This window comes from Mustela erminea, chromosome 17 (genome assembly GCF_009829155.1).
Source record: "Mustela erminea isolate mMusErm1 chromosome 17, mMusErm1.Pri, whole genome shotgun sequence".
Classification (NCBI taxonomy): Eukaryota; Metazoa; Chordata; class Mammalia; order Carnivora; family Mustelidae; genus Mustela; species Mustela erminea.
In genome coordinates this window covers 45,800,321-45,852,111 of record NC_045630.1, presented here as the reverse complement: position 1 = coordinate 45,852,111, position 51,791 = coordinate 45,800,321, and the positions used below count along the sequence as shown (strand labels likewise).

Genomic DNA, 51,791 nt, shown 5'->3' with positions numbered 1-51,791 from the left:
AAAAAATTGCAATAGACTGACAGCCTGCCAGAGCGTGGCTGTCGCCGGGATGCTGCCATCCGTCATGAACGCGGGAAGCCCAGAGTGGCTGGTGTGAAAGGGGAGGTGTTGGCCCTCAGGCTTTCCGCAGAAATCACGACATTCAGGCTGTTGTTAACATCCTTTTACGTGAACCCCCTAATAAAACTCAGGAGGGATACAATCAAACATAGTAAGGCTCTTGAACTCTAGTGTTTTTTTTTAGTTATAATACACATCAGAAAGTTTTGTGAGGTTTAAAATTTTATTTTTAAAGAGGCAATAGGGAGACGAGAGCATTTCCTTCCAAGTCATTCTGGCTTATCGGCTGAGTACCTGTGTACGTATGGCTGTGCTGATGCACTGAGCGTGTGTGTGCGCGTGCGTGCGTGTAAATAAACCTTCCAGAGGGAACATACTTTTCATCCTCTTGGATGGCTCCTAGGCTATTTTATACTGAAACTTAAAATCGGCCGCACTTTGCAGTTGCCACTTTGAAAAAACAAATCCCTTGCACATTTATTTTTAAATCCCTAGAATCGTAGACCTTAAAGACTAACTGCTTGCCATCCTTTCAGAACTAGAAGGCTGCACATGACGTGTGCTGAACAAAGCCATGTTGACCCGCTCACTCTTCTGCACACGTGTCACGGCCCTTTCCTGACATTTCTACATGTCCGCTTTTGTGTAGAATCCTCATTAAGGTGGGTTCTAAGTTTCTCACAGAGCGGTTTTATACCGAGAGTAGTATTTCTAAAGGACAGATTTGACCGTGAATTGATGAAATGCTGGGGAAGTTCTGGCACCGTTTATCCAAACTGTACCGAAGCAGCATTAGCAGAAACCTCAGAGTATCTTGGGCTGAATGTCCTTTTCAGCTTTGCCTTGTTTCCCATCTCATAAGGGCCTATTCTGACTCTTGTCCTTCCAAGGATTATGAGCCACTCTAGGACAGGCATGGGACCTTCTAGACAAGGGTGGGCACGCCCCGTGGCCGAGCCAGAGTTGTAGCCAGTAGAATCATTCAAGTCTGCCTAGAATAGAGTTCAGGGGTGGGAATGCCACATACTGGTATTAAATAACTTGGCACTTTTTGGGGCACCATTATTAGCACTGTTTTGTTACTAATAACTGGAAGCACTTAATGATTATTTTGTTTAATTTTGACCTGAGGATACTGAGGGTCAGAGAAGTAATGTTTATTTCTCATTTATGTTTTCTGGAATTAAGATTCTTTGGAGAAAAGACAAATGGATTACCTAATGGGCTATTCTTTCAGGCTCTGTAAGGTATGCTCTTTTGGCTAGGATGTTTTAAAATCATTTGCAAGCTTTTAATATTGTGCTTTGTAGAAATAAATGACTTTTTAAATGATTTACGGTTGATGGAACACACTCAGCTTTGTAAACTGTCCACTTTCCTGTTCCTTCTCTGTTTACTCGTTGTTGCTTATTGTCTGTTAGGGGACGCAGTCCCTTCTAAGACATTTCTTATTTCCTGTTTTTGAGGCCAGTACTACCAAGGCCTATATATGTACATTACATTCAGTGCTTATGTGGGAAGTAGCAATGTCTTATGTACTTCCGTGTTCATAATTAGTGAAATTAACTAATATGCATATATGTAAAGATAGAAATTAATACAATTAAGTGTTTTGATCACTCGCGGCCTATTTTTTGGTCTGGCCATTTGAGTTTCCTAATCACAGTCATATCGGTTTCTGCACTTTTGCCTTCATGTAGTTTCACTGACCTCTGTGGGTAGGGAAGATTAAATATGAAACACTCAGTCCAGTCATTCTGCTACTGGTAGCTTGGTTTGAGGTGAATACAGTTTTTGACTAAAATCAGGTTTTTAGAATTATACCCTTTATTGGCCAGATAATCAAGTTGGCTTTAAAAAAAAAAATGTATAACTTTGCATTTTGAAGAATAAACCCGTAATTTTCTCTGAGCCCTGCTGGATCTTCAGGTGTGGCTCTCGCATGAAGGTTGAATGTTACTACATAGTAAACATTTGATTTTCATCCACCCCGTGTCTGATGCCGAAGACGAGCATATATCTGCTAGAGACCTCGGAGAGAAGTGTTCTTTTACGTTTGCCTCTTAGTTTGGGATGTGCAGTAGTAAGAACCTGTCAGGGTTTTTCCTCTAGTCGGGATCGGCTTGACTGGGAAGACCATTCCTTCCTGGTTCATTGTCCCCCTTGTTTGTTGAAATCGATCTCTCCCCATGTCTAGTATCCAGCACTTCTGTGTACGTGAGAGACCGCTAGGTGATGCAGGCACACACTTACCAGGGGCACGAATGACAGATAACACGTCACTAAGAACTTGTCTTCATGTCAGTGTAATTTGCTCTAGGGACACCTGCAGAGTATTAAAATTGCTTTTTTTCTTCTTTTTCCTAACACTGCAATTAAAATGATGGTGACCGCTGCCCTTTATTAAACTCATATGGATGATTGGTGCAGCTGGAGAGCAGCTGCTGTGTCTTCTCGCTCAGCAGTCTGTCCTAGCCTGTTGGGAACCAGAGGGGGTTGTTTTAAGGTTGGCTAGGATTGACTAGCCAGAGTCCCGAATTCCCTTCGGATGTGGCCGAGCACCTTCACACAGAGCGCAGGTGGGTGAGGACAAGGCGTTAGCACTTTGAGGGCTTCCTGATATGCTGCTTTCAAAAGAGAAGAGTGTAGCTGGTTCTCAGCGTGGTCCAGACACAGCAGGGGTTGCGCTGATAGCCTGTCAGGTGACCCTTTTTTCTATCACTTCAAGTTTTATGCAAAATTTTGTTAAATTCTGTAATGGTGATGTGTGTCTTTGTAGAAGGATATGTTAAAAACAACTATTTTTATGCAGGAACTGACAGAGGAACTTGCTTTGTATAATGGCAAGCTAGCTTTAAGAAAGCACTGTAGCAAATTTACTGAAGTCCAAAACTATATAGATATGTTAATAGATATGTGTGCAACTAGATATGGACAACAATTGTATTTTTTTAAATAAATATTTTTAACAAAATGACTTCTTGAATTGATTACTCCTCTCACCTCCTTTGAGGTGGTCTGTGTGGACTTTGTGTTCATCCCGGCTAAATGGATCAGTGTCAGTTACAAGTTAGTTTCCTAGCGGTTGTGTCAGTTACAAGTTAGTTTCCTAGCGGTTGTCATTAAAACCTGCCTGTCAACTACTTGATGCGTATCTGCATTAAAATATTAAAAGCCTGAGTTGGAATATCGGTGGTGGAAAGGAGAGACCGTAAAAGATCTTTCATATAAAAAGGAATTAAGAGAACTGCGTGGGCTAGAAAAATTATTCACCACGTGAAATCTTTTCATTTTACCTGTGAATTTCACTTTTTAATTTTAAAAATGTAGCTTTTAAATTTTTAAAATTTCTACAATTTTAAAAATGTAGACTCGTTCTAGCCCTCACAAGAAGCATGTCTTGCTTATTTCTGCCCTAGACGTTATCTCTTCATGTAGTTTTCAGTATAAGAAACTGGAGACTTGGGTTCATGAAGTAAATGAAATGAGGCCCTTTCAGAAGGGAGTTGATACAGTATCCACGGGGGAGAGCGGGGTTACTAAGTGGCACCCATTACATCACAGAGGTCTGTCTCCCATCCCCGGGTGTGGACCCGATAGAGTCACAGAGGGTTCTTTGGGGGCCCTTCAGGTCGTGGGTAGCCATGTGCAGGCGGCTGGGCGGGAACCACTTCTGACGAGGGCTGGGTCCTCCTAAGCCACTGTGGTCAAAATAGTCACTAAAATGAAAGTCCTGTGAGGTCGAATAAGTTTGGGAAATGGGGGCACCAACTCTTGGAGAGTCAAAATGCATTATTAGAAGATGGAAAGCTCTAAGAAATCCTCCAGTAAAAAAGCTTATCTGGTCCACCATTTTCTAATCTTCCTGGGGACTCCTTCTCCTGAGAAGCGTCAGGGCCATTTTGTTGCACTTTCTGTGTTTTTTTAGATGCCTCTAATGACAAAATTCTAGCCTAACAGCGGGTGATCTCCCAGAGCTCGTTTCCAGGCGGGAGAGAATCAGGAGCCGCTGGAAGCGTTCACACCGGTTGTCCCTAGAAAGCACAGCACTGAGATATGCCCTGTAACCGGAGTCCATGAAGGGGACGCCCTTTGGGATCAGTTACCTTCCAAGGATGGTGTGGCATGAAAACCGAAACGGAGACATCATTTCTAACGGATGGAAAGCCCTGGCGTCGAGGTGGTTGCTGGAGCATCACACTGACGTCGGGATTCCCACTTACTGAATATGGCGCCGTCGTCGTCATTGCCAGAAACCCTGCGTCAAGGCCACCATCCGCGTTGCCCAGGCCAGCGGCTGATGCTCAGTCCTCACTGGAACTCCTGGCAGCACCGGTTACTTCCTCCTCCTCGAGATAACTTTTCAGGATGCCTTCTAGGAAACCACAGTGCCTCCTGAACTTCCTCCTCTGGCTTCTCTCACTTGCTCTGTTGGACCGGGTTCTTTCTTCTAACCTCTAGGTGTTGAGGAACCCCAGGGCTCAAGCTTCCAGTCTCTAGAGTCTCTCTCTCTCGATGGTCTCTTCTCCAGTCCCAGGACTTTAAGTGCTATTAATGTATGTGGCCACGAAATTTCTATCTTTGGGCTTGACTTTTAAGCTCTTATTTTTTTTTTAAGATTTTATTTATTTATTTAACACAGAGATCACAAGTTGGCAGAGAGGCAGGCAGAGAGAAAGGGGGAAGCAGGCTCCCTGCTGAGCAGAGAGCCCGATGTAGGGCTCTATCCCAGGACCCTGAGATCATGACCTGAACCGAAGGCAGAGGCTTTAACCCACTGAGCCACCCAGGCGCTCCAGCTTTTAAGCTCTTAACTTTGAAATTCCCCAGCCTTCTTGACACCCAAGGTAGCATCAAAAAATGAACATGTCTGAAACCGAACTCTTTTTTTAAAAAAATATTTTATTTATTTATTTGACAGAGATCACAAATAGGCAGAGAGACAGGCAGAGAGAGAAGGGGAAGCAGGCTCCCTGCCGAGCACATAGGCCAACGTGGGGCTCGATCCCAGGACCCTGGGATCATGACCCAAGCCGAAAGCAGAGGCTTTAACCCACTGAGCCACCCAGGTGCCCCTCTTTTTTTTTTTTTTTTTTGTAAAGATTTTATTTATTAGAGATCACAAGTAAGCAGAGATGCAGGCAGAGAGAGAGAGAGAGGAGGAAGCAGGCTCCCCGCTGAGCAGAGAGCCAGATGTAGGGCTTGATGTAGGGCTGAATCCCAGACCCTGAGATCATGACCTGAGCCGAACGCAGAGGCTTTAACCCACTGACCTCGCAGGCACCCCTGAAACCGAACTCTTGAGTGCTACCCCCTTCCTCTTCAGTGGTCAATGGCCTTGTCATAGGGCCAGGAACTCAAGTCACATGCCTTGGCATCATCCTGGGTTCCCGCCTTCCTCACACCCACACCCCATCCGTCAGCAAATCCTGACTTTGAAAATACAGCTTGAACCCAGTCATATTCACTACCTCTGACGCTACCAACACTGTCCTAGCCATCATCCTGTCTTACATAGTCTAGGCAGTTGTGTCCTTGCTGGTGGCCTGGTCTCACACCAGTCCCACGGTTTTCCCCACACAACAACCAGAGCATTACTTTTGAAAAGTGTAAATTGAGGAGGGCCCTCGGGAGGCTCAGTCGTTAGGCATCTGCCTTCGGCTCAGGTCATGATGCTAGCGGGGGTTCTGGGATTAAGACCGTGTCGGGCTCCCTGCTTGGTGAGAAGCCTGCCTCTTCCTCTCCCACTGTCCCTGCTTGTGTTCCCCATCTCACTGTGTCTCTCTCCGTCAAATAATAAAATCTTAAAAAAAAAAAAAAAATGAGGGACACCTGGGTGACTCAGTGGGTTAAACGTCTGCCTTGGGCTTAGGTCAAGATCCCAGGGTCCTAGGATGAAGTCCTGCTCATCAGGGAGTCTGCTTCTACCTCTGCCTGTCTACCTCTCCACCCCTCCCCGCCCCGACAAATAAATAAAGTCTTTAAAAAAAAATGTGTAAATGAGGGGCGGCACCTGGGTGGCTCAGTGGGTTAAAGCCTCTGCCCTCAGCTCAGGTCATGATCCCAGGGTCCTGGGATCGAGCCCCGCATCGGGCTCTCTGCTCAGCGGGGAGCCTGCTTCCCTTTCTCTCTCTCTGCCTGCCTCTCTGCCTACTTGTGATCTCTGTCAAATAAATAAATAAATCTTTAAAAAAAAAAAAAATGTGTAAATGAGACTATGTGCCCTGTCTGCTTGCAACTCCCAATGAGCTCACATAGAAACCACAGAATCCGGACTCCTGCCGGGGCTTGTGGGATCCGGCCCCTAGCTGCCACTCCCACCCATTTCCTGCCTCTGTCCCCACCTTCCCCACTGCAGTTAAGCCCCGCTGACCTGCAGGCTGCTCCTCAGGGGACAACACACCCAAGCTGGCCAACACTCCTTCACTCGCCCCGTCCCCGGCCCTGTGTCCGGGCCACAGGCTCTTTCCCGGTACTGAGATCACTGCTCAAACAACGCCTCCTTGGGAAGGCTTTTCAGAGCATCTGACAGTCCCTCTTCCCACTCCCTTCCCCCTGCTTTATCTTCCTCTGTGGCACTCCATTATCCCACTCATGTTCTTGCTGTCCGCCTGCCTCCCGCTGCAGTGTAGCCTCCGGGAGGCAGGGACCCCTCGCTCAGGCTCTGCTTTATGTCTGCGCCTAATCAGGGCCTTGAACACAGCAGGTTCTCCATCAATCATTTAAAAACGAATAAAGGGGGGCGCCTGGGTGGCTCAGTGGGTTAAAGCCTCTGCTTTCGGCTCGGGTCATGATCCCAGGGTCCTGGGATTGAGCCCCGCATCGGGCTCTCTGCTCAGCGGGGAGCCTGCTTCCTCCTCTCTCTCTCTCTGCCTCTCTGCCTACTTGTGATCTCTGTCTGTCAAATAAATAAATAAATCTTTAAAAAAAAATAAATAAATAAAATTAAAAAAAAATAAAAAATAAAAATGAATAAAGGAATCCTCTGAAAGACTTCTAGACCACTCTGTCTTCCTTCAGTGATGGCCAGCACTTGGGTGGATTAGAGTCCCGCCTCTGACTAGCAGAGGGACAGCTGGGAACAGAATGAGAACGGGATGATCTCCCGCGCTCGGAAATGTCACTCTTAGAAGAAGGAGGACCATTTAAAAAGCCCTCCTTGCTCTGAAACTGATTTTGAAGTGTGATATGAAAACATATCTGCCGTCCCTTATTCTGATTATATATAGAAGGGAACAGTGATTCTCACTCCTAAGAGTTTTGCTTCTTCTAAAATATCAGCCATGTGATGGTTTGAGGGAGGCCACTCTTCGGGAAATATTTGGTCATTTGTTTCTGGGCTCCATATAAAAGAATCCATTGTCCATAATGGATACCACACTTATTAAATTTAAAATATTTTATTTCAGGAAAGGTACACTTAGATTTGTTTCAATCTTGTTTTCTATATCCTTAAATTAATCATGACACCTTAGATAAAGCCAGTGATTCTTCTAAACCTGTATCAAAAGGAAGGATTTTGTTGCTGTTTTTGAAAAACCACAAGAAAAATACAACTGCTTTCTTTTGTGTCCAGGTCAGTGACCCCTCCAGTTTGAGTGCAAATTTAAGTCTGGCAGCCAGCAAAGTATTTAGAGATCTTCTTAACACAGCACCCCTAGACCCTCAGCTTTCAAAACGAATTTGGATCTGACTTACAATAAATATGTGCCAACCCTAGGAACAGTTCTGAAGCTGCTAACGAGGAGGTTTTAAGAATAAAAATTGCTAATGTTGACGAAGCGGTTTTTCTGTCAGCCATGTAATCGTTGCTTCAAACAAAGTCACTTTCTTACAGAAGTCCTTTGAGGTAGGGTACGTGCTTTTAGAAATGTCACTTAGATTTAAAAAAAAAAAAAAAAGAAAAGAAAAAAAAAAAGCCAGGCCGGAAGAGCGTCCGTGATCTGTGTGCCCAGGGTCACGTACGCAGCTGAAGGGGGAGGCGGACGCCCCCACCAGACTGTTTCCCCCTGGAGTCCCACCAGCACACAGGGTGCCAGTGGGGCTGGCTCACAGGACAGATGCTACAGATCTGGGAGACACCTGTCCGTGTGGGGCGCACTGCTTACACCCGCTGCTGAGAACCTCGCTGCACTCTCCCCGTTCATACCCGTACATCTGTACCGACACAGAGAACCTGCAGGTAAACGAATGTACACTTGCTGTGACAGCCATCTCTCTACCTACAGCCGCCTCGGTGCTCTCAGCCCTTTCCCAGTGGCGGGCTGGGGACACCCTCTGCATTACTAGGGGACTCACTCAGGGCAGGAGGTCTCCTCCGGTGTGCCGCACCGTTTGAATGGCTCCGCAGTCCTGGCTTTTTGTTAAAGGAAACAAGCTGACATGGTATAAAGAGCTTTTTTTTCCTCTATAAATGATGGAAAGTTAAAATTAGTTTTAAAATTAGAAGTTCTGGTGCTGTCTTTCCACCTTCTAGAAGTGCAGTCCAGAAAAACAGAATCTTCATCCCATTTTCCCGGAAACTTCGGGGCGGTTAGCATTGGTTGTTAGCAGTGGTATGCTGGTGGATGTTTAACAGTGGGCTCGTGGGGGGCAGGAGGGGGCGCAGAAGAAGAGCCAGGATCATAGCCTTTACCAGTTTCTGTGGGATGAATATTCCCACGTGGCCGATCTCTAGCCACCAAACACGTGATCCCTGAAAGTGCTGTCGAAAAGAGATGCTCAGAAGCACACCTTTCCGATACACAGATGCAAGACAGATTAAAAACAAAACAACAAAAAAAAACCCTCAAGGAAGTGATGAGTTTTGAGTGGTTATGACCTTTGTTTTTAATGTAATTAGTTGTAAGTTTCTGTAATTTCATTTTGAATAATGGCTGTGTGTAACAACCAGCTCTCGAAATGAAATTTTAACAAGGCAAGTCGGAGCTAGCCCAGCATACCACTGAATTAGGGTCCCAAAGATAGCAAGATCTAACTTTTCCTTACGATGTTTTAGATGTTAAATGAACTACTGATTGCAGCAACCAGAATCTGAGGGACTTCGGACTCTCAAAAACAAAAAAGCACATACACCCTTTGAGCATGCCAGGGAAGAGCTTGGGGTTCGTTTTCGACCAATTTAAAATATATTTACATCTAGCCATGATCTTTGAACTTCACAATTTCAACTTATACTTCCAAACTTCACCTAAAAGTGATCTTCAAACTCAGGCGGGGCATGGTCCATGCAAGAGGAGGCCAACGGAGTGAAGCGTGTGGTTGTCTTCCTCCTTCCCATCTGGGTGTCCTGGACAGCTCTGACTAAAGGTCCAAACCAGGGAAGAGGAAGGGAACTTGAATATCCATCCCATAAACTTCTAATGATTTGCCCCAGGAGGATCCAGGTACCAGAAGTCAATTTAATCTCTTCTACCCAACCAAGGATTAGTGGAGAAGATCCCAGCCAAGGCATGGGGAGATGGCCCCCACGGCCTCCCCCCCGCTGTCTGGAACACTTCGGTCTGTGCTGGCGCCCAAGGGCCTGGCGGTCTCCGCCGGGCCCCTTCACCCAGCTTTACCTCTGGTAGCACTCTGAGCTTTCCATCCCTAGGGCCTTGTCCTGGGTAGGAACTACGAGAGAAAAAAACAGGTAGTGTGGCAGCAACAATTACTTCTGAACACTTTCCCAGGCTTTTGTTCCTCTGCCCCTTCTATGGCTCGGCAGGGAGCCAAGTCCAAAGGCAGACTCACTAATTCTGGCAAACCAGAACCAGTAACCATTGGTGGAGGCAGTTTGTTGAGACTAGTGTGGACTTGGGGAACAGAGGTGACTTTCTGTCTCCCCTGAACAGGGAACTCTGTAAGTGTTGCTCCTTGCAAATTCGGGAAACATTTCTCGAACCTGAATGAAGGCTCCTGCTTAGCGCTAGGCTCGGTACCTGCCACCTGCGGAGCAAGGCCACAGCCAAGTGCTGACCGGGGGCCTCCCATCGGTCTTCTGGGCCTTTAAACTGAGTGGCCGCCTGCTGAGAGAGGACTGCAGATACCTGTTCCACTTTTTTTGTGATTTATTTTTTCTTTTATGGAGAGGATGAGGGCTCTGCCTGGGCATGCTCTCTTAAGAACTGGCTCCATGCAGAGCTGATACGCTTGCTGGGGCCTTGAGATCTCTGGGCAGAAAGGCTGGGAGGCAGGGAGGCTCGGGGATATGAAAATAGCTTTGGGACTCCCCTGCCTGGGGTCTCCAGGAACCAAAACTATTCTTAGGAGGCGTCTCTGCCCTGAAGGAGCTTTCCTTTGCCGCTTGGCCCGAAGGACCTCTTTTTGGAAAAGAAATCTGGACAAAAGTCAAAATCCTAAACTGCAAAGAGATGGCCAATTAGGCTTCTGGGCCGCGTTCCAGCCGAGGAGGCAGACTCTGCCTTTCAGGGCCCCGCATGGGCTGGAAAGAGATTCTTGGCCCGTGGTCCCATGGCTTGGTGGGACGCAGGAAGCCAAGTTCACAATCCATGCCCCTCTCCTCCTGGAGAAGGCATGAGTCAGCCTATCCCATTCCCTCCTGCCCTAAGCATCCAGCGCACACAATCGCATGGCAAAGCAGGAAGAGGGGGAAAGGAAGCTGTAGAAAAATAAACATTTCCTTGCATTTGACTCAGAACAGAATAGCATTCGTGGCAAGCTAAGATCTAGGGCATCTCTCACGGCTCCCCCCTCCCCACCCCCCGTTTTCCTCCTCTTGTGTAGACACAGATTCTTTCCTTACCTGATGAGAGTTCAGGATGCATCCTGTGGAAAAACAGGAGCAAGATATAGAAGGTGAAAGCCAGACAACCAAAGATCACGCCGCAGACCAGGAAACTATGGCTGCCCTGAGCTTGGAATATCTGCCAGAGGGGAGAACAGACACAGACCGTCATAGCATCGCACGAAGGGGGGACAGCGGGCAGCAGCTCTCCCTGACCCCCTGCAGGCTTCTCAGGCTGCAGCCCCGGCACCACCCCGATGGGCAGGATCATGGGCCGGAGGGCCACCTTGGCCTCGCTTCAAGGTTATGTTTCTGGAGGAGGCAGAAATCCTGCTCTGAGGCAGGGGCTGGATCCCATGACCCCTGCCGTCCCTGCTGGCTCTTGTCTGGGATCTTCTGGAAATCTCCATCTCTTCCTTAAAAGTCTGAGCATAGGGTTTCTCTATGCACAAGACCTGCCCAGACTTTGCAGAGGATTTTATGGGTGTCCCTTTATCACGGAAAATGTAAAGCAGAGGCTGAAGGAGCATATGGAGCTCCCAGGGACCCATCACCTGACTTGAACAATTAGCACCAACTTCCTCTGTACTCCCCCCTCCCCGCCCCACTTCTTCCCTAGATTTCACTGAAGCAAACCCCAGACATCACGTCATTTCGACGCAGACCTTCCCCCCTCCGGGCAGGGTACCAGAAGAGAGAAGGAGGGCTGTGATTAGGGCATGTGGGAGACCGAGAGACCTAGGCTTGAGCGTCCTGTTACTTATTAGAAGTCGGGCTGACCGAGGGCAGGTTGCTAATTTACCTGACCTTCAGTAACCCCCTTTGGAAGAAGGACAATGACAATTATATCAATATATATGCCTTATACTCTTTTTTTTTTTTTTAAGATTTTATTTATTTATTTGACAGATAGAGATCACAAGTCGGCAGAGAAGCAGGCAGAGGGAGAGGAGGAAGCAGGCTCCCCGCCGAGCAGAGAGCCGCATGCGGGGCTCGATCCCAGGACCCTGGGATCATGACCTGAGCTGAGGGCAGAGGCTTTAACCCACTGAGCCACCCAGGCGCCCCTGCCTTATACTCTTTAATAAATATCAGATTTTTGTCCCCCTGGTGAGCAGATGAGACATGGGTCTATCTGAAGAGAAGCGGGAGGGCTGGCCCTTGATCGGGGCGGGACTTGGGCAGGACAGCTGGGCCCCGTGGAGGGTGGCCAAAGGCTAGGAGAGGTGGGGTGGGGACAGTGGAATGAGAAGGGGAGGGAAACGAACTCTCGACTCCATCAGTCCCATCGCAGGCTCTGGGAGCTAACGAACGTTCCCACGGGGCCCCACTGGCCGCGCTCCCAGACAGGCCTTGTGTTTGCGTTGGACTCTACCACCCATGCCTTCCCATCTCCAAGTCCCACGTTCGGAAGCTCGGCTTTCCAAGCTGGCTCAGAGGCAGAAACGGGTCACAGAGCGGGCCCTGCCTGCTGGGCGGGACCTTCAGGGAAGGGACAGCTGCTGGCTGCAGCCTCCCGCCCGCTCGGAGGGGGGCCCCCCCAAATGCTGGCCCCTTCCCTTCGAGCTTCCCCACATACCGAGCCAACCAGCATCTGGAGAACCATCTCGCCAATTCCGGCGCCCGTCACCAGCACCGTGGTCGCACAGCCTAACCCGAAGAGAAGGGTTTGGGTCAGTCAAGGCAAATCAAGGAGACAGAAGTCAGCTGGTATAACCCCAGTTATTTCTGGGAAGACTCCGGGAAATGGTGCGACGGCCTGAGAAGACTACTTCAAATTTCTCAGATTTCTCACACTCTGGCCCTTAACTTGGCTGCGGGAGTAATTGGGTCCTGCCGTCACGACGTTTTCACGGTTCTAGAACCTTGAAGTCCTCAGGTTTATCTTGGGGGTGAATTCCAAGTTGCTCAGCCTGGCATTAGGAAGGGTCCTTCCCAATCTGACCGCCACCTGCCTTTCCAGAAAGCTTTCTTGACCTGCCCTGGGCAGACGGATGGCCTCCCTGATGACCACACCTCTGCTCCCTCCGGCAACATGGCACAGACCTTCCAAGTCCAAGCTTCCCAGTCCGGCTCAGGCCCTGGGCCCTGCGGTGTCAGCTACTAGCCTTGTGACCTTAGGCTCGTTCTCTCCCTTCTCTAGGACTCAGTGTCCTTCTGTAAAATGGGCACAAACACCTCCACAGGGTTGCCCTCTGGGAGGTCCTATGCAGTACAGGGACGTCCTTAGCCTCGTGCAGGTGCACAGCGAACCCTCGAGACCCCGCCAGCTCTCAGTCTCATCCCTTCAGGATCGAGTTCCCAGGCTTTCATGGGGGTTTGCAGGGCCCTTTATAATCCCTGCAGAGAGCTCAGCCACCTCTCACCCCTGCTCACGATCTCTCCTCCTCTCCCTCCCACTGGGAGAACCACCGGGCTTCCTCCCGCTGCCCACTCCTGCTGGAAGGCAGCTTCTGGCACGCTGCACCGGCCTCCCTTCCTCCTGTGCATCCGCCAAGCTGCTGTTCATCTTCTAGCTCCCTCCGTTAGACCTCCTCCAGCACTCTTCCCCGGGCCCCAAACCAGCATTAAGCTGCTCTTCCTCCGCTTCTCCCGGCAACCCCCCCACCCCGCCCTTCCAGGTCCCCCACTGTCTGTCTACAAGCCCAGGGGACAGGACTGTGCCTCGAATTTTAGTTCAGAGGCCAACATACAGTAGACGCTTAGTGTTTTTTGAATAAAACAGAGATCATCTTTGTTGACTATGGGCGTCAAGGTCTTCTTGCAGACTGGCTTGTATTGGTCTCTCTCTCTGCCTTTGCGGTCACCCTGTCCAAGGCCCCCCACCCTTCCCTGGAATGCCTTTCCTTTCTCCTTCTGCCTTTCCGGATCGTGGGCCAGCTCCCATCCCATCAACTCCGTGAAGCTGTGTGTGGATTCTACACCGGTCGCTCCCTTCTCTGAATTCCAGTAGCATCCACGTCTGTTCTACTCATTCACTCAAAACCCCTCCAGTACTTTCTGTGCGGCAGGTGCCGAGCTGAACACCGAGAGGACTCAGGGGACTTAGAGTTAACATGTAGATTGAGCGGCGGTTAAGCTGCTAAGTCAAGTGTTCTACATTTCCTCAAATGCACAAACAATCCTCCAGGTAAGTACGTGCGTCCCATTTTGTAGATGAGAAAACTGAGGCTCGGAAAGGGGAAGAAAAGGGAATTGTACAAGATCACCAAGTGATCTTGAAAGTGTGCACAGCAGGACTGACGTTCCAGGGCCCGCAGGGAGCATGTCGTCGAGGAGAGGACACAGATACAGAAGCTGAGGCAGATACAAAGGGGAAGGGTACAGTTTTCCAAGGGGAGTTCAGAGAAGCTTCCAGAAGGGGTGGGCAGGGACAGGGCAGAGTGGGCACTCCGGGCAGAGAACAGCAGGTCATTCACCACGGCTAGCATGCAGGCCCTGGGAAGCAGCGGGACGGGAGGAGGCGTGAGAAAGGAAAAGAGCCCCCCAGGAAGCCAGGAAGGCCGCGGCCGGCTCTGTTTCACAGGGAACCCTCCGCAGCAGTGCGGGGGGACAGCCTCCCAAGTGGTCCCGGCCCGGCGGCACTTCAGAGCCCCCAGCGGCTCTGGATCCATTCCATCGAACGTTGTGAAAACAAAGCCCAGGCCTTGGGGTTTGTTACAAGTGCTCCAGGTGATTGTAGCAGCATTGAGAGCCACTGAGGGAGGCAGATGCAAAGGGGACAGGCCAAGACCTGATAAGGCAGGGAGGCAGGTCATCAGAAGCTGGGAGAAGCTGGGCACCGTGAAGGATTCTGAGCAGGCACCTGCTGGGAAAGGCCTGAACTACGGCAGGGATGGTGAGAGAGGAGAAAATGGATTTGAGAGATCATTTGCAGGCAGAATCAACCAATACCAACTGGTGTTATTATTACTGCTATTCCATTTGGCTTAGTTCATTCATTAATTTCTTTTTAAGTAGGCTCTGCGCCCAAGCAAGGTGGGGCTTGAACTCACGACTCCGGGGTCAGGAGTCACATGTTGTATGGACAGAACCAGCCAGGAGCTCCTAGACTCTTACGCTAGCTGACCACTTAGAACTCTGGGATCTTCCGTGTGACATGGGATACCCACGTTATTTTTCTGCATCATTTACTCACTTGGGGTTTGGAGATCATCCTTAAACTTCCAGGACCCAGGCCTCCCATCTCTTGTTACTGTGGGTAGCTGAATTGGTCTTGGCTCTATGACTCTGCCCCCCAACCCCCAACCGCACCACACCTCCCCTAAAGAAATCACTCCTCTTTGACGTTGGGTTTTCCGACACCCTAGGGCACTCTAGTGGCTTCTACGGGTAACATTAAGTGTTCAAAACACAATTATTTTTAATTAACTCATTTTAAGAAAAGATATTTTGCTATGTGCAGCTGGGAGGCTCCAGAAAGAGGAGGAAGATTAGTGGAGAGAATTTAAGGGCTTTGACATCAAAGAACCCCATCGTCACAACCCTAAGTCAAGTGCAGAGCCGCTGTTCCACTCCTCTAGGCTTCCAAAAACACCCAGAAGCACAGTGGAGCCAGGAGCTGCTGTCACTGAGCAGTGATCAACCCCTTTCCAATGCCATCACTGCCCTGGTCTTGGGACTCGGAATTTCCAGCACAGCCATGATCGCCAGCTGCGGGTCGGTAGGCATTACCACGGGAAACAGAAAATAGGAACGAGAAGCTTACTGCTTCTCAGGGCCCCGAAGTCAGGGGCCCCAGGTGGAAGGCTGCAAGCCACGTGGGCCCACCTGTGAAGCGGCTCCCAGCCCAGTCCCGAGGTTAGTGGGGGGCCTGCATTTCGGGGAGGGGGCAGAACAGCGAAGGAGCCGGAATATACCACGAAAAGGCGGGCGGGGCGGGGAGGACGTGGCACCCAGCCCGGGAGGACGCTGGGGGCTCTGCATCTCTGGCCACCCACCTTTGTACTGCAGAATGTCCTCCGTGTAGGCCAGCATGCTGGGGAACGTGCTGCTGAGGAACAGGCCCAGGCTGGCTGTCCCCACGAACAGGAAGGCGACGTTGTAGGAGAACACGAGCAGCACCAGGAAGGTCATCACCACGCCGACCTTGGACAGTAAGGACGGAGGCTGTTAGCCGTTGGGAAGAGCGGGGGCCTCGGGCTCCTGACTTGGAAAGGGTCACCCTGACCCCAGGGCGGCGCTGTGTGACCAGGACGCCTCCCTGTGGACTCTGTGGGAACTGCACCTTCCCCAGGCGGGGCTCCGCGGAGGAAGCCCCGGGAACTGAACGGAGGGCGGCGGCTGGGGGAGGGGGCGACGAAGGGGCCGTCCAGACCGCTAGGCCTGTCATCACACCTAAGAAGCGCTTGGCGCGGCAGTACCGTCTGTCCCCAAGGTCTCATCTGTGAGCAGGGGGACTTCAGCCAAGCCATCAGCTCTCTGCCCTCCACTCCTCACGAAGACAAGCTGCTTCTCTTGCCCCAAAAGCCGCGAGCTCGCAGAGGAAGCCCAGGGGTAACAGGAGAAGCTGGCAGGGCTGGGGGTGGTAGTAGGGGTGGGTGGTGGGGTCCCCACCCTCTGGGGACCCAGGAGGACCTCCTCCCAGGAAGAGGGTCGGTGGCCGTGGCAGCTTGCCCCCCCCTCCCCCGACCCAGGGCTTCAGCTCAGACTCCTGTGACCAGATTCCTGCTTGCGGTTAGAGACCCCTGGGGTGTGGACTCAGGGGCCAGAGATCTTTCTAGTTCAGAAAGGGTCTCTGTCACATGGGCATTGTTTTGTTAAGTCACGCTTTTTCTAAATTCCTTAAAAATGCTTTTAGGTCAACACTGAATTCTTTCTTTCTTTCTTTCTTTCTTTTTTTTTTTAAAGATTTTATTTATTTATTTGACAGAGAGAGATCACAAGTAGGCAGAGAGGCAGGCAGAGAGAGAGAGAGAGGGAAGCAGGCTCCCTGCCGAGCAGAGAGCCCGATGCGGGACTCGATCCCAGGACCCTGAGATCATGACCTGAGCCAAAGGCAGCGGCTTAACCCACTGAGCCACCCAGGTGCCCCTCTCTCTTTCTTTCTTTCTTTTTAAAGTTTTTATTTATTTATTTGTCAGAGAGAGAGAGAGAGCACACACAAGCAGGCAGAGTGGCAGGCAGAGGCAGCGAGAGAAGCAGGCTCCCTGCCGAGCAAGGAGTCCGACTGGGGGGACTGGATCCCAGGACCCTGGGATCATGACCTGAGCTGAAGGCAGTGGCTTAACCAACTGAGCCACCCAGGTGCCCCAATACTGAATACTTTCTATGCAAAATTCCCCTGGGGGGGGTGTGGAAATTCCGCTGGGAAGAAACAGGCAGCTTGGGTCTGGAGGCGGAAGATCCAGGTGTAAGTAAGTACCAAGTCTGGGGCTTTGAGGTCCTTGATCTCTCTGATTCTAGGCCCTTAGTGTGCAGAATGGGTTACCAAAGCTCCCCTGGAGAGTGCTGGAGAAATGACCGCAGCACAGGGGCTCTTAAACTGTGAGTCTTCAGACAACGCTCAATCCTCGTATTTGTGTTTTGAGCGTAGAAGGTATGTAAGAAACCACCTCCAGCCCCACCCCGACCCTGGCTGATTGACAGATAAAATGAGCCTGGGCAGAGGGAAGGGATGGTCACCCTCCTCGGGCAGACCCCAGGGACGTGCTCCAGCAACGGCCACCCATGAGCGCCCTGCCCTTCACCCTTCTTTACCAGCCCCCCAGTCTCTATGCAAGATCTCAGTCTCAGACTGTGGCTCAGAGGCCTTGTCAGCCTGTCCCCGAGGGGGTTCACAGCAAATGGCAGCTGATGGAGAGACACTCTCTTCACAGCGGAGAAGCGAAGCGAAAGACTTCTCTCATGCAGTAAAAATGCAAAAGCAGTAGACATAGTTAAGCTTCCAAATATAATGTATTTCTTTGGCACAGAAAATGGCCCCACAGCCTCACTGCTCTTTCTTCCTCCTCTGCTCAATCTTTAAACGTTGGCGCGGCCCCAGACTCCCCTGGCTCTTCTTTGTCTGCATTTCCTGCTGGTCCAGCTCCCTGGTTTCAAATATCTCTACGCCCAGTCTCTTCCAACTCATCCCTCCAGCCACGACCTGGGTCCAGAGCTCCAGCCTGGCACGAAATACTGCCCCTTTGATGGGTGACTGGCTGGCTGACAGGATTGTCCGAACAGAACTTGGCCTTTCCTCCCCCAAACCGACTCTTCCCCCTGCCCCCCCCAACATCAGTGATGTGGGCCCAGCGGACAGGCCCTGGATCTAAGGTAGTCCTCAATTCCTTATTCCCACCTCTCCTACATTCAGGCCAGGGCAAATCCTACCACCTCCACCCAGATAAAAGGTAGACTCTTGGACCTCTCCAAAACCATCCTGACCACCTTCATCCGGCCGCAGCCTCTCCTGTGTGGACTCCGAGACGGGCTCCTCACCGTCTCCCTCCTTGATCGACTCTCACCCAGGTCAGGGGAGTATGTTTTTGAAATTCAAAGCAGATCATGTCCACTCCCTGCTTCACACCTACTGAAGGCCTGCCTTGCTCCCACTTTGAATAAAACCCCAAACCTGGCTTACAAGGCCTTTTGCAGGATCTAGCCCACGTCGGCTGCCCCAACCTGGTTCCCTGCTCCCTGTCGCCGACCCTGCCCACCATGCTCCCTCCCAGTTACCCAGTTAACTCCACCCTTGGGCCTTTCAACCAGCAGCGGCCTCTGCCCGGACCATTCCCCGTTCCGTGCCACCGTGGCACTGGCCCCTTCTGGAAAGTCAGTTCCCAACTTATATGCCTGGGGCAGAACCAGGGCTCTGTAGATGCTGTTCCTGCCCCCCCCACCCCCGCTGCCTGGCCACCCCATTTTCAAATCAGATTTGAAATTGTAGGAAATTTACAGGAAAGCCATGAAGAGTCACCCTGAAAATCCCTAGACTTGGGGGAGTTTGAAAAACACCTCTCTTCTTTTAGCCTGGGTGACAAAAGCTTGAATACGCCCATGGCCTGCTAGCAGCTCCACCAGGCAGCCCTCCTCCCACACAGCCTGCTTCCCACCTGCCGGCCACCCTCATCCCGACCCTCCCCTGCCCATCTTCTTCCCTAGCTGAACTTCCCCTATGGCTGTTCATTCACCGGGAAGTGGTCGTGGAGACCCAGGAGAACAGGCAGCAGGGTGACCATGAATTTAAACATGAAAGGACCGTTCGGAAGAAGTCGCAGTGACTATAGGACAGTCACTGGGCAGGTGCGGAGCCAGGAAACTCACTCAGGGCTGTGGAAGGGTAACCCTGATGGGGTGCCCATCAAAGGCAGCTGAAAGGCCCTGAAAACGATCGAGGTGCCATGGCTCCTCCCTCTGCACCCCAGTCTGAATCTCTAAGGGAGGGGCCCGGGAATCTGTCTTTTGCAAAAGCACCGGTAATGTATTTGGGAGTCATTTGCTCTAGGATGGTGTTTTCCCACGCTTGCTTGATGACACGAACCCCTGGGGTGTTGGTTAAATGTGTAGATCGCTAGGTTCCCTCCCCTGGACACTGCGGTTCATGAAGCCTGGGCTGGGCCCAGGAATATGAGTTTCCTTTTAAAAAGCCAGTAGTCCGGGGCGCCTGGGTGGCTCAGTGGGTTAAAGCCTCTGCCTTCGGCTCAGGTCATGATCCCAGGTCCTGGGATCGAGCCCCGCATCGGGCTCTCTCCTCAGCCGGAGGCCTGCTTCCTCCTCTCTCTCTGCCTGCCTCTCTGCCTATTTGTGATCTCTGTCTGTCAAATAAATAAATAAAATCTTAAAAAAAAAAAAAAAGAAGCCAGTAGTCCAGGTGCGTTTCTTATCATCAATGGCTAAGTCATATGGGGGCTTCAGATGTTCTTCTCCCCCCAGACTCAGAGTCCCACCCCACTGTCCTCTGTCTAAGCAGCTGACCTTGGGTCTCGCACAGGCTGGCCACCTGGAGCACATGTACCCCGACTCTTCCACCCCATGACCTGCTCCTTCCCTGGAGCACCCCCTCGGCCTCCTCCTCACTGAGCTTCACGCTCCCTTCTCCATTCCCACCCCGGGGCCTTCCTCTCTAACAGTGGCGTCTGCCCAGACCCCTCCTCTCAGGCTTCCTCCCTTTCTCCTCTGCCTACACACAGACTCCTGTCAAGCAGAACTCTCTCCAGCTCAGAAATATTTGCCACAGTCACTTCCTGTCTCCCTCTCCCTCTCAAGTTTGGCTTCTGCCCACACTACCTCCCATCTACAGTGAACGGGAATTTCTTTCTTAGAGGTCAGCGACCAGCGCAAAGCTAACGATAAGGCCTTTCTTGCAGCTCATGGTCTCTGGTCTCTGTAGCCCCAGCATTATTTCCCGACCCCCTTTCCGCCGGAAACTCAACGCAGGGAAGTACTTTTTGACAGTGGATTTGGCTACCTGGAAAGGGATGAGTTCCCAGTCACGGCAGGTATGTAAGCAGGCTGTGGACCCCTAGAGGGGATGTTATAGACGTGCCTGGAGCCCTGGAAGGGAGCCTGGGCTAGATGACCTTACAGGAATCTGTAATCCAGACCCTTCATCACAGATGCTGACACGGACACACATCAGGTCTGAAGGTTTGGGCCAGGACACCCAGCTGTCGAGACGGGCCAGTTCCCTGATTGCCATCCTCCCTTCTAGTCTGGCTATGAAGAGTCATCTGGGAGAATTTCAAAATGCAGATTCTGAGGCTCCAGCCCAGAGATGGTGATTCGGGTGGCCATGGGGTTCTCACCAGCTGGGCGCCAAGAGGACACAGGAGGACCAAGGCCTGCACCTGCTTCCCTTGTACCCTTGGCAGCTTGTGCCCTGGGATCTGCTCCATTCACAGCAGTAACCACCTCTTATAGCCCCTTTCTTTTATGGGTACAAAAATCAGAGAATCAGAGAGGGAAAGAGGTTTTACCAAGGTCACACAGAGAGGCTCCACCTTCTGGATTTCCATCCCTTCCTCACCAATGCCTCTCACTTGTGCTTTCCTCCATCTACTACATTCCTGCTCTGCTGGCAGAGTCCAGTCCTGAGCAAATGTCCTGGGGCAGCAGGAGTAAATAGCCCTCCTGTGCTTCCAGGAAGTGATAGGAGGCCACTTACCACATTGATGAAAACCATGGTGACCGGCTTCAGTTTGGAAGAGATGGGAATGGAGATGAGCCGACCCAGGGTGATGAAGCCCCAGAAGAGACTGGGGAGGTAACCAGCCACCTTGTGCCCCACAGAGAGCGGCTTCTCCACTGCATAGCTGTACACAAAGGCTGAATACTCGCCCTGGGGAGAGACAGGCCCTGCTGAGCACACCTGCGGGGCAGTTGGACCCTCAGAAAAGGAAACCCAGGGTGGGGGCAGGTGTGCTGAGTGCTGAGGAAGGACTGGTCCTACTCCTAGAGCCTCAGTGAAAGGGGGGCTTGGAGCCAGAGTCGCCATACACATGCAGGCCTAAGCTGAGGACAGGACCCGTGCCATGCCACAGCTTACAGACTGCACCTGTCCTGAGGGGCAGGCCAAGGGAGGCAGTGGTGGGGTGGGGGAGGGGGCCTCTCTGGGTCTCCACAGGGGGCCCCAGGAGGTCTGGGCATGCGGGCACTGCACCCGGTCCCTCCACCAGAGCAGACTTCCACCACATGTCTTATCTATGAGGATGCCATAGGAAGGAAGGGTACCACGGCTGAACAAAAGCCTTGTCAGAGTGTCTCATTTGACAGATGAGGGGGCAGAGAGAAGTGAGCTGCCCAAGGTCACACCGAGAGTTGGAAGTCAACCAGGGCTAGCACGTGTATTTCCCCCTGGCCCATCTGTCTCCTGGGGCCTCCTCTTTGGAGAGACCCTGATGTGGTAATCAGTTAATCCGGTCAGCCATTCAAAAGGACCCCGACCGAATCCTAGGAGACTTCTGAGGACAGACACTAACTAGAGTAGCAGAGGCCCCTGTGGCTCACGGAGCTGGGTCCAGTCCTGCCTGTCGCTTGTTTACCACAAGGCTTGAGAAGCTGGGGTTTGGAATGTGTTCCAGGAAGCAGAGTGCCCTCGGGTTTACACGGCGTGACCTCTACCTGGAGAAATAGGGCTCTGCCCATTTACTTATTTTTTTTTTAAAGATTTTTTTGTTTATTTGAGAGAGTGTATGTGCACAAGCGGTGGGGGGAAAGGGAGAGGGCCAGCAGGAGAAGGAGACTCCCTGCTGAGCAGGGAGCCCGATGTAGGGCTCGATCCCAGGACCCTGGGATCATAACCTGAACCGAAGGCAGACGTTTCACCGACTGAGACACCCAAGTGCCCCTGGGCTCTGCCCCTTTAAAAAAAATGTGGGTAGCCCACCCTTGGGAACAAACCAGAGAAGCCCCTAGTCACAGAGTTAGGGAAAATAAAGACAATGGGCTAGGACAGAAGAGATAGTACCAAGGGGCTGGGAACAATTCTGCAGACAGTCTCCCCCACTTAGCATAAATGTTTGAATCCACTGTACTAGAGGTGAGGCCTTTGGGAAACTACGATGCTTGGCTCTTTCTCTTGCTACCCCCAGCTGGAGTCTCCCGGGAGGAGGGCAGGCTCACCGTCATCCCGTCGGTCATGAACAGGACCAGGGCCGCTGTGATGTGGATGGCAAAGAAGGAATAAGGGGCTCCTTTGAAATTCTTCCTCTGGCAGCAGCTGAACAGGTCCTCGTGGCCTGGAGGAGACACAAGGACAAGGGTGAGTTTCAGCTCCTGCTCCTTCCCCCACTGTAGGCCCGGGAGAAGCAGCTGGCAGGTAGAGAGCCTGGCAGAATGGGGACCACGTCCCGCCTCCCACCTTCTACTAACTTCCACCACCTGTTAGGGACGGCCCTCTCAGTCCTGGTGGAGGCAAGCCTCTGAGCGATCCAGTAACTCAGCCCAGGTCACGCAGGTCAGTCTAGGCAGAGGGGAGGCTGGGGCTGTTGGCCGGCAACCCGAACCCGCACGCTTCGGCAGGATCGCTCCAGCCCCTTCTCGCCAGGCCAGCAGTGCTGTGGCTTGTTTCCAGCCACCATTACCCAGGATGGGATCTACGTTCATCCTCTGGGGGAAGGGGACACCAGGGCAGCCTCGGTGTGGGGCTGCGGGCGGCAGAGGTCATTAGAGCTCCCACCTGGGTGTGGCTGAAACTTGGAGGACAGGGAGGAGGCATCTTCCTTCTCGGGAGGCTGCGTCTCCAGCGCCAGCTCGTCGGCAGACAGGAGCAGGGGTCTCCTCTGGGGGCAGCAGGCCAGCAGCCGCTCTTTGGACAGCAGAAACAGCACGGCCAGGGGCACCGGGAGCTGGGGTTGGGCAGAGGGTCAAGAGAGCCCCATTCCCGTCAGGCGGGCCCCTTCCCGAGCCTGGCCCGCAGCAGACACCACCACACGGTCGAACAGCGAGCGTCTGCACAGTCCTGATGGAAGACAGCTCTTTCCCCAGGGTGTCCACCTGGGAAATACACCGTCCCTGGCCAAGGGCGCCAGGTGTGTTGACCCAGCATAGACTGGTTTAATTGCGGCCCAGCCTTAACCACATCCGTTTTCTGGCAGACAGCTCCTTGTCCCATGCCAGGCTCGGACTCATACCAGGGCTCTGGTCCTGGAGAGGGGCCAGAGATAAACTCGTTTCTAAGATCCTTACCCTGAATGGTGCCCCCACACTGCTTCATGCCGGGACATCATGTGACACTTTACAAAGACAGCTTGCGTTTGTTTACTATGCCCATTTTCCAGATGCGGCGACTGAGGCTCAAAGTTATGACTCAGTCATGACCTGTTGCAACGGGAAGAGATCAGAACGGGAAGCTACAGACCCTAAAAGCCTTAATGCCTGGTCACACGGTCGATGAGGGGCAGAGTGGGAGGGGGGCCTGGGCGCCTTGACTGTGTCCAGGGCCAAGGCCCCCTCAGGGCTTGTCTGGTTGAGGTTATTCCGAGGAGGTACAGAGCCTGTCCTCAGGGACCTCGTGTCCAAACTGGAAAGTGGAGACAGGCGCTGCTTTTGATGCGGGCTCTGAGCAGCATGTACACACAAGCCCGGTGTTCCGCGTGCGGCTAGTCCCACTAAGCCGCTGGGGTTTCGGGAACCCCCAGAGCAATGAGAGGTGTCTCCTGCCTCTGTGGTTGCCTGGAGAAGCCTCCGCCGCCTCCCTCGGGTGCCCTGCCTGCATCCAAGCTCCCCCGTCTCCAGGAAGCTCTTGTCAAGTCCGACCTCTGCTTCCTGCCACAGCTTCTTCCCGGTTCCCTTCGCTCAGGAAAGAGAGGAAGCCCGGGGGGCTGCGGAAGCTCCCCAGAGGCCCTCTCCAATCCCCCCACCCTGATGGGCGCAGCCACTGTGGACGCGGGAGGCAGCAGGGCCCACGTGGCACCGAGGGGCCCTCCCAGTCCCTGGAGCCAGGCTGGCGCATGGGGGCATTTTCCCAGGGGTGCCCCCCGAAGAACACCAGCCTAGTGCTGGTCCCTCCCTGCAGTGCTGTCCTTGCGGGAGCTCCCTCCATACTCGGAGCTGCGTCCAGGCCAGACACGCCACGGCAACACCACACATCAGGCCCAAGGGGGAGGAGATGACCCCCCCCTCAGGAGTCTGGGTCTGATGGGGGAGACAAGCCCTCCCTCCAGTCTGATGGGGGAAACAGGAAACCCTCACACAGAGGCCTGCAGCAGCAGAAGGCCGGAGTGAAGGCCAAGGGGAAACAGCTGTAAAGAGCCTGGTCACTGCAAGCGGGGCTTTCCAGGGAGGCACGTGGTGGGAAGGACGACACGGGGGACTGGCCCCGCGGAACACTGCCTTTATGAGAAGCCCATTCAGAGGAGGCGAGCTCCGCCTTCAAAGTCAGAGAGTGCTGGGTGGGCTGTGCAGGTGGGCTATGCGGGTGCGTGTGTGAGTGAGTGTGAACATTCATGCCCACAAGTGTGCATGGCCCCGTTCTCTTCTGGGCTGCACTGTTTATCTTCAGAAACAAACCAGTATGGAAGTCCGGACATCCTGCAGCCAAGCGCCTCCAGTCTGCACTTCGTGAGGCAACAGAAAACAGACCGGCCACTTAAGCCGGACCTTCCAGTTTCCTAATCCCAGAGTCTGAGCTTCGACATTGTTTGGACAGTGCTCCTGCCCCTCGCAGGTCCCCTCTTGGCAGCCACAGGCCCAACGCTGTATTGTTTCCAAAGCAACGATCGGCAGGGGCAGAACATGGAAAGAGCAAGAGATGGGGCCTGGGTTTTGGAGAGCCCTGAGGGAAGATTCTGATACAAGGAAAATTACAAAGGAGAAGAAAGGAAAAATGAGCGCTGACTCTGGGGCAGGAGGAAGGGGGTCTGTGCGGGGACCCAGGGTTCCGGCCCGGCCAGAGCGTTGCTAGCCACTGATCGGGTCCTTGCTAGCCACCGATGGTCCCAGGGACGGCGTGCCACCCCCTCTCTGCTGCTCCGCAGGACTGGGTGATCTCAGAGACCCCATTCAGTGTGACATGTTCCCCGTCACTTTGAGGCCCAACAGCAGCTGGGTGCCTGAACCCAGCCTGCCTATCCCTGGAGGGGGGACAAGTCTGCCTGGAGCCAACGGAGGCCCTCAGTCATGACAAGCCATCTGGTCCTCCACCCACAGTCAGGCAAATGGCCCCCTGGAGTACTCCATCGGCACCGCCAGCCCAGGCCGGGCCCCAGCCAGGAGTCCTGGTCTGTTGCTGGTGCTCCTGGCTCCTGATGGTGCTTTCCCAGCTGGAGAGAGGGCAGGGGTGCCTCTGGCCACAGCCTGGGCTCCTCTGCGGGGACCTGTTGCAGAGCACCAGGGGTTTCTAGCCAGACTCAGTCAGGCTGATGGGGGGGGACAGCAGCTGGGGAGCAGAGCAGCCTCAGTAACTGACCCAGTCACCGTGAGTGGCCTCTCTGCTCTGCTCTGTGGCAGCCTTGGTGTAGGCAGGACCCCTCAGAGGTCATTTCGTCCATCCCCCAGCCTCCGCAGGAGCCCACCTCACACCAGGGCGCAGGAGAATCCCACCGATGATGAAGGGCCCTGGGGAAGAGCCTGACATCATACAGGGCTCTGCCCCTGGATGTGCTTTGTCTGGCCTCGGAGGAAAAGAGCTGGTTTCCCATGGAGCCTCAGATGGCTTGGAAGTTGACCCTGATTCCATTGTGCTAAACCTGCTCACGGCTTTATCTCCCTTGAGATCACAGTCATGGATTGTCCCCAGCAAGGACCTTCGAGATGACCTCCTGTGACCCCCCCTTTGCCTTCAGATACCTCCATGGAGGGGGTCAGTATCCCCATCCCCTTGCTTTCCCACAGGCCAGCACGTTGCTCATAATCAGAAGAGTCTACCCTGGGAGCTGGTATGGACTGGTAGGTGTGACTGTCCACTTGTCCCCACCCAGCCCTCCCCTCGTGGCACTCACATTGATCAGGGCCATGATCCAGAAGGCGTATGACACACGGGTCCCAGCTCTGTCCTGCGGAGGCAGCTTGGAGAGTGACTGGTTGGACAAACGCCACACCTCGGCATGGTGCTGGCCCAGGACCCTGGAAGCGTGGAACAGGTGACTGCCGGAGGTGCTGTTGGCTGTGCCGTTGGCAGGCAAGCAGTTGGCCTCAGACAGGAAGGGGTCGGCAATCAGGGGGCTCAGCAGAGCACCGAAGCCCACAAAGAAATGGAGAACCTGAGGAGGGAAGCGAAGTGGTGTGGGTAAGGGGGATGGCTCAAGCTTCCTAGCCCATCCCCCACTTTGTGCCCCATCTGGGGAGCCCCTGCCTGGTCCCGGAGTGGGGGAGCAATAGGGAAGCAGGAGAGGTGAGGAGAGATGTCCCTCTCCACGACCTTCTTGGTCTGGGAGAACTTGGGTGACAGTGGCCACTCTCCTCCCTTCCACTTCCTTCTTTCCCAAATCTTAACCACACCTGGGGGCTGGCCCCATGATAACATCGACCAGCTAACACCCCCATAAGGACGGGGGCTTGATAAAGGGCAGGGCTGGACAGGAAGGGAAATACAGAGAGGGGGAAGGAGTCGAGGAAACAACAAGCCCTCCCGTCTTGCCATCACAGCACTCTCGGGTTCACAAAGAACCTCTTCTGGGGGGCGCCTCGACTCCCGTGACCACCCGGCACACAGGGAGCATGGCCGCCTTTGAGAGAGGAGGAGACCCAAGTCCAGAGATCATGACTGGTCTCCTACCGCATCACCACCTGGCCTAAAGTAAAAGACACCTAGCCCCGGGGAGGGGCCCAGGAGAGGTGGCCAGGGCCCAGGGAGCACCCCGTGGCCTCCCACCACCCAGCCCCATGCCCACGAGTGGACTCACCTGGAGGAAGACGGCCGAGTCCTTCTGGTAGATCCTTACCAGCTGCATGTTGGCCACGGTGTCGATGCAGCCCATGGCCAGGCCCGCCAGCGCCATGACTGAGGCCAGCACCTGCACGTCTCGGCATAAGGGGATGATGGCAAACACCAGCGAGATGGCCAGCGTGGACGTGAAGAGGGCCCATAACGACTGGGCCAGGCTGCAGGGGCAGAGGCGTGAGTCAGGGGAGGGGCTCTGGGTTCTTCAAATACAGAGCCCCCTCCTTGTCCTCCCCCCGCCGGGCAGCCTCGGGAATGCCTCTGGTAGAAGAGGGGAGGGGGCTGCAGAAGAAGCTCTGTCATTAGCTTGGAGCTTGCAGATGCCATGTCCCTTGTGTCTTCTCGGGTTGCAGTCCCTGCCGCACAGAGGCGGCCCACGATACGCACTGAAGGAAGTGTAACTGCTCCTGTTTCACGTACAAGCAGTTTTAAATTGCTTAGGTAGAGGGGCGCCTGGCTGGCTCAGTCAGTAGAGTCATGTGACCTTTGATCTTGGGGTTTTGAGTTCGAGCCCCACGATGGGCGGAAAGAGGACTTAAAAATAAAACCTTTAAAATAATAAATGAACAGTTTACTCATAAACTATTATACACAGAGCTCTTTCTGTCCCTCTCACAGATGTGTGAGGGGCATCTGCTTTGAGCATCCCAAGGTAATGTGCCATATTGGGGAAACTGTGGGGGTGGGGCCTGGGGCGGAGCCCGAACCCCTCCTCTTCCCAGCAGGGCTGCAGTGCGCTCTCCCCACACAGGAATGGCCAAAGGGCCCTTCACAGGCGCCAACTAAAACCACCTGAACCAAAGCCCGAAGCCAAGGTATTTGGGTAATTTGGCACCTTCCTCCACCCCATCCCCCTGGCCCTTGGGCAGAGATCTTGGCTCTGCAAGTTTCTGGAATGGAGTCCTTGTGGCTATCCTCAATGAGAGGTATCTGGGAGGCTGACCTTCCTGCAGAGGAGCCCACAACAGGCAGGCTGAGGCCTGTTCCCCTCAAGAATGAGGGGAAGTGAATGGAACCTGAGTGAGCGAGTGAATGGTATGTCTTAGGGCTCTGTCAAGATCACGTTGGTACGCCTTACCTAATAACCAGACTCTGAGAAAGGAAGGATGTCTAGTGTTTTCTGGAACCACTCTGAAAGGCTAATGTGGGTGAAGGACATTGGGTAGGAAGAAGGTTCTGGGGATGCCTGGCTGGCTCAGTCGGCAGAATATACTACTCTTGATCTCAGAGTTGTGAGTTCAAGCACCACACTGGGCAAAGACCCTACTTTTTTAAAACAAAAGAAGAAGAAGAAGAAGGTTCTGGAACAAAAAGGTTATAACGGAAGATTTTCAGATTATGAAAAGTTCTGGCAGCTGGACCTGGAGAGGTGGCAGGGGCGTGTGGCGAGAAGACCTGAGGTTCCGGCACATTAAGGCAAAGAGGGAGCCCCAGGAGAGCTCTCAGCTATGCCTTTCCCTTGAAGGTCATGCCTCTGCCCCCTCTGGCTCTCTGCTTCTCCTTTTGGTCCATCTTTGATTACTTCCTTTATCAGAAGGCCTCTGCCGATAGCACTAGTTCATTACTTCCTCTTTTCTTGTTTCCAGGCTGATCTGCTGGGGAGATCACTGATCATGACCCCTGTCTGTTCCCAACTCTGTGTGAGCAGGAAGATGCGGACTCTGGCCACACTTCACCCCAGCCACTAGAAGGAGGGTCAGGAGGGTGGTGTCGTGAGGAGGCCTGCTCAGGTCTCTCCTGGCCCCCCTTCCCCTGCTGACAGTTTGGGGGGTCCACTGAGCTTCGTGCATTTCTGCCTCTGCAACCGGCCTCGGGTCCCCCTTCACTCCCTGGCACCCGGCGCAGAGGGGATGTCCATGTCTCCACGGGTGATGAACGCGGCAGGCTTCTCATGATGGCTCACTCTCTCTTTCCTGTTCCTTTGCCTGCACAAGATGAACCCGGCAGCTTCCTGGCTGGCCTGACTTCAGGGACAGCAAGAAGGTCCCCCTCTCCCCCTCCACTATTCTCCCCATCGAGCGTGCACACACGGGGTGGGGTGAGCTCTCCACCACCTCACTCACCACTCTGCAGTAAAGCGTGGACACCCCAAGTCAAGGGCAGACTTTGGTGAAGAGGTCACACGTTATCACTGTGGCCCTGAAAGACCCAGAAGAATGTGGCTAATGACCAGCCCTGTAGGGGTGCCCGGGTGACTCAGTCTGTTAAGTGTCCACCTTCAGCTCAGGCCCCGATCCCGGGGTCCTGGGGTCGAGACCCCGCTTCAGGCTCCCTGCTCAGTGGAGAGTCTGCTTCCCCCTCCCCCTCTGCTCCCCACCAACCCCTGCTGGCTCGCGCTCTCTCTTTCAAATAAACAAATAGAATCTTAAAAAACAAACAAACAAACAAACAAACAATACAGCCCTGTAGTGAAGTCCTGAAGGAATGAAAAGTAGAAGTGAGCGTGGACAAGCCCTGTGGGAATGGGACGTAGGATCAGCAAGTGAGAGTGGCCAGGAGAGCTGCGGGAAAAGAAAATGACAGCAAACCTTAGCTCACGGGCCCAGGGCGACGGTGCCTGCTGGACCCACGCGTAAACTAGGACTGAGAGAGTAAAACAGCCGAGCATCTGGACTCTAACCCAGGTCTTCATCTTGGTAATTCCTAAGTCATGCTGCGCTTCCGTGGAGGACAGAGAGAGGGAGTGTGTGTGTGTGCGTGTGTGTGTGTGCGCGCGCGTGTGTGTAAAAGAGTTGGTGCTGGGCCACAGACCCCACTGGGAACCAGCGGGAACAGCTGTGGTGGCTGGAACACGAGCCCCCAGGGGTCCCTCTGGCAGCTTCAAGCCCTTTCTGGGATACCTGCTGGCTCCTGGCTCCGTGGCGAGCTTCCCAAGGCATGTGTGTCACCTGTTCGCTGCGGGCCCCGTGCCTGGCACCGCGCTTGGCCCTGAGCTGCTGTTCCATCCAGGGGTGCTGGCTGTTGCCGCCCAGATGGGAAACGTGCTTGAGGAAGGCTTGCCTTGTCACCCCACACAGGATGGCCTGGAGACTTAGTGGGGCCTGATGCGGGAGTTGTGGTACGTGACAGACAGAGAGTCAGAGACAGAGACAGAGGCCAGAGATAAAGCCTTAGGTAGGGCTGGGATGACAGTGCAGCAGCAGGAGGCTGGGGAAGGGCGGGGGGCGGGGGGGGTAGGGCCACGGTCACAGTGGACTGCCCCATCTTGGCCTCTCTCTCTTCCATTTGTACCTTCTCACCTTGTCGTTCTGGGATGCCCGCAGGGAAGATTTTTGTTCCCGGGCTCAGGGACAGCCAGGAAGGGATGAGAAAACAGAAAGGAGAGGCTGGAGGGAAACCGGCCTGGGAAGGCCCCTTCCTGCATCTCCTGCCAGCCCCGGGGCATGATTTGAACCTGCCACTTACCAGCTGGGGCTGGGGAGGGCGAAGCCCATCTTGGGCCTGCGGTTCCCGGGGGATAGAGACGTGCCCCGTTTCCTGGGGACGGCTGTGGCACAGGAAAGCCTGTGTCTCCCCCCCAGCAACGGCCTGCCCTCCCCAGCTGCTTCAGCAGGGCTGTGCCTGGGCATTCCAAAACTCAGCCTGAACACATTTCTTGAGAACGGCGTACTGCTGCCAAGGGAAAAGAAGTCCCAGATACATCCCAGAGCCAGACTGAAATAGACTAATTGGTTTGGTCACTTAATGGTTTGGTCAAAGGCCCCTTCCAGGAATGTGGGTAATTGAAAATTATGGAATAATAATGTCAAAACGGCTTTGGCAGCACAAATGTAGTAGGATGTATAATCGGACTAGCATACAGAAATGTCCAATCACTATGTTGTGCACTTGAAACGGATAAAATACGTATGTCGACTATACTTCAATTGAAAATTAAAAATTTAAAAGAAAAAAAAAAAAGACTGGTCCTCCTAACCCTCCACTTTCAAGCGGCGGCTCAGGGCAAAGCATTTACACACAGTCCCTCTGAGCTTGCAGGGGTGAATACCTAGCTCCTTTATGAATGTGGACGGTAAGCTCTGTCTCCTGTGGCTGCTGTGCATGTGCAGTCGGTGTGATCTTACAGTCTTTTGCTTGCTCCCTGGGATCTTTCTCCGGCCACTGGCAGCTCCCTTCCCCAGTGCTCACCTCCTCCCTGCCAGGGGAGAGTGCTCAGCAGCTCCCGGACATCCCAGCCAGGCTGGGCTGCAGAGCCTGCTGGTCTGGGGTGACCGTGGGAGGTCGGTTCAAGGAACTGCTACAGTGGCAGCAAGGACCTACCCCTCATTTTATAGATCAGGGGCCGAGGCCCGACAGGGGAAAAGAGTCAGGATCCGGTTTTCTGACTCCCAATCCAGTGAAGGCCAGCATTGTGTCATTCGTTGATCCTCCCTCCCCTGGTCCTGGGTTCAGAGGTTAATTCAGGCCAGTGAGAGAGGTGGTCCTACTTCCCTAAGGCCTGGGGAGATGCAGGAAGAGCTCAGAGAGTTTAAGGAACCCTTCCTCAGGAAGCCTGAGAAATGGCCAGGTTACTCATTGATGGCTCCATGTAGAAGGTGAAATGGGGGAGGGAGAGCCTCGGGGTGCCTGCCCCACCAGTCTGCTGTGTGACCTTGAGCACGCTGCCGACCCTGCTGGCCCAGGTGCTCTGCTTTACCCCGAGGATACACGTGATCACCTTGACTTGGCCTTGCCGGGGTGCTGGCTCTGGCCCTCCCGGTTCCGTGATAAGAGGAGGGGCTGCTTGGCTCCCAACCAGGGCAAGGGCTTAAGCAGTAAGACATGAGCCAGCCCAGCCTGCCCTCCACGTCGGCTGGGTGGTGAGAAATGCTGCTGAGGACCAGCCCCTTGCCACGGCTACATGAGGGACCCCAGGCGGGGCACTGCTGTGCCCACAATCTTGGCTCAGGACATCCCCACCCTGATAATCTTCTTCCTGGAGGAGCCAGGGAAGAGGAGAAGCGCCCGGAACCCAGAAAGAGTCAGAGGCACCCCCAGGTCCTCCCCACGCCGAAATGAGCCGGCAGCTTCCAAGAGAGGAATGGGGGCTTGGGACAAAAAAAACAGGAGTCAGGGCATCTCCTGGGATCTTGGGCAGGCTGGAGACCGGAGCTCAAGCTGCCCAACAGGGAAGGGACAACCCAGACCGAGGGGGCCAGGAGAAGGCCCCCCTCTAACCAGTCATTCCCACAATGACACCCCAGCTTGCTCAGGGCCCTGTGTTAAGGCTAGGGGGACTCAGAGGGAGCAGCAAGAAAGCCTGTCTTTGGGGAGATCCCAACCTAAGGCAGGTCTCAGGGCCTGTTAGGGCTGTCGGGTTGGGGCTGCTGCACCCCGTGTGTGACCACACCCCTGGTCTGCTGGGGAGCTAGCCTTGCAGGGAGCACTTCCCCGCTTTGGATGGACTTGCAGCTTCGTCTGCCCAGAACCCTCTCCTCCAGTTACTCGAATGCATGGTTCCCTCCTGGCCTTCAGACGTCAGCTCAAATGTCACCTCCTCAGAGCAGCCTTCCCTGACCCGCTGGTAAAAGTAACCTCTCAACTCTGCTACGCTCCAGCCTCACCCTGCTTCCCGGCCTCCGGTTCACGGACGGGGGGCTCCGGAGCGTAAGCTCCATGGGAACGGGGACCTTGTCCATTGTGTTCACCCCTATCTTTCCTGGCTGGAAAGATACTTGTTGGATGAGTGAATTAAGGGGTGGGATGAGTTTTGAAACCTTTGCATTTCAAGATTCTTTTTTTTTTTTTTTTATTTAAGAAACGGAGACAGCGGGGGGCGCCTGGGTGGCTCAGTGGGTTAAAGCCTCTGCCTTGGGCTCAGGTCATGATCCCAGGGTCCTGGGATCGAGCCCCGCATCGGGCTCTCTGCTCGGCGGGGAGCCTGCTTCTACCTTTCTTTCTGCCTGCCTCTGTGCTTACTTGTGATCTCTGTCAAATAAATAAATAAGAATCTTTAAAAAAAAAAAAAAGAAAAAAGAAACGGAGACAGGGGTGCCTAGCTGGCTCTGTCAGTGGAGTGTGCAACTCTGGACCTCAAGGCTGTGGGTTTGGGTCCCACCAGGGGTTATAGAGCTTACTTAAAAAAACAAAATCTTAAAAATTTTTTGAGATAATTTACATACCATAAAATGCATCTCTTCAAAGTATGTGATTCAGTGGTTTTTAGCCGTTCAGAGTTGTGAAGCCGTCCCTACCATCTGAGTTTAGAACATTGCCCTCACCTCAGAGAGAAACCCCGTACCCACGGGGCGTCCCTCGCACCATTCCTTTCCCATATGCTGGGAACCTACCACTCTACGCTCTGTATCAGTAGATTTTCCCCTTCAGGACTTTCACGGAAATGGAACCATACAGCACGAGGGCTTTTGTGGCTGGCTCCTTTCCCTTAGCATTTTGTTTTCAAGTTTCCTCCATGCTGTAGTGTGCACAAGAGCCTCGTTGCTTTTTCTGGCTGAATACCACCCCGCTGTGTAGGTGTACTACATTTTGTTTGTCCGTCCATCCGCTGATGAACATCTGGTTGGCTTCCACGTCTTGGCGATGATGAATAATACCGCTATTCCTGTACGAGGCATATACCTAGGAGTGGCACTGTGGGGTCGTATGGTAACTCCCAGGCTAAGATGAGTTTCTTTCTTTCTTTCTTTTTTTAAAAGATTTTACCCATTTTGACAGAGAAAGACACAGTGAGAGAGGGAACACAAGCAGGGGGAGTGGGAGAGGGAGAAGCAGGCTTCCCGCTGAGCAGAGAGTTGGATTTGGGGCTCGATCCCAGGACCCTGAGACCATGACCTGGGCCGAAGGCAGATGCCCAATGACTGAGACACCCAGGTGCCCCACTGAGATGAGTTTTTTAAAGCAAGAATCACGTCTGGGGCCAGACCCCCCAGGAGGCTCTCAGCCCAGGTTTGCTGCATGCTGAAATGTGGACAAGCTGCTGGGGAGAGAGGCAGAGCCTTTCTAGATGGGAGACCACCCAGGGCACAGTTCAGACGATGAAACTGACTTTTGTATTACGTTCCAGGTGCTTCAGGGAGCCGGGGTCCTGGGGAAGCAGGTTTGACGGTGGCCTGGGAAACCCCTCCATGGAAGGAAGACTGGATTTCATGCAAGGGGCAGGAGGGAGTGAGAGCTGGGTCTGGGGCAGGGCAGGACTTGCAGGAGTGGGAAAATTAGAGGTAGAGAAGGAGACCGTGAGTACGGCGTACGGCGGAGGGGAAGTCAAGCCTTCAATTAAGAGTGTGCTTGCAGGGGAGGAGGCCAAGGCGAGGCTGGGAGAAGGCCAGGGAAGGTCTGAAAGCCATTTATCCACCCTGATGCCTTTGAGATAAAGGGGTCTCCCAAACTGCCCGAGGTGGTTAGACAGGTCCCCAGGAAACCAGGAAGAAAAACCCCTAACCTTTTATCTAAATACTCCTTTCTCTTTCCTGTGTGACAAAGCACGTACCTATACACCCTGCCAACCGGGTGACTTTGTGTTCTCCTCCCTGAATGGCTCCTCACTCCCCATAAGCAAGATATTTCTCTCTCTCTCTTTCTCTTTTTTTAGATTTTTATTTATTTATTTAACAGAGAGTACAAGCAGCGGGAGCAGCAGGCAGAGGGAGAAGAAGCAGGCTCCCACTGAGAAAGGAGCCTGATGTGGGGCTTGATCCCAGGACCCCAGGATCAGGACCTGAACCGAAGGCAGAGGCTTAACTGACTGAGACGGGGGCGGGGGATGAGGGGTGGTCGGGGGTCCTGATCCTACCCTGAGCAGAGAGCTCCTGTCCTGTCCTGTCCGACTCTCACATCCAAAGGCTGTTCACATGCAGATCCTCCAATGTATGTCCCTATGGAGGCATCCAGAATCCCTCTTCAGCCCGGGTCCTCAGTCTGGGCCAAGCAGTAGGCAGCTCTTGACTTGAGCTACCCAGTGCCTCTCGGGGAGTCTGTCCACAACATCTGGCCCTCGCCATGTGTCAAACCAACCCTGCCCCCATGCTCTCACCAGTACCAGCCCAGAGCACTAGCACTAGCTGGTAATCACTTAAGCTGAAAAGCGTATGGGGGTTGGGGGCGGGGGTACTAGTATCTGAACGTGTAGTGAGGGCCCACAGAGTTAAGCTTTAGTGGTTGGTTTTGGGGCTTTGTTTTGAGAAATTGGGGATTGTGACAAGCTGTCAGGTCCAAGCTGGGTAGTGACTCCCGTGGACACACACACCACCCCTGTTGCCACACCTTTCATTCCCACTGAAGTCCACTCTGCTCTTAGCCAAAGGAAAGGGTTCTTCCTGACATTTTGTTTTGGGGGCAGGAGGACTGAGGTCACAAATTTAAATGTGAACTTGAACTGATAGGACTTAATGCCCTCCACAGCAACCTACCCCCACCCTCAGATCCCAGCAGGAAGCCCCAGAGGCCCTGGGTTTCCTTCCCAGGAGTGTCAGCTCAGGAATCCACAACCCATATGCCTGTGCCTGGAGAGGACAGGGTGTAACTTGTGCCCTACACAGTTCAAGCTGACTGCTCATAAAGCAAGAGCCATTTCCCACGCATCTGCTTCTAGAGACGAATGCCTGTGTTCACATCCTGACTTAAACAGCTGTGTGGTATGTCCTGGGGCAAGTGTCTTGCCCTCTCTGTGCCTCAGCTTCCTTATGCACAAAATGGGGAGAAAATAGTACTAATCCGTAGGGTTGTGGGGAAGACAAGTACGTCAGTACAAGTGAGGTACGGAGAACAGTGCCCGGCCTTGAGCGACAGTTTGGTGAAGTTAGTTATTGCTGTTACCAATATCATTTTTCTTTCCCGTGAGCCCCTGAACCCTTTCCACTGCCTGCTCAGAGCTCCTGGTTAGGGAGGGAGCCATGAGAGAGGTGTGGAGCAAGTGAGGAAGACAGGGCCCAGCTAGGTGTGGATCTCTGTTGTTCTCACAAAACCCGGCTCACCAACCTGCCATTTAGAACAATCCCCATTCCCCCTTCCTGTTCTTTGCACTCCCCCAGGGCCTAAAAAATTCCAGGTAAGGGAGCTTTTGTAAGTCAAAATACTTTTTAAAAAGAAAGAAGGAGAAACAGAAAAAAACACCCTGCTAGATTTCTAATTAAACCTCGAGGCAGAATCAGGAAGGATCTTGAGATTTGGGGGAAGATTTTCTATATCCCCCAAGCATCCAATCTTATATAAAACCCACAGAAAAACCAGCATACACAGACTTGCTTCTTCAGAGGAGGAGTCTTCCATTTACAAGAGAATTTGATAATGGGGCTAATCACACCCTAATTGGTAATGATTTGTCAGCTGAGTGCCTTAAAGTGGGGTCTCTCTATGTGACACCTGCATTCTCTCCATCAGCTTCAGAAGCAAGGTGGATAGGAAAACCCACTCTCATGTGGAGGAGTGAGCCAAGGGAGGGGAGAGCAACTGGCCCAGAAAGCATCCCCCCCGCCCCACCAGATATTTCTCTGGGATAGCCTAACTATGGTTTTGTTCCTGGCCCTCTGCTTGCATGAGTCCATGCAGTCCAGAAAACCAGCCAGCCAGAAGCTGGGGCTAGGGAAATCTCCAGCAGTCTCCAGCTTGCAAGTCATCTATTCCCTGCTTTGGGTCTGTTTTCCCAGCTGCACTAGGAGAGCGAATCCTGCTGCCTTTCCAGAGGGCTCTGCGGGGGCGGCTCTGTCCAATTTAAGGCCGGAGATTGAGGCTCTGCAGAAGCATACAAAGGGGCATCTCTGGGGCCATGGCAGGCAGATGCTAGAGCTCTGCCCTGGGACAGAGGCCGAGGAGGAGTAAGGCCGGGTGGGAGAAGTGGAGGGGTCCCCTGGCACCAGAGATGGAGGGTCGTCTTACCAAGGTGTGCCTGAGACATCCCACGCCTCCCCCACATGGCCCTAATGGTCAGGTCCTGAGCGTCTCAGAGGCAGAAGGGCTTGGCCTCCAGGGGCCAGTGCAGGAACCCGCTGTCTCTCGGAAGCAGGACCACACAGGACCCAGCGGCCCCGAGGCCCCCGGGGGAGAAGGAATAGCGGGACTAGCGTGTGTCAGCTGAACCAGAGCCGAGGGTGTGCGTGGAGCCCGCCCCAGGGCGCTCTGTCAAGCAGCAGCCCGCTCTGGCACCTAGCATGGCCCCTGAGGGGACACTCCCACTCCTTCCACCTCACTTCCAATTCCGCCCCCGGCAGCAGGAGCTACTGCCCAAGCTCGGAGCCGCGGAGCAGGAGGGACACCCTCCCGCCGCCGCCAACTCCATCACCCCTGGCCCCGTGGCGCGCGGGCGGGGCGGCGGGTGAGAGCCGGGTTTAGCTCCTCACCCCCGGGAGCGAAGGCAAATAAATAATCCCGAAGTCACCTTCAGTCCCTGGAGAGACTTTTCCGGGGAGAGCTGGGGTGGGGGAGGGAGGCAGTCCTTCAGCTAAGGCGGGGCGCGGCTGGCGGCGCGGGGAGGGGTGGTCGTCGCCCACCCGGAGGCTAGGGCGCCGGGCAGCCTCGGCCCCACGGGGGCAGGGACGCGGCGGCGGGAAGGGGAGGGGAGGGGAGGGGAGGGAGGGAAGGGAAAGAAAAGGACGGGAAGGAAGGGAAAGGCAGGGAAGGGAAGGGTCGGCGCGGCCGTGCCGAGGAGCGGCGGAAGGGGGGGGCTGGAGGGCTGGGGGGCTGCAGGGCTGCGGAGCTGCGGGGCTCCGGGCTGGCCGGGCACTCACGTCCTCTTGAAGAAGCCCCCGAGGGCGCTGCCCAGCAGGAGGCAGAGCTGCTGCGAGAAGAAGACCCAGGAGATCTGGGGCAGCGAGCTGTGCGTCTGGCAGCGCAGGTCCAGCAGCGTGGGCCCCAGGAAGGCTATGCACAGGCCGAAGCTGAAGAAGACGCTCCAGTAGGTGAGCGTGGGCTGCAGGTTGCGGCGGAGCAGCCCGGACACGCGGCCGTCGCAGCCCATGGCCCCGGCTGGCGGGCTGGCGGCTGTGGCTCCGCGCGCCGGTGCCCGAGTGCCGCGCCGCCCGCGGGAGGGCCGGCTGGGCCCGGGAGGCCGGCGGCCGGGAGGGAGGGGCGGGGAGGGGCGGCCCGGCGAGGGGCCCCGCCCTCGGGCCGGGGGAGCGAGGGGGGCGCGTGTGCGGCCGGCGGGCAGCGCGTCGGGGTCCGCGCCCACCTCGCGCGCCCCGGGAGCCGGCGTCCCCCCTGCTTCCCGAACCCACGCTCACCCTCCCGGGCTGCGGGAGACCGACCGCCTGCCGCTCTTCGCTCCCACCCCCTCTCCAGCTGCCCGTCCCACCCGCGTCCTTGCACGGCCCGCTCGGGGGCGGAGGGGCCTGAGCCCCCATTGCAGAGCTGGGCGAACTGAGCCCGAGGCGTCCTGGATGCTCGCACAGCCTGGAGGGCGGGCTCTTCCAGCGCTCCGCGTCCGCTCGGGGAGCGACAGTTTCCCCCCAGACTCCGGCCTGGCTTGGGCTGTGCCGTGGAGGAACCCCGGAGCACAGCCCCCTACACTTCGGGGGCTTCACAGATGGACTTCGAGGGTCTGACAGCGCCCCCATCTTTCCCTGGAATAGAAGACAATCACCTACATACATGCTTTTCTTGGGAGAGTATTCATGGCTTTCATTAGCACCTCCAGAGGGTGAGCACTTGAGACAGAAAACCTTATGAAACATCCCATCTTCACGCCAAGCTCCGCCTGAGAGCTGGTCTTCGCCCGCCGCATCTCATGGGGCGCTGGGCAGGTGCAGGAGGTGGCTGGATGCAGATGTTCTCTCCGGACTCCGTCTCTCTCCTTCTTCCCGGTGGGGAGTGGGGAGGAGGGGGTGGGAAGGAAAGGTCAGAGATTGGGAGAAATCCCATGAGGTATTCCGGAAAAATTCTCTGGGTGTTTTGGGCCAAGAGTTCTGAGGAAAATTCCTGGGTTTTTTTGTTTTGTTTTGTTTTGTTTTTAATGCTGGAAAACCCTGGATGGGATTGTGGGGGAAGAGATTTTAGTCTCCAGACCCCTAGTTTTTGGAGGAGCCTGTGGCTGACACAGCCTGTGCCTCCCCCCAGGTGGCCATGGAACTGACAAGTCCTGCTTGGACCAGCTTCTGGGGGGAGCCAGGGTTCCTGCATTGGCCTCTGGAGGCAGAGCAATAAGTTCCAGACTGTCACCTCTGCTCAGGTGTTCTAGGGGTGGCAGAAGCCGTGACATCATGGCCACTGGCCCTCCAGGGGGACCAGAGCTGAAGCGGCTGAGGAGGTAGGAGGGTGGGTGCTCTCCTGACAACTTGGCCTTAGGACAGGTAACCAACTTCTCCTGCAGGCACTGGTTGTCTCTCACAGCCACGCTAGCTCCCGCATCTGCTCCATCCGCCCTAGACTCTGAGCACCTGGGAGCAGAGCCTCAGGGTCTCTGTGGCTTTGTGGTTTGGGAGGTAATAAGAATTATTTATTCAGAGGTGGTAAGTCAGTCTACACAGTATTTGTGATTCAATTAGAAGTTATCCTCTGCGGGGCACCTGGGTGGCTCAGTGGGTTAAGCCTCTGCCTTTGGCTCAGGTCATGATCTCTGGGTCCTGGGATTGAGCCCAACCTCCCCACACATACACCCCTTCTCCCAGCATTGGCCTCTCTGCTCAGCAGGGGGCCTGTCCCCCCGCCCCCGCTCCTGCCTCTCTGCCCACTTGTGATTTCTGTCTGTCAAATAAATAAATAAAATCTTTATTAAAAGAAAGATTAAAAAAAAGTTCTCCTCTGAAAAACAAAACCAAAAATAAATCATAACAACGAGCATTTGATTAGGTCCTCTCTGCCATTCTCACAGACTTCTAGAACCATAGATGGTCAAAGCTGGAAGGAACCATCTCCAACTTGAGTCTCCTATTCCCACCCCATCACTGCTGGTAAGAGCTTGTCAGTCCTGTTCTTGACTGATCCCTCTTACTGTTCGGGGCCTTACCTATCATTTCCTGTGGGTCCGCTTCCACTGTGAGTCAGCTCCAGTTGCAAGGAAGGGTTTGGAGCTCAACTGAAATGCCCCTCCCTGTGGCTCCCCCCAGCCACCCACAGGACAAGGCTAATGGCTCTGGGCATGTTAGTCCTTCATGCATATGACCTTGCCCCAGTACTTGGCCTTTTCAGCTCAAACGCCTGAAATGTTTTCATAATTTCGTTAGACATACGCCCTAGATACATCACCCTACTGCTTCAGCTCCTCCAGCCACAGTGGCCGTGACCCTGGTACAGTGAGGCAGCCCAGTGTGTCTGAGGTGCTCAAAGCATTCTATAACTTGATCTGGATGGTGGTTACACAGATATAAACATACATAAAAATTCATTCACGTACAAACATATGTACACTTAGGATTTGTGTCTTCTATTGTAAGTAAGCTATGGTTTGATAAAATAGTGAAAAGTAAAAAAAGTAAACAAAAACAAAGTGAGAACTCTCCATGAACACAATATCCAGCCTCCTTAGAATTGAAGCCTGCCTTCCTGCCTGCCTTCCTTCTTTCTTTCCCTTTCCTTTTGGCCTGCAGGGCCCCTGAGCTGGGACAGACAGGCAGGGAAACCGGCGCAGCTGTGAGGTTCTTTCTGTCGTGGGGGTGCTTTGAGAGCCTGCAGGGGGAAACATCTCCTCTTGCCTGGGAAGGCTTCCTTACTGGACTGTTGTGGAAGGAGGAATATGGGAAAATGTTTTGCTTAATCTCTCTTCTTATTCTTCTTTGTCTCTATTTTTCGGTATCATCACCTTGTCTACCTTCTTCAAGAAACTTCTCCGGAAAAATCCTACCCAATCCCCAAATTCCAGCAAGCCCCCAATCCCCTCCTGACCCCCTATAATCTTCAGGGTCAGCTGTTACACCCAGGGACTGCCGGCTTCCTCTTCCTGCCACCCTGCCTCCCCTGCGGCCAGTTAAACGGTGAGTTCGTAAGGGCTGGGACTATATTTACCATATTATATTATATTTGCCAACTCTCCCCACCCACATCCAGGTGCCTCACAGAGCACCTTGCAGATAGCAGGTCCCAGATAAGTAGATGGGTACTGAATTATTTGCACCTTGCCCTTATAATTATTTTTGGTTTTTCATCTATGTATCTTATCTCCCCATGGTAACAAGTTCCCTAAGGACAGAAGCGGTCCTCTATTTCTTCTGTGTCGACTGTCCAAATGTCTAGCCCTCCCTGGGCACCTTGGGGTCGTTCTTCAATTTTAACGACAAAACCTTGGATGGTCCCTTAGCCACTCTCAGATTTCTTCTTGCGTCCATTGGAAGGAAATTATCCCCATTCCTCACTAGCTCTGGAAAGCAGTTTGAGACCCCAAAATAAGGGAAGATGGACTAGAGTGGCAGTAAAGATCTATGGGAGTGAAGGGTCCTCAGGCGCTTGCAGACTGAAATCTGTTTATTTACCCCTTGGGTCACCTCCTCTGGGAAGCTTTCCTTGACCTTCCTAGGGTCCTTCCTTGGGGGTCCATCTTAAATCATTGCTAAATGTCTGTGCAGTGCCTCTCCTCCAACGAAGGGCTATGAGCTCGGCTCTTCACTGAGTGCCAGGACTGGCTCTTCGGTGAGAGCTGTTCGCCCTCTCCTGACTTCCTGACTCCCGCTTACACTTGGACGTTGATAAGCAATCCATCAGCCACCCGGGATCAAGCTCACATCTGGGATCCCAGCTCAGCGGGGAGCCTGCTTCTTCTCCTTCCCTCTCGAAACCCCCCTCCCACCGCTTGTGCTCTCCCTCTCTCTCAAATAAATAAAATCTTTCAAAAAAGAATGTATAAAAAGAAAAGTTTTGATGATCACAGCCTAGAGCATTTCACCTGGACTTGGACCTGATTTCACATTTGGCAGGATCCTCTCCATGACTGTGGGCCTGCTTTGGGTCCCCAGGACCCTCTGGTCTCTGCTTCCCAGGCTCGGAGGAAGGCAGGCAGGAGCAGTAGAAGTCTCCAGTTTAAGGTCATTAAGCACATCTGCTGTTCCTCCGGCCATTGGGGAATGAGGCCACCCCTCCCCTCCTTCTGGATTTTATCTTCACAGCCCCCGCATCATCTCCTTGCTGGCCAGAGTGTGCAGAGTGGATTGGCACGCTCGGTCTGGGCTCGGCACTGGGGGGCGGGGGGAGTGGCAGACAGCTTGGTGCCAAGGACTGTATCCAGATGACCCGGCCACCTTACCCTTACACGAATGCCTACAGCGGAGATGGGTATGCGTAGGAAAATCTCCTTCGCCAGCTGTCTGCCTGTGTGGGTGAGGGGTGGTGACTGCAGGTTCCAGGAGGGATAGGAGAGACAGGAGTGGGTGAGATGGCCCAGGAGCCTCTTAAGAATGAGACCGGTGGCCACGCGCATCCTGGAGAGAATACTGGTGCTGCTGAATATGTGTTAGTGGTGAACGGGACTAGTTGAAGCTAGCCTCAAGTTAAGGGTTGGAAGGACCCTCTGAAATTATTCTTCCACCCAGACACCCAATCCCATTTACAGCACTGCCCAGGGAGCCACTCGGCCTCAACTTTCGTGTGCCCAGGCTCGGAGTCAAGCTGTGAGATGTGTGCCAAACTGAGCCTGGGTTTCCTCCTCTCTTAAAATGGGGGGAAGGAGGGCACCTGGCTGGCTCAGTCAGTAGAGTGGGAGACTCTTGATCTTGGGGTTGTGAGTTCCAGCCCCATGCTGGGTACAGGGCTTACTAAAAGAAAAAGAAAATGGGGGAGAATAATACCTCCCTTCCTGTGAGAAAGTGTAGACAGGGTGTGATAGAGGAGCTGGTGTACCAGGCTCAACGGATTCTCCTCCTCCTCCTCGTCTTCCTTCCCAACAATAGCACAAATCACTCTCCTGGTCTACACGCTAGCACACGGGCTAGCGAAGTAGGTCCCCGGACCAGCAGCATCAGGATGTCCTGGGAACTCCTTAGAAATGAAGATCCTTGGGGCACCTGGCTGGCTCGACTGGTTAAGCCTCCAACTCTTGATTTTGGCTCAGGTCATGATCTCAGAGTCGTGAGATCGAGCCCTGCACTGGGGCTTTGCACTGGGCGTGGAGCCTGCTTTAAGATTTTCTCTGTCTCTCTTCGTCTGCTCTGCTCCCACAACAGCTGCTTACCCTCTCTCTTAAAAAAAAAAAAAAAAAAGTAAGAAGGAAGTGAAGATTCTCTAGGGGTGCCTGGTTGGCTCAGTCAGTAAAGCATGTGACTCTTGGTCTAGAGGTTGTCAGTTTGTGCCCACGTTGGGCAGAGATTATTTAAAAACAATATCCTAAGGGACATCTGGGCAGCTCAGTCATTAAGTGTCTGCCAGGTCCTGGGTCCTGGGATGGAGCCCCACATTGGGCTCCCTGCTCAGTGGGAAGCCTGCTTCTCCTTCTCCCACTCCCCCTGCTGTGTTTCCTCTTTCGCTGGGTCTCTCCTGTCAAATAAATAAATAAATAAATAAATAAATAAATAAATAAAATCTTTAGAAAAATAAGAAGAGAGAGAGAAAGAAACAGATTCTCAGTCCTGCCCCAGACCAGCTAGTCAGAAATAATCTGTTTCAGTAAAACCCTCCAGGGGACTCAGCGGCAGCTGCCGTGTGCGAATGACTGCATTAGAGCCACAAAGGAGAACTCGAATTCCCACTCTACAGAGAGCCATTCACTATTTGAAGCCATTCCTCATGTTCTCCCTTGACAAGTTTCATTGTCCCCAGCAACATCCTCTCTACTTCCTTCAGCCAACCCTCACTGGCCATGTGTTCTAGACCCCTTGCGATGCTTTTCTGCGATCATGTCATGCTCTGATTTTTAGTGACCTTCATAAAAATGGGGTCTCCCAGCACCATACTCTGCTCCAAGTGGTCTAAGGGGTACTGAGGACAATGGGCTTGCTGTTTCCTCTTTTCTGGCAACTTTGATGGCTTTATCGAGTGGCCACTCTGTGCTAAGCGTACCACATACAGTGACTTTTTGTTTACCTTTTTCGAAGTAGGCTCTGTGCCCAGCATGGGGCTTGAACTCATAACCCGGAGATCAAGCATCACATGTTCTGCTGACTGAGTCAGCCAGGCACCCCCTGTTTACTTTACTTTTTTTTTAATAGAGGTCAAACTTATATAGATTAAAATGTGCAAGGCTTAAATAAACAAACTGAATTTTTATGTGTGTACGTACCCAGATCAAGATACAGAATATTTCCAGCACCCACCCCGGAAACAGTAATGGCCTTGCTCAGTATTATGTCTGTGAGAGCGTAAGTTTGTTCTTCTTCATTGCTGTGCCATATTCCGCCGTATACATACACACAGTTTATTTGCATACAGTTTTATGGCATACAAAGTTATGTACACGAATTTATTTATCCCATCCGCTATTGATGGACATTCATGTTTTTTCCAGTTTGGAGATATTATAAATAGGGCTGCTGTGAACATTCATGACTTGTCTTTTGGGGAATGGAAATACTTGGTCTGTTGAGGATTTGCTCAGAAGTGGCTTGATCCCACGGCCCTGAGATCATGACATGAGCTGAAATCAAAAGTTGGTCACTTAACCGACTGAGCCACCCGTGGGCCCCCTGTCTTCTGCCTACTTTCAACATTGAGTTGTCTGTCCTTAGAAATATTATTGAGGAGTTTTGTTTATATTCTAGATAGAAGTCTTCTCTCACGTATATTATAAATATCTTCTCTGAGTCTGTACCTACATTATCTTTAATCTTCACAATGATCCTATGAGGCAGGCATTATTATCTCTTTCTAATGGATGAGGAAACTGAGGCTGAAGAAGGCAGAGTAATTTTCCCAGAGCCACACAGCTAGAAAGTATCGCAGCTGAATTTTGAGCCCACTCCAAAGTCTGGACCCTCCCCATGATGCCATCTGCCTCTCACATTCGACTCCTACTTACACACCCAAGACTGGTGCGCAGGCTTAGAGCTGGTGACATTTTCCCCCAGGAATTGTTTTTTTTTTTTTTTTTAAGATTTTATTTATTTATTTGTCAGAGAGAGAGAGTACAAGCAGGGGGAACAGCAGGCAGAGGGAGAAGCAGGCTCGCTACTGAGCAAGGTGTCGGGAAGCAGGACTCGATCCCAGCACCCTGGGATCATGATCTGAGTGGAAGGCCGACTGAGCCACCCAGGCACCCCACGCCCCCAGAACCGCAGTTGTCGAAACGCAGTTGACTTATGGAAGTCCTATGCAGTATAGCACTTGGTCTACGAGGAATAATGGGAAGAATCTGGACGTGGGAGCAGGACAGACCAGCACTAGGTTCTGGTCCCGCACTCAACTGTCATCTCCGCCCTCAACGTTGTCAGCCCAATTCTCTTAAACTGTAAAATAGCACATCCTTACAGGGTTGCGGTGGGAAGAAATGAGAGCACACTTGAGCCTCTGGTAGAACACGGAGTTCGGTGCCGCCTACATTTTTAGTTGTCTTCCCCTACCCTGAGCCTCATGTAATTTCCATTTGGGTTTCTCTTCCCTGCCAGCACACTGTAGATCCCAGTTCAGCCGTGCCGCAGAAGGGCCATTCCTCCAGCTGTCCCAGAGTAAGGATGGCCCCTCACATTGATAATGGATGGTTACTAGCCGTCATCCAACTCATTGAGAAAAATATTGAATACAGCGCCCCGTTCTCCACCCTCTAATTAACCTTTCATTCGGAGCTCAGGTGAGCTAGTCATCCTGTGGGGAGCTCCCCACCCCCCACTGCTACCCAAGGGGTCTGCCTGTGTTCCCTCCATCTCCACTTACCACCCTTCCTTGTGATCACCAGCTGGGGTGTCCTTAACGCAGATCAGATGTCTGTGCCCCGAGGATGGAGATTGGGTCACACGTTAATCCTTCTGTCTCAGGTGCATGGCGCAGCACCTGCCTGGTGCCCAGCAGACATCCAGGAAATAGGAGTCCGTGAATTTCAAGTTTCATTACTAGAAGCTTGAACTTACAAATAAGCTCTGAGGCAAGAAATAATATTCGTGGAGGGTTTGGTGAGGGATGTACATTTCATCTATTAGTCATTCTCAGACCTGGCTATGGGTCAGAATCACCTGGAAGCTAAAGACAGTCAGCTTCTCTGGTTGATGGGGTCCTGCACTGGTATTTTGCAGAAGCTCCTGGGGGTTTTCTCATGTGCAACCAAGGTTGGAAACCACTGCTCCAGAGAATGGACATTTCGCCCTTGGAGAATTGCTCGCATAACCTGGCAGACCATTTAGGGCCTGTGTTAAAGTGCCCTTGTTGAATTCTACCGGGGCTTTCTGCCTGGCTGGAGCGAGCCTACGATGGTTTACTGCAGTTACGGTGGGAATGTTGCCGCCTACGGATCCCTATAGGAAGATGCACAGGAGAGATTCCTGCCAGGCATCCGTACCAAGAAAAAACTGCGATTCTCCTGAATATCCAGTTCTTTTTTTATCTTGTGGGTGCTGGGTATCATTTAATTAACACCCTTTCCAAGCTGCTAGAAGCTGCTGGAAATCTCATGGCTGAAGTCATTGCCCACCTTCATCACCTGTACAGAATCATATAGTATATGTATCTTTGCTGACTTGGTTCCTCTTTTTATTTTCTGTCCTTTTATTCCCCTTTCCTCATCCCCTTACTTTTTTTTTTAGATATAACCCCCATACCATAAAATTCACTCTTTTCAAGTGAATGACTCAGGGGTGCCTGGCTGGCTCCGTTAAAAGAGTGTGCGACTCTTGATCTCAAGGTTGTGAATTCGAGCCCCATGTCGGATGTAGAAGATTACTCAAATAATTTTAATTTAAAAAAGCAAAGTGTATGAGTCTGCGGTTTTTAGTACACCCACAAGATTGTGTGATCATCGCCACTACCTAATTCCAGAACATTTTCATTACCCCTAAAGGAAACTCTATCCCCATTAGCAGTTACAACCCCTTCCCCTGTCTTCTCAGCCTTTGGCAACCACTGTCTACCATCTTTCCTTATAGATTTACTTACTCTGGACAATTCATAGAAAGGGACTCATATCATATGTGGCCTTTTGGGTCTGGCTTCCCTCATTTAGCATGTTTCCGAGGTCCCTCCGTGTTGTGACACACGTCTAGTACCCTTTTTGTGGCTGAACAAGAAATTCCATCACAGGGCTGTGCCACAATTTGCTTTTCCATTCATCCATCGATGGACATGGGTTTCCGCTTTTCTGCCGTCACGAATAACGCTGCTGGGAACACTCACATACGAGTTTTCACAAGAACGAGGTTCAGGTCTTTCGGGCGCTTACCCAGAGCGGATTTACTGGGTCACATAGCAACGCCGTGGTTAACTTTCTGAGACTCTTTCCTCACAGAAAGTTATTATTATTATTTTTTTATCTTGTGGTACTGTTCGCCTCTCTGTAAGCCTCTACAAATCCTTCTTTCTGGAACAAGGCAGAGTATAAATAAATAAATAAATCCCCAAACACTCCCAAGCCATCTGTTTAGTAATCTGTGCTAGAATTTTGCCAGGATTCTATATTGAGTGGTTTGGTCCGTTGTTTCCAGAAATACCGTCTGTCTCTTTGCGAAAATCAGAACATTCTCTCGTCGCCAACGTCCTCTCCGTTTATCCTGGTTGCTTTTCAGTCTTACCTGCAAGGGATTTCATGACTCGGGTGTCTGATTCCTTGGAATCTGGCCTCCAGTCCTCACGTGCAGGTGCATGAGCCTGCCTTCTTGTCTTCCTTGGGATACAATTAAGTGTTTATATCCAAGAACATCCTGCACTTGGTTAAAACGACGGCTGAACGGAGGCGCCTACGGTGAACAGCCCTACCTCATCCTCTCCCCTAGTCTCACTCCTTCGAGGCGAACACTTCTACCTCCGTTGTTCTGGGAGTGACTTCCGCATCTCTAAATAATGTGCTTATGCTGCTGTTTCTGGATTTCTCCTTTCTAGACAGCCTCTCTTGATTTGCTAACTGGGGAGCACGGGGATGGAGTTCACACACATCATCCGTACAGCCCTCTGCCCATCCTCTTCCCAGCATGGTTAGAGAGCTGTTTTTATTCAGTTCCTCTCAATAAAATGAAAATAAATCTGTTGATGACCTTTGCTGTTTCAGGTAACATATTTATATCTTATTTCTCATCTCGTCAGCTCTAGCTAGTCTGGACTCGCCATCTTGTAGGCTGAGCCTACCATCATGCCTACCTTTCCCTTGGGCTCTCCTTCCCAACTTCTGTCTTCTGAACATTTCCTTGAAATTCTAACTTTCTAACTGTTGTTAGGTCTTCGCGTTTTGCCTACAGGTTGGTTCTAAAAGTTTAAGTCCAATAAATAATGTTTACATTTGTGACTATGTAAATACCAATTGTGGCCGAGCCAGTAATGTCTTAGAATGACCTTTCCTTTCATTTGTTTTAGTTTATCCTAGAGTTCGACTGCCTGTCTCCTTCTCCTCGTACTTCTCTTCTTCTCTTCACGTGATATCATCATTTCCTCAAGTTTTATCTTCCAACGTTTCAGCCTATCGAGGATTCTGTTTATGAAGTCCCCCTTTTCCTCAGGGAGCCTGTACACAGGGTCCTCTCTCTTATGCTCTAATTTGGGCAAGCTGGTTTTGTTGTTGTTGTTTGTTGGCTTTTTTATTTATCTAGTAGTCTTTATACCCATTGTGGGGCTCCAACTCACAGTCCTGAGATCAAGAGTCACGTGCTTTTCTGATGAGCCAGGCAGGCGCCCCTGGGTGTGTTGCTTTTCTGTCACACAGTTGTCCACCAGGGACTTCTTCCTTTCACTGATGCCCTGGCCTGGTCCCATTGTTCTCCCTTCCTTCCGCCTTCCCTCCCTCTCTTTTCCTCCTTTGTTTATGCTATCATTTTCCCACACCCCATTTTACATCAAAGTAATTTCTTAAGAGGGGGCTTATGGCACATGGATTTTCTGAGTCCCTCCTTTCTGGAAGTGTCTTGGCTCCACCATCACACTTGAATGGTAATTCGATGGATATAGACTTCGCATTAAAAATTATTTTGGGGGGTGGCCCCTGGGTGGCTCAGTGGGTTAAGCGTCTGCCTTCAGCTCAGGTCATGATCTCAGGGTCCTGGGATCGAGCCCCAGGTCCAGTTCTTTGCTCAGCGAGTAGTCTGCTTCTCCCTCTGCCTGCCCCTCCCCCTGCTCATGCGCTCTCTCTCTCTCTCTCTATTATAAATAAATAAATAATGTTTATAAAAAAAATTTAAATCTCTTTTTTCACACAATGTTAAAGATATTATTCTAGCCTTAGTTAATGGAATCCTGAGGCCAGTCTAATTCTTTTTTTTTTTTTAAGATTTTATTTTTTAAAAAAAGATTTTATTTATTTGACAGGCAGAGATCACAAATAGGCAGAGAGGCAGGCAGAGAGAGGAGGAAGCACGCTCCCTGCTGAGCAGAGAGCCCAATGCAGGGCTTGATCCCAGGACCCTGGGATCATGACCTTAGCCGAAGGCAGAGGCTTTAACCCATTGAGCCACCCAGGCACCCCTTAAGAGTTTATTTTTAAGTAATCTCTACACCCAATGTGGGGCTCGAACCCACAACCCCGAGATCAAGAGTCACATGCTTCACCAACTTAGCCAGCCACGTGCCCCTGGTTCTTATATTTTTAGAGGTAAACTTTTTCCCCTCTAGGGAATCTTTGAGGATCTTGTGTTTCTCGTTGCTATTTTAAAAGTTCACGACGACAGAGCTTACGGTGTCTCATTCACTCGTGATTCTTGGTGTCCACTTTATACTCAAAAATTCTGCTCTTTGGCTCTGGGGAATTATTTTATTTATTTTAGAATTTCTTTGTACTTTTGTTCTGGATAGACTTTTATCATAATGATTTTCTAATTCTCTACCTTCCAACAGTGTTTACTGAAATATTTATTTCTATAATCCTAACTTTAATCTCTGGTAGCCCACAGTATTTTCTTTTCTTTATCTTTTCTTTTCTTTTCATCTCTTTTCTTTTCTTTTCTTTTTTAGAGAGAGCGAGCATGAGGGGCAGGGGAAGAAGAGGAAGGGCAAAAGGAGAGGGAGAGAGGGAATCTCAAGCAGACTCCATACCCAGCAAGGAGCTGGATTCGGGGCTCGATCTCATGACCCTGAGATCATGACCTGAACCGAAATCAAGAGTCAGACACTCAACCAACTGCACCCCCCAGGTGTCCCACTCACACTATTTTCTGGTTGTTTCTTTCATAGCCTCCTGTCCTTGTCTGGGGGTGCAACAGCCCTCAAATCTCCCTGAAAATACCTATCAGGTTTGGAAGGTTTTCTTGTGTCTTCTGTGTCGGAAGGGGTTTCTCTTTCTCGTGGAGCATCCTCGCCACCCCTGTGTACTTACTTTTGCTTCCTTTTCACACCAGAGGCTTTGCCAGATGTCTGAGGGTCTTTGTCTTTCCGTGCTGAAGAGTGAGGCTGGACTGGTCAGTTGGCTTCATATCCTCCGGGGAGGAAGCCTAGGTCACAAGGGTGGGGGGGGGACTCCAAGTAACAGAGGTGGAAGCCCCTTCTTTGGGGTTGTTGAACCTTCCGATGGGGATGGATCCCTGGCTGCCCTTCATGTCGCTTAGGGATCTGCCGTTGCCATGCTGTTGGCCAGTCCGCCTCTTTTTAGCCACCGCTGCCAGTCTCCTGCCTCCTCTACGCCGTCCAACCCCCGGCCTCCCTGAGCCCCACTGTGGTTGTGCTGGGATGACGTGGGGCCTTCTCAGCCGCCTCCCACTCTGCCTCCCCCTTCATCAGGGACCGCCCTTCTCCATGTCCGTCCCTATATACTCGCGCAAACTGTCCCTCTGTGCCAGCCTCCCTTCTGTTCTCGTCCTCATTAAGAGAATGGACTTTTTTTTCTTCATTGCTTTATTGTCAGTTTCATGGGGGGGGGGGTCCCAGGAGGGATGACAAACGTGTGGCTAGTAGTCGGTCTGGAAATGGAAATCCGCCCTTCCCTCCTTTTTTGGTTTTGTTTTTATTTATTTTTTGAAGTAACCTCTACACCCAATGCGGGGCTCGAACCCACGACCCTGAGATCCAGTCTCACGCTGCACTGACTGAGCCAGCCGGGCGCTCCTTCAGTTCCTTCTTCATGGTCTGTGTTCGTGTTTTCCAGAGCATAGGAGAATGCTCCAAATTCAGTTTCGTGCTCATCATTAGCATCTTGACACTTTGGGCACCGGAGTTTCCTGAAACCTGAGATGCTCCTTCCTTCTGTTTGGCTGCTTTTATCCCAGCTGTCCCTTCACATCAGATGGGGCTTCCCCACCCATCCCACCGCCCTGTCGCCCCATCACAGACCTCCACACACTCCCCTCCGAATGCTCGCTGGTGTCCCTGCCTGTGAATTCTAGGTCCGGCACGTGCGTTGCAGCCGCAGGTCCAGCTCCGAGCACCACCTTTGTTGGGCGGTTCTGACCCACAGTCCAGTCCCGGGGAGTGTCTCCTGCTCCATGGCAGTGCCTCCCCGCCTGTGCTGCCTGCCTGCAGCGGGTCCGGCCTTCCTTAGCTTCCAAGTTCCCACCTGCTTTCATACCTTATTTACATCAAAAGAGGGACACTTTATTTATTTTTATTTTTATTTTTATTTTTAAAAATGCTTTATTTATTTGACAGAGAAAGAGAGAGAGAGAGACCGTGAGCCAGAGGCAGAGGCAGAAGCAGACTCCTTGCTGAGCAGGGAGCCTGACACAGAGCTCGACCTCGGGACCAGAGAACAGGACCTGAGCCAAAGGCAGATGCTTAACCAACTGAGCCAGACAGATGCCCCAGAAAAGGAACACTTTTCTTTTTTTTTTAAAGATTTTACTTATTTGACAGAGAGAGACACAGTGA

The 51,791-nt window shown here is 52.5% G+C and overlaps 1 protein-coding gene and 1 long non-coding RNA gene across 4 annotated transcripts; one reads left to right on the top strand and one right to left on the bottom strand.

Annotated features, from left to right (window-relative positions):
* Positions 1–7,039: 7,039 nt before the first annotated feature.
* MFSD4A (major facilitator superfamily domain containing 4A) lies at positions 7,040–38,087 on the bottom strand. 2 transcript variants are annotated; one of them, XM_032318296.1, is made up of 10 exons: positions 37,748–38,087; positions 27,052–27,250; positions 26,149–26,409; positions 22,887–23,055; positions 22,331–22,446; positions 20,874–21,047; positions 15,727–15,874; positions 12,366–12,436; positions 10,805–10,827; positions 7,040–9,672 (listed from the first exon to the last, which is right to left on the bottom strand). In XM_032318296.1, the coding sequence occupies exons 1-9, from the start codon at positions 37,975–37,977 to the stop codon at positions 10,816–10,818; spliced, it is 1,380 nt and encodes a 459-aa protein (XP_032174187.1). In that variant the 5' UTR covers positions 37,978–38,087; the 3' UTR covers positions 7,040–9,672; positions 10,805–10,815. The 2 variants fall into 2 exon arrangements, with proteins under 2 accessions (XP_032174187.1, XP_032174186.1); XM_032318295.1 differs by having other exon boundaries at positions 7,041–9,672; positions 10,805–10,925; positions 37,748–38,086.
* Positions 37,816–41,742, top strand: LOC116576256. 2 transcript variants are annotated; one of them, XR_004280087.1, is made up of 5 exons: positions 37,816–37,918; positions 38,298–38,655; positions 39,826–39,904; positions 40,772–40,924; positions 41,513–41,742. It is a non-coding gene; the product is annotated as an uncharacterized LOC116576256 (long non-coding RNA). The 2 variants fall into 2 exon arrangements; XR_004280088.1 differs by lacking the exon at positions 38,298–38,655.
* The last annotated feature ends 10,049 nt before the right edge of the window (positions 41,743–51,791 follow it).

Excerpts from the sequence above, each read along its gene's own strand:
- MFSD4A (XM_032318295.1), bottom strand. The coding sequence starts at position 37,977 with ATGGGCTGCGACGGCCGCGTGTCCGGGCTGCTCCGCCGCAACCTGCAG. Across the intron at positions 26,410-27,051 it reads ACTCGGCCGTCTTCCTCCAG|GTTCTCCATTTCTTTGTGGG; the intron begins GTGAGTCCACTC and ends TTCCCTCCTCAG. Across the intron at positions 15,875-20,873 it reads CCATGGTTTTCATCAATGTG|GTCGGCGTGGTGATGACCTT; the intron begins GTAAGTGGCCTC and ends TTACTGTCCAAG.